Raw genomic sequence first — 72089 nt, forward strand, 5'->3', positions numbered from 1 at the left:
CTACTTCTAGCTAAGTTATGTAATTCTAACTAAGTTATTCTACACCTAATTAAGTTACTCTACCCATAATTAAGTTAAACTACTCCTAAATGATCTTTTACCAATGCAATTATCCGAAGGAACATGAAGGGATACAATGATAATGAAAACAGATTGTTTAAACAACGGAATTAAAACCTAATCTAGGTCACTTGTGTCTGAGGCGATTAACCCGACCTATCGTCCTAAAGTCCCTAGTTCGTGATTCCCTTGTAAGGCCGAAACTAGCTCTAAGGCTCAGCAATTTGGGCTTAATCTTCTATAGGGTCGTCAATCCTATAGGCACTGACTAGGTCAGATTCAGCTCGCAATATGTGCCAACCTAATTTTGGGATTATCGAATGAGTTAAACCAATCAGACAAAGCGTAAGACAAAGATTAAAGCAATAAAACAGTTGAAGAAACAAAACTATAATAAATATCAAAGATGGAAATTATTGTCACGAAGTTACAATGAGCCTAGGATTCATAACATGTATCAGAGGTTTGACAGAATATAAAAGAAGAAAAATCCCTTTCAGGGAACCTGTCTACCAATGCAGGCGTCTTCCTAGGACTTAAGGATGGAGCTTGAGCAATCCTCGGTGAACGGAGCTTCGGAGGTGTCTTCAATGGAGGTTTGAAGGATATGGAGGAGGTGGAGAGGATTTCTCAAGATGAAAAGCTAAGAAAACTACAAAGGATAAAAGATACTAATTTACATTGGAAAAACTCTATTTATAGGCATGGCTCGGTCCTCTTTTTGACCTATTTTTGTGTCCTTATGCAGGTAGGAAGTCGTGGGGTCCGTCGTGGCATCGTGGGTCGGAATTGGAATTTTTGACCAATTCCCGCAGGTCTGCTCGTCGAGCAGGGCGAGCTGCTCGGCGAGCAGGCGCTACCCGTGGCGAGAAGCGCCCTGCTCGGCGAGCAGGCATGGCCTATGGAGGCCCGCTCGTCGAGCATTCTTGCCCGGTATGCCCCCGCGTGCTTGCCGACTGCCGTCGATGCCTTTTTCGTCAGAACTTATACCTGCGCATGTACAGAAACTCCAAATAACATTAGTGCAAAGGCTAAATTGACCCCCCAATCGCTTATTTTGAGCAAACGCTTCATTTGGTGCGACGTTTGGCGGACCAATTAGCTTCTAAAAGATAACGGAATTATACTATGCATGCTATTTTGGCCGTAATTGCCTAAATTGGTCATAAAACGAGCCTAAACAACGAAAAATAAATAAAACGTTTCCAATTCCTAACTAACTCACACAAAAGCATTTTAATGCGAGAAATGCTCGCTTATTAACTAAATAATGCTAAAAATCGTTCTAAAATCGTACCGAAAGATATGGGTTTTTGACCCCTATCAAACCTCCTTGCACTTAAAACTTTACTTGTCCCCCAAGTAAACTAAAAAAACTAAACCCGCAATCACAAGCAAGCTAGAAACCCTCCCGGTTCGAATAGGTGCTTGACACAATTTCGAGCATCTGTAATTACATGCATTCGGAAATACAAAGTAGAGACACGATATCCAAAAGCCGCATTTCAATTATCATAGGTCATATGTTTTAAGAAAAATGACACATGTTCAATTAAACGAGCTTGAGGGGATCGCTAAGTAAAACACCTCACCATAGGTAGTTCACTCATTTCACACAATTTTGGTGGCTAAAGTGCTTACTCTCGGCTTATGTTCTTGCTTAGGATTACGTTGATTTTGCACGTTCATCCGAGTTCCTCTACTATGCTATATGACTCCGATGATATCAAAAACAGCCTCGAATTGGGGTTGTAATATGGTTAGAGGGTTAAAGGTACAACAAGGGTTAATAGTTCTAGCGCTAGAAAAACAAAGTTCAAATGGCTTTAGCAAATATGAAGTGACTGAGCTTTTTATTCATAAATTTTTTTTTTCTTTTTCTTTGAGACGTTTTGATTTTAAGAACTGGGGAACGAAGTTCTCCCCTTTTTGTTCGTCTCTTTTCTTTTCTTTTTCTGTTTTTCTTTTCCTTTTGGATAGTAATGCTCATTCACTTCTTAGCCTTTTGGCTTGCTACTTTGATGCCAAAAACAAAGATAAAGCGATAGAAACGACAAAGACTCGATGTGAGCTTTGCAAAAACTTTGGGTTAAGTAACAAACCAAGTGATGGCTTGCAAAAATTGGGTTAGAATGAAAAAAAAATCTATAAACTACAAAAATATAGGCTCAAAGGGGCTTCCTGGAGTGGATGAAAAAGAGAAAATAAGGTAAAGAAAAGGGTTAATTCTAATAAGGCTGATTCATCGTTTATCATCTCAAATCATTGCATGTAGGTTCAACACAGTATTAGGTGCAAAATCTGTAATCTTCCACAAGTCAAAGTATTCACACAAAAATGTCAAGAAAAAAAAGCTTTTTGATGTTCGCTCTTGGGCTCAAATTCAACTCACAATTCTTTGGGTTTCAATTTTGTGTTCACTAGTTCTCCCCCAAACTCAAGTTTAACATCACATGCCTTCAATTCTTAAGTTATCTACCTAAGTAATGATTTTAGCATTTCTTCAAAAGTAGGGTCTAAATGCAAACTTTAGCTCATGCTTTTACAGATACAAGGATTGTGTCCTACACCTAAACTAGTTGTCATGCAATCTTAGATTCGGTTCTCAGCCCTCAAGGACAAATAACGAAGTTTAGATTCGAAGGAGGTTCACGGTTTTAGGTCCTAAACATGCAAAACATAAATAAAACCCGAAAAATGCAAAACTAAACTAGACACGATGCAACAAAAATTTAAAAATTATACAAATTTTTGTAAGTTTGTCTACCCCTCCCCTCCTCCTCACACTAAAAATATGCAATAAGTTCCAACATTGCATCCCAAACCATAAAGAACAAGTGTAAAAAGTTAGGATGGAGAAGACAACTTACTGATTAAAGTTAAAAACAGAAATCTAAAATTAAATTAAAAAGAAAAACAAACCTAGAAAAAATTGTAATCCAAACTTGGGTTGCCTCCCAAGAAGCGCTACTTTTACAGTCGGTTAGCTCGACATAGAGTTTCTTCTAAGTATAAGCTTTTATCCGCGTTAGGAACTCGAACTCCTTAACAAATAACCCGTGCCTACAAAACGGATTAAGAGCCTCAAATAAGTTTAATGAAAGTAGGAGGCCGAATTTAAACATATTATGAAAAAGTTTGGTTTGCTCCCTTTTGGATTCTCTTGGTAGGTCGAAGAGAATGAAAACTTCTGAACAAGGAGTAAATCCAAATTTTTCTAACTTTTGAGGAAAAGGTAGTTGATATACACAAGCTTCGATTCGATCATTTATTTCTATCATATGATTTAGAATTTCAGATTTTGAACTGGGGTTGCTTACCGCTTCCGGTTCCTCACTTACCTTGAGTGATGCATGTGACAGTGGGCTTGGTTCTACCTTTTTGTCGTTCCTCAAGGAGATGGCTTGAGCTGATTCCCTTTGTGGGATTTCTATGTTTTCCTTAATGCCTGGGAGAGCATATCGGGATTGCTCTTGCATCTCATGGTTTATTTGAGCCAATTGGTTGCTCAAGTCCTTGCAAACCTCCTCGTTGATTGTAAGTCGGGCTGATATTCCTTTCAAAAAGGACATCACCTCATCTCGTGAGCTAGAGGGTTGTGGAGGAACTTGGCTTGCTTGTTCGTAAGAGAACATTCCCAATTCGTTTCCCCTGTGCTCATTAACAAACCTATTTGGAGGCCTCAACATGTTAGGGTTCCCGTAGGACAGATTTGAGTGTTGAGGTCTCCTCCAATCACTATCATAAAAGCTGTAAGAATTGGGATTAGAATTATACCTTTGGTGATTACCCACAAAACTTACACTTTCATTGGTGTTGAGGCTCAGTTTCGCCATCAAGATATCCATTTTCTTATTTAACTCGGCCATGGAGGGATTGGGAGCCTCGTTCTCCAGGGCATAAATGTATTGTCTTGATGGGATAGTAAACTTTTGAGCTTGCCACTCGACTCTTTCTTGCCAATTCATTGATCAGAGAACACTGAGAAAAAGTGAAGTTCTAGCACAAAAGTTGATAAGTAAAAGTATATAGTTATGAACAAAATACAAAAGATAAGAACAAGTATAGAAGTTATAAAGAATTATATATAAACAGGTATAAACGTTATAAACAAAGGATATTCACAAAAGAATGCCTAAACTAACAAATCAACCTTTGGTTCGATATTGCAGAAGAAATAAATCCTCGGTAACGGCGCCAAGAACTTGACGCGGCCTCGCGCCATTATGGAGTGAGGCCGATCTCAAGGATAAGTGTACCCCGTCGTTATCAAGTAATAAATTTCTGGTTAATTCCAGGTTATCGTCCCCAAGATTTATTTCTGCAAGTATCAAGCTACTTGGTTTCAGGTGTTATCTAGGCTTAGGGGGTTTTGAGGTTGTTTTTCTTAAATTAATCTACTCCTAGGTTGAATTATACTACTCCTAGCTAAATTATCTAATTCTAACTAAGTTATTTTACGCCTAATTAAGTTACTCTAGCCCTAATTAAGTTAAACTACTCCTAAATGATCTTTTACCAATGCAATTATCCGAAGGAACATGAAGGGATACGATGATAATAAAAACAAATTGTTTAAACAACGGAATTAAAACCTAATCTAGGTCACTTGTGTCTGAGGCGATTAACCCGACCTATCCTCCCAAAGTCCCTAGTTCGTGATTCCCTTGTAAGGCCGAAACTAGCTCTAAGGCTCAGCAATTTGGGCTTAACCTTCTATAGGGTTGTCAATCCTATAGGCACTGACTAGGTCAGATTCAGCTCGCAATATGTGCCAACTTAATTTTGGGATTATCGAATGAGTTAAACCAATCAGACAAAGCGTAAGACAAAGATTAAAGCAATAAAATAGTTGAAGAAACAAAACTATAATATATATCAAAGATGGAAATTATTGTCACGAAGTTACAATGAGCCTAGGATTCATAACATGTATCAGAGGTTAGATAGAATATAAAAGAAGAAAAATTCCTTTCAGGGAACCTGTCTACCAATGCAGGCGTCTTCCTAGGACTTAAGGATGGAGCTTGAGCAATCCTCGGTGAACGGAGCTTCGGAGGTGTCTTCAATGGAGGTTTGAAGGATATGGAGGAGGTGGAGAGGATTTCTCAAGATGAAAAGCTAAGAAAACTACAAAGGATAAAAGATATTAATTTACATTGGAAAAACTCTATTTATAGGCGTAGCTCGGCCCTCTTTTTTGACCTATTTTTGTGTCCTTATGCAGGTAGGAAGTCGTGGGGTCCGTCGTGGCATCGTGGGAGCGGAATTGATCTTTTTGACCAATTCCCGCAGGTCTGCTCGTCGAGCAAGGCGAGCTGCTTGGCGAGCAGGCGCTACTCGCGGCGAGCAGTGCCCTACTCGGCGAGCAGGCATGGCCTACTGAGGCCCGCTCGTCGAGCATTCTTGCCCAGTATGCCCCCGCGTTCTTGTCGACTGTCGTCGATGCCTTTTTCGTCCGAACTTATACCTGCACATATATAGAAACTCCAGATAACATTAGTCCAAAGGCTAAATGGACCCGCCAATCGCTTATTTTGAGCAAACGCTTTATTTGGTGCGATTTTTGGCGGACCAATTAGCTTTAAAAAGATAACGAAATTATACTATGCATGCTATTTTGGCCGTAATTGCCTAAATTGGTCATAAAACGAGCCTAAACAACGAAAAATAAATAAAACGTTTCCAATTCTTAACTAACTCACACAAAAGCATTTAAATGCGAGAAATGCTCGCTTATTAACTAAATAATGCTAAAAACCGTTCTAAAATCGTACCCAAAGATAGGGGTTTTTGACCCCTATCAGTGAGGACCGGCATTCTCATTATTCAGGCCAGCAGCAGGAGCTGACTAGCTTGCTAACTGCTCAGAAGAAGATGGAAGTGTTTGCTCAGCAGAAGTGTTGACCTGCTCAGGGCCAGTATGGAGTTGAGTGCAAATTTGAGGTTGAGGCAACTCAGAACTGTCTTTAGCAGGATTGTTTTTCATTGCTAGCTCGTTAACGTGAGCAGTAGGAACTTTGAGCACTTGCTGAGTGGAAGATGGAGCAGCGGTGTCGGCAGTACTTGACCCTTGGAATTTTCTGGGTCGGCTTGTTCCTAAGTCTGAGGAACAGAGGCTTGATTTTCCTTAACCTAACTATGAGTGGGTTCTTTGATATTGGTGAAGAAGTTGAATTGGAGCCCAGTCAGGTCGGTAATTGGGTCCCTCAGTGGAGATTCATCCAAGATTTCTATGACGTTAGGCTTCTGTGCCTTCGGCTTGAACTGCTTGTCTTTGCTTCCCTTAGGATTTTTGGTTTGAGGAGAAGGGACAGCAGGAATAGGTTCTGGGGACTCAGGAGAGAAGTTAAGTCCAAAATCAGCATAAAGGTCCTCAACAACCTTGTTCTTCACTGGAGACTCAACTCCTTGTTCACCAGCCTGCTCAGCAACATCTATGTTACTTCGCTCAGCAGCTTGCGTTTTGTCAGCTTTAGGCTGTTCCTTAGTACAACCTTATTCTTCCTCCTGACTGCAATGAGTATTTTCTAGGTCGATCTCTTGAGCTCGCAGGAAGTGGGAATCCTCGGAAACAACAAAGTCTAGTGGAGGTGCATCCAGCGGTGTCATTCTAGAGGTTTTCTTCCTCTTTAGGGGTTGCTCAGGTGTCTCCTCACTTTCTTCCTCAGGCTCAGCTCTTTTCTTCTTTCTTTCAGCTGATTATGGCTTCTTCTGAGCTGTCTCAGTAGGTGCAGCTTTCTTTTCACTCAGCACCGCCCTAATCTTCTTTACAACCTTATTAATGTCTTTGGCTTGTGGTGTTGAGGATGTGTCAGCTTTCCTCTTCCTTTTCTTCTTGGGTAGCTCAGCAGGTGCTTCTTCAACCATGGTTTTCTTTCCTTTCTGAGGTGACTCAGCAGATGCTTCTTCAACCATAGTTTCCTTACCTTTCTTAGATTTGAAAGGAAGGCTGTGAGCTAAGCCGAATAGAATTGCTGAGGTGATCTCAGTGCCTACTACATCTATTTCCCCTTTTAAGCTGACCTTGTGATCCTGAAGAATTTTGGTGATGAGAGAACCCATCCTGAGGATCCCGGTGATGCGTTGGAAAGCCCCAATGAGCAAGACATGCATGTTGAGTGGTTTGTAGTTGAGCATATGTCAAATGAAGCATTGCTCAAATTTTGAGGCTGAGGAGGAGGCGGTGACCTTCAAAAAGAGGTAGTTGGTCATGATGTAGTGTGCTTGTCTTTGAGGCTCGCCCAGATTAGTACTGGAGATTTCACAAACATGGTTCTTGGGTTTACAAAATTCGGACTTGTACTCAACCCGCTTGTAATCATTGGTGCATCGTAGTTCTGTACCTTCTTCTTTCAGATCTAGCAGTATAGCGAGATAAGAAGGGGTGATGGTCATCTCCTTGTTCTTGACCTGAGTTACCATATGGTCATCGTTATCGTCAACTACTTTCAGGTTTGCGTAGAATTCCTTCACTAGTTGTGGGTAGGTTGTTCCAAGGAGAGAGAAGAGGGAAGTCCATCCGTTCTTTGAGATCCACTCGCAGAATGGTTTCTCAACTTCGACGAAGCTTTTAGAGAACCAACGGGAATGGAACACGTTGAGGTTCTTGATACTGCTGAAAACTGGAAAGAACTTCCTTTCTATAGGTTTCTTGTTTTTATTCTCTTTCTTCTTCTTTTTCGAAGGAGTTGAGTGCTCCGTGTTAGGGTTTTCCCCGAGGATGCTGACTTCGCCCATTTGCTGGTCATGCTGACCATGGGTCTGTTCCTGAGACTCTGAGGAAGTCTCGTGATATTCCTACTCAGCTGGAGAATGAGGATTAGTGTTGGAGTGGTTGTCATCGTATTGCTCACCGGAGATGTTCTAGGAATCGTTTGATATGGTGTTCTTGAGGAGTTTTTGAGAAATGCAGAGATTTAGGAGTTTGAGAGAGATAGATCGAGTGCGAAATGTTTCAAGCGTAAGAGGGGATTAGTGAGAAATCGTCCACTATTTATAGCCGGTGTGTGTTGATCTGATAGGTCAGAATGGCGGTTCGTTCTTGAATCAATCAATGACATTAAACTCAGACATTAATGACACGTTCGGCGCATGGTCTTCCTAATGGTTACGCTTACGCCATCCTAGTTGGCTACTCGAATTCGCGTGCAAGCATTAATTGCGCAAGTTATTTAACTCGGTATCTACGGTATTTGATGTTTGAAGTTCTGAGTGTGTAGTTTAGTATAGAAGGGATACTTAGCATGCATAGTAACTCATCATTTATTAATCACTCAACATGTATAGCAACTCAACATATAGTGAATTCATAGCATTCATGTTTACTTAGCATATAATAATCACTCATCACGCATTAATCACTCAACATTCATTTTACATGGAAATTTATTGAAGAGGATTAACCATACCAATAGCTTCCCTTAGTATGCTAAACTGTTCACGAGCCAATGGCTTCATGAAGATATCTGCAAGTTGTTCATCTGTTGGAACATAGGCCAGCTTGATCTCACCTTTGAGTACATGATCTCTGATGAAGTGATGTCTAATGCTGAGATGCTTCATCCTGCTGTGCTGGATTGGATTCTTTGACAAGTCAATGGAACTTTTGCTGTCACATTTGACTTCAATGGTCTTAGTCTGAACTCCATAGTCATCCAGATGTTGCTTGATCCACAAGATTTGAGTAACACAGCTTACAGCAACAATGTACTCAGCTTCAGTAGTTGACAGGGCAACTAACGACTACTTCTTACTGAACCAAGACACTAGACAGCTTCCAAGAAAATGACATCCTCCTAAAGTGATTTTTTGCTCAAGCTTGTCTCGTCCATAGTCAGCGTCAGTGTATCCAATGAGTGTGAAATCATTTGTATTAGGATACCATAAACCTTCATTTACTGAGCTTTGCAAATATCTAAGGATTCTTTTTACAGCTATCTAATGAGATTCCTGAGGGTTAGCTTGATATCTTGCACAATAACATACTGAGTATTGGATATCTGGCCTACTTGCCGTTAGATAGAGTAGAGAGCCAATCATACCTCGGTACAATTTGTTGTCTACTGACTTACCTTTTTCGTCAGCACAGAGCACAGTGTCAGTGCTCATTGGGGTAGATATTGTCTTATAATTTTTCATTTCAAATTTCTTCAATATCTCCTTGGCATACTTAGTCTGACTGATGAAGATGCCATTCTTTCCTTGTTTGATTTGTAGTCCAAGGAAGAAATTGAGTTCTCCCATCATTGACATCTCAAACTCAGTTTGCATCTACTTACTAAATTCCTTGCACATAGACTCATTAGTAGCACCAAAAATAATATCATCAACATATATTTGTGCCAGCAGGGTATTTTTACCCTTTCTCTTAATGAATAAGGTTGTGTCAGCTTTTCCTCTGACATAGTTCCTGGTCAGCAGGAAACTAGTCGGCCTTTCATACCAAGCACGTGGTGCTTGTTTCAGGCCGTACAAAGCCTTTTTGAGTTTATAAACATGGTTTGGGAACTTTGGATCCTCAAACCCTGGAGGCTGACTAACATATACCTCTTCATTTATAACTCCATTAAGAAATGCACTCTTGACATCCATTTGGAACAATTTAAAATTCATAAAGCTAGCATATGCACAAAATATTCTTATAGCTTCTAATCTAGCTACAGGGGCAAAAGTCTCACCATAGTCAATACATTCCTGCTGACTGTAACCTTGAGTTACAAGTCTGACTTTGTTCCTGACTACATTTCCTTGCTCATCTAGCTTATTACGAAAATACCCATTTTGTTCCTATGGTCTTTTGGTTTCTTGGTTTAGGCACTAAATCCTATACTTCATTTCTTTTGAATTGGTCGAGCTCCTCTTGCATCGCATTTATCCAGAATTCATCGTTCTCAGCTTCTAAGAAGTTTCTTGGTTCAAGAACTGACACAAAAGCTACATTGCTGAGATATCTCTTGAGTTGATTTCTTGTCATCAGGATGTTCTCAGTGGCATCAAGAATGCTACTTTCAAAGTGTCCTCTTGGAACATTGATCTCTTTTGGCAATGTAGTGTCTTCAGGGGTAGGTGTTTCTGCAGCATTATATTGGTCAACAAAGATAATTTGAGGTTTGTTTTTACCTTTGGTCAGCCCTTGGGGTAGTGACTCAGTGGCTCCATTTTGGTCAGCGGAAGCTGAGCATAGGTCATCTTCGGCAGGCTGACTTATCTTCCCTGCAGGGTCAGTTTCATCGAACTCAACATGTACAGACTCTTCTAAGACCCAAGTTCGCTTATTAAACACCTTATATGTTTTACTGTTTGTTGAGCAGCCTAAAAAGATAGCTTCATCAGCTTTTGAATCAAACTTAGCAAGGTTGTCTTTAGTATTTAGAATAAAACATTTGCAACCAAAGGCACGAAAATATCCGATGTTGGATTTTCATCCTTTCCAAAGTTCATATGGGGTTTTCTTAAGTATAGGTCTGACTAAAGACCTATTGAGTATATAGGAAGTTGTGTTGACAGCTTCACCCCAGAAATACTTTGGAAGCCTATTCTCACTCAGCATTGTCCTAGCTATTTCAACTAAGGTTCTGTTATTCCTCTCAACTACCCCATTTTGTTGACGAGTTCTAGGAGCAGAAAAATTATGGTCAATGCCGCTGACTTCATAGAATTCATCAAATTATTGATTTTTGAATTCTCTACCATTATCACTTCGGATGTGAACTAATTTTAGGTCTTTATCATTTTCAAGTTTTCTAACCAATGTTGAGAACATCTCAAAAGTTTCATCCTTGCTACTCAGCAGGATGATCCAAGTGTATCGAGAAAAGTCATCTACAACGACCAAGGAAAATCTCTTACCACCCAAGCTCAGCGGCTGGACTGATCCGAAAAGATCCAAGTGTAGTAACTCTAATGGATGCTTGGTTGATACAATATTTTTACTTTGAAAAGATTTATTAGTTTGTTTTCCTTGCTGACAAGCATTGCATAATTGATCTTTTTCAAACCTGAGTTTGGGCAATCCCTTAACTAATTGCTTTCTTGCTAATTTAGCAAGGAGGTCCATGCTTACATGACCAAGTCTCCTATGCCATAGCAAGGAATTATCTTCCTTTAACACTAAGCATATGTTCTTTGAAAACTTCTTTTCTAAGTTTAGCATGAAAACGTTGTCAACACGAGGTGCAGTTAAAATCAACTCGTTTGTTTTACCCTCGAGTATTTTACACTCAGTGGCATCGAATACAACCTTTCTACCGCTGTCACACAGTTGAGCTACGTTTAATAGGTTATATTCAAGTCCTCTGACTAGGGAGACTGACTCAATAGTAGGATTACCACCAACAATACCTGACCCTACTATCTTACCCTTTTTGTTGTCTCCAAAACTTACATTTCTACCTCGTTTATGCACAAGTGTGATGAACTGAGTTTCATCACCAGTCATATGTCGTGAGCATGCGCTGTCAATATACCACAACTTTGACTTCTCGGCACACCTCAGGCTTACCTGCAATATAACTAGTTATCTTTAGGTACCCAAGTCTTTTTGGGTCCTCGTTTGTTAGGGTCATTAGGTGATACATCATACTTAATTTTATGACGACACACGTTGACAGTGTGGCCATTCTTCCCACAGAAGTCACAATGAACTTTCCGTTGGGGATACCTTACATTCTAGTCAGCACCTGGGTGCTGAGCATGCCAACATACCTTTGTGGTATGACCTTTCTTTCCACAGTAGTCACATTGGACATTCTGTTGAGTATTCCATCTTTGCTGACTAGTACTTGAGATAGAACCTTTTCTTTGCCAATGAACTCAGCTGGTTCTGTATGGATGTGATGTCCTTTCTCAGTTTCTTAGAATCTGATTGGACTTCAGAGATAAACCGATGCATGATTTTTAAATTTTCATCTTGCCTGGTATTGTCCTAGAGAAGATGTCGGAGGTCACTGAGTTTGACCTCTTCAATCTCATCACACCGCCTGTTGAGAGCTCGTATTTTCTTGTTACACTTTTTTATAACTGTATAGAGATCACCTAGGGCATTAATCATTTCATTTATAAGCAAAGGTAGAGACATTACCTCAGTTGTGTGTTCTTCATGATCAGATCCACCAGAGAGGTCAGCTTGCTCAGAATGGCAGGGGTCAGCAGACTCATCAGCTATGAAACAGATGTTTGCTAACTCAATGGCATCAGCTTCTGATGAGGTTGACTCGTCACTATCGCTCCAGGTTGCCACCATTGCCTTTCTACTACCCTTCTTATCTTTCTTCAGGGTAGGATAGCTTGACTTGATGTGAGCATCTTGATGGCATTCAAAGCAAGTAACCGGCTTTGAGCTGTCCTTTTGTGTCTGATGTCACTTGACTCAGCTTTATATTTATCATTACTTTTGAATGGCCTTTTGCTGTATTTGTCATTTTTCCGAAACAGCTTCATTTTTCTTGTGAACATGGCCATCTCATCATCATCTGATGAGTCATCTTTCATTACAAGAGATTTTTTCTTCTTGTCCTCAGTCTTTTCTTTGGCCTCAAAGTTCTTCATTGAGATCTCATGGGTCAGCAGAGATCCAATGAGCTCATCATACTTGTAGGTGGTCAGGTCCTGAGCTTCTTCAACAACTGTTTTCTTTGCTTGCCAGCTTTTGGGGAGACTCCTCGGGATTTTCTTCACCTGTTCTTCCTCAGTGAAGTTCTTGCCAAGTCTCTTGAGCTCGTTGATTATATTAGTGAATCTTGCATTCATTTCAGAGATGCCTTCATTGTCATTCATCTCAAACAACTCGTACAGCCGCATGTGTTGATTCACTTTTGACTCTTTGACCTTACTGGTTCCTTCGTAGGTAACCTCCAGCTTCTTCCAAATTTCTTGTGCTTACTCACAACCTATTGTATTCTGTAGCATCTAGCGCACAGTGAATCATATTTGTGGCCGAAGCATTATTTTGAAATTTCTTAAGGTCATCCTCTGACCACTTAGCCTCGCTTTTGACAGTTTTTACACCGTCAATGATTTCATAAGGAACAAAAGGGCCTTGGACTATAGCTAGCCATGCACTCATATTTGTTGCCTGAATGAAATTTTTCATCCTATTTTTCCAATACGTGTAGTTGGCCCCAAAGAACAAAGGAGGCCTAGTTATAGATAATCCTTCAGGAAGTATCTGAGTTGTTTGGTTTTCAGGAAGAAAACGAGTGCTGTTCTCAGCCATTACTAGGATCAGCTCAAGATAGTTGTAACGTGATGGTATTAGTTCCAAGGGGGGTTAGGAACTAATTAAACCTTTTTTTAAAGGCTGGCTTATTCTAATTTTAATACTTTTACTCAGTTTTTAGGTCACCACTGCCGAGTATGTTTTGAGACAGCTTTAGTTAATTTACTAACTAGAGCTGTTTCAGTTGTGAGTTAGGAAGCAACACTTAAGTCGATTTCTAACTCAGCACTCAGATTACTCAGCTTCAGCGTGTACAGATTATTTTACTGAGCAATGTTAAGCAAGCAACACATGCATATATATATATATATATATATATATATATATATATATATATATATATATATATCAAGAGAAACGGTTAGAAATTACTCAGCAGACTTATCCTGGTTCGGCCTCTCCGCTTACGTCCAGTCCCTGGAATCCTTCCAAAGCTCCAGGCCAATCCTGTCTTCTGTTTTAGACAGGAGCCAAGTTTGTCTTCTTATGCCAGATTTGTCTTCTTACGCTAGGTTTGTCTTCTAGCCAAAAGTCAGATGGTCCATGCTCTTTCTCGAAAAAGTCTTCAAGACAGATTTTCGAGGCTTCTGATTTGTTTCAGAAATTTGTCATACCTTGTCTTCCAAGTTGACAGATCATTGACGCTGACCTGACGAATACTCAGCTTGACTCAGCGGCTTCGCCTTCAAGCATTTCTGAAGAAGACATTTCTTTCGCAAAGCTGAGTTGCATTCAACTCAGCTTCTGCCGTGTGACTTGCTTTTGCTGACTTTGTCATGTCTTTCTCTTATAGACTTTTAGTTCATACTCTTGTTACTTAACTTACTCAATATTGAACAAACTCATTAGTACAATTAAATCAAAGCACTTAAATTTAATTATTGGGATATTTTAATCATGGATTTAACTTAAATAATTTTGTCAAATCAAAACCATGTGGAAATGTGTTTCAACAGGAATCATTGAGACAAACTTTGGAATCTAGAGGCTTTAAGTTGAGCAGAAGTAAGACAGAATATTTGGAGTATAAATTTAGCAGCGGAAGAAGTAGCGAGGCAGGGACGATCACCCTGGATGGGAGGGTTATCAAACGCTCGAATTGCGTCCATTATTTAGGATCTATTATTCAAATGGACAGAGAATTTGATGAAGGTTTTGCTCATAGGATTACATTTAGTTGGTTGAAGTGGAAGAGTGCTATGAGTTTCATTTGCGATTTCGACATGCCTAATAGATTAAAAAGAAAATTCTACCGCACAGCAAGTAGACCTGCATTATTCGATGGTACAAAATGTTGGGCAGTAAAACACTGTCACATTCATAAGATGTTGGTAGTGGAGATGCGTCTGTTGCGATGGATGTGTAGCCATACGAGAAAGGATCAAGTGAGGAATGAAATAATTAGGACAAAAGTATGAGTTACATCTATTGAGAATAAAATGAGGAAAATCGGCTAAGGTGGTTTGGTCATGTAAGATGAAGAGGCGCTTGATGTGCCGATTAGAAGGATTGAAGAGTGACAAAAGGATGCAATGATGAGGGATAGGGGAGGGCTAAGCAAATTTGGAAGAAGGCAATTGAGAGTGACATGAGTTTATTAGGGATTGAGAAAAATATGACAGTAGATAGAACGAAGTGGAGAGAGAGAGAGAGAACTTATGTCACCGACACGATTTGATTTCATGGTTTTATATGACAGTTCATGTTAACCGATCCCGAATCATTTGGGGACTAAGGCTTTATTGTTGTTGTAACTCTTTCATCATTTTGTTGAAGTCAATGACAAATTAACTAAATAATGAAAACATTACCTTCTATTCTATTTTATAATTGCAAACATTTATTTTATTTTATTTTTGTTTTCTTTTCTTTTCTATATAACTAGATGCAGATCCATGTATTGTATGGATTATATTTTCATCAATTTTATAAGTAAGCATACCCCACCCTTTTTTTTAACCACGGGGTTGTGGTTGAGTGGTAAAGGCTCCTCCCCCTTTAACCAAAGGTTCAAGGTAATGGAAAGAATTTTCGTGACCAGTAGTCCCACTTATAGAGGTTCCCATCCATAAAGGTGCAAACCATCTGCGAAAGTGAATAGTCACTGCTGTCGGCGGTGGATACACTTACAAACCAAAAAAATACCTCACCCCTTTTATTTTATGTTGGGGAGATTTTTAACCGTAGTAGCCAATAAATCATTTAATTTTGTCTATTTTTTATGTTGTTAGAAGTTTTAAATTTGTAGTTGCAATTGTATTTTTCGACTTATTGAATACTGTTTTTGGACTTCTTTTTTTTATGAAAATGCATATACTTTCATTAGATACAAAAAGGATAAGTACAACAAGAAACGGAAAAGGTAAAGAACCTTACAAAATCCAAAATGAGACGAAAATTACTACAAAGAGCATAAAAAACCATAAAAGATACAAAACACACAGAAAAACAATAAAATATATACTTCATTGGAATCCAAATATGAAGAAAAGCAACTGCAATCGAATCTTCATCATTTAGGCCATTCCGAACATTCGGATCTGAGTCATTTTTTGTTGCAACCACATAGATATATTGATCTACGTATAAAATAAATCGTTTCTGCTCTTGCTAAATCCGAAAAAGGTATAAATAGTAGAATAATGGAGAACAGATACAGTTCAAACAGATAAAGAGATCCAATAAAATATATAAACACTAATTGAAAAGAAAAACAATAAAAAAAATTACAATAAACCTAACCGGTTGAGAGGAGGAAGAATTCTTCCTCCTTAAAGTAGATCCGCAAAATAGAGGAAATCTTGAAGAGCTTGATACAGTAAGAAAAGAGAGAAGAAAGCAAGGAGAGTGCAGTAATTGCTTAGTGCATTAGTTTCATGGTGTGAATATTTTCTGATTATTAAGCATAAGTTTTCGGACTTATTAAGCATAAGTTTCATGGTGTGAATATTTTCTGATTATTACATCTCCTATTTTATATTTTAAAATCAAGATTTTTTTTTTAATGATATATATAAATTAATATTAAGGGTGTTTGTTTTATTTTTTGGATGAGTGTATTCACTCCAACCCGCAGAAAATATAGCGTTTAGTTAGGTTTATATAACCACAACGTTTTAGTATTTACTCTCGAAACTGTAACATTTTGAAGCTTTTCATGAACATCTGTTTATAGTAATTTGTTCTTGATAAAATTATCTTTCTTATTTCTACATAATCTTTTTTTATTACAATGGAGGGGAGGACCCCGAGGCAGCAAAAAGAAACCACGAGATCCTTATGACCGAGTCATCCTAGGAAGATCAGTACCACAAAGGTAGGAAACAATAAATTCATGGATGCCTGCAAGTATAATTAATTTTGAAGAATGAATTGAGATTTGAGAGAGTTTGAAAGAGTAATGGTTTTTCAAAAATATGAGAAGAGGCATTATTGTCTTTTCATGATGGCTAAGTGTAGGAATGCATGACTAAGTATAGTAAGTGGATTACTATACCCAACCACAATTTTCTACACTTATATAGCGTTTGATTAGGTTGATATAACCGCAGCGTTTAACGTTTTCTCTAGAAACTGCAGCGTTTTGGAGCATTTCACGAAAAGCTTCTATTTGGAGCTTTTCATAAATAGCTGTTTGTAGTTATTTATTATTGATAAAATTATCCTTCTTTTTTCCACAAAATATGTTTATTCTTTAACATTATTTATATTTCTACAATATAATTACCGGAAGAATAAAGTTTTGTTGCGTTAAATAATTTTTTTATTTTTTATATAGATTAGTTTTATTAATTTGTGTAACGCATTTTTTATTTTATAATAGGATAAGGTGCAAAAATACTCATAACATTTATAGCTAGGAGTAATTTTACCCTGAACGTTTAAAATGGTGCATTTATACCCCTAATATTGGCAGGCAAAAGCAATTGTATCTCTAACATTGACAAGTTTGGTCAATTTGAGATACAATTTATTAAACTGTTTTTTTTTTGTCATTAATATTGTCATCTACACTTCACACGTGCACCATTTTATCATCGTTAGTAACAGATCACAAACATATGATTAGACGTAATTTATTTTATGAAAATAAAAAATATATATATTGTCTTTTGTACGAGTTGCCAGTTGGACAAAAAAAATTCAAATATTTTGCCAAATTTATAATATTAATTTTTAATTTTATTATTAAATCACAAAAATCGACCCAACTTGCTAATGTTATGGGTAAAGTTGCACGTGTTATTCCTAGTTGTATACATTATGGACATTTTTTCACATTTTCCCTTTTATAATTTAATCGTTGATTAATTTAAAACATGTCCATTTTAGACATTTTAAATTCGAACAGCAACAGTTCAATATAATTTTACCAAACACTAGTAATTAAACAGCTAATAATAAACAGCTAACAGCTTACTGCAACTGCAAACAGCTAATAGCAACCGCAACAGCTGAACCAAACAGGCTTTTAGCATCGGAAAAAGACTATAAAATACTCTTTTATCAAATTTCAAAATTCTCATATCCTCTCAAACAACTTAAACGCTCTTTAATCTAATCCGGACTAATTTATTAACGAAAAACATGGATCGGGGGAGGAGCGGCCGCGGGACAGGACTCATGGTACGTAATTTGCATCGAAATTTGATTGATTTACGGTTCTATTTACTGAAATCGGATTTTTTTAAAATATGATTTCTGTATCGGGGCATATGAACATCATGTCCCGATACAAGTAGGAGTGTATGAACAATACGCCGCTACACATGTAAGGGCGTAATGTCCATACACCCCATCTGTGGTGAAGGCGTGACACTCATACGCCACCACTACAGATAGGGCGTATGAGCAACACGCCTCCACCTGTGTGGAGGCGTGATGTTCATACATCCGAGGTATTTTAAAAAAAAAAAATTATAGTTAGAATAATATTTTAATTTTTTTATTTTTATTTTCTAGTTTAAAATATTTTTATTAGTTAGAATAATATTTTTTATTTTCATACGCCCGTGATACGCATACGCCACCACCATTCTCGCTCCAACAACGAATATGTAAATTTTTTATTATTTATTTATTTATTTATTATTATTTTACCTATGTTTTTTTAACATTTAATTTTGTGTAGTGGGTTAGCCGTTTGGCAGATGTCGATCAACAGGCGATCGCACTCGTGTCCGCTGAGCAGGTTCCACCAGTTAGAACTGATCTGGAGCAGATTATGGAGGAATGGAACGAGGCGAATTGACTTGTTTTAATTTTTTAATATTTATAATTCTTTAAAACTTATTTTTTTAACACATTTTAATATATATTTAATACTTCATGTATATTATTTAATTATAATCTTAATAATTTTAGTTAAAATTATAATGTTAATAATTAAAATATTTAGAATTTTTTAGAATAATTATAATATTTATAATTGTTTAAAATAATAATAATTAAAATGTAAAATTGGTAAAAAAAATTACACGTGGCCATGTGAATAGTCTTTCTTAAATCTATCAAACACCGATCCATGAAGGAATGGAACCGGACGAATTGGTTTGTTGTAATTTTTTAATATTTAGAATTCTTTAAAATTTATTGTTTTTAACATATTTTAATACATATTTGATACTTCATGTATATTATTTAATTATAATGTTAATAATTATAACTCAAATTATAATATTAATAATTAAAATATTTAGAATTTTTTAGAATAATTATAATATTTATAATTGTTTAAAATAATAATAATTAAAATGTAAATTGGAAAAAAAAATTCACACATGGACATGTGAACAGTCTTTCTTAAATCTACCACACACCGATCCATGGAGAAATAGAACCAGCCGAATTGACTTGCTGTAATTTTTTAATATTTAGAATTCTTTAAAACTTTTTGTTTTTAACAAATTTTAATACGAATTTGAGATTTTATGTATATTATTTAATTATAATATTAATAATTATAATTCAAATTATAACGTGTTTTTTTGAATCAATATAATGTTAATAATTAAAATATGTTGATTCAAAAAAATAAAATTAAAATATGTAGAATTTTTTAGAATATTTATGATTGTTTAGAATAATAATAATTAAAATATAAAATTGGGAAAAAAAATTCATACGTGGGCATGTGAACATCACGCCTCACCACGTGGTGAGGCGTGATAGCCACACGTCCGTCTTCCGTAAAGAGAAAAAAAACTTTTTGCAAAGACTAAAATAATAAGGACAGTTTCATCATTTTTCTAGACTAAGTGTGTGAAAATGGGGCTGGAAATAACAACACCTATAATCCACTTTCAGAATATATAACCACTTTTTTTTCATTTACTAAAAAAGAATTAATTTGGTGTCTACTTAGCTCTCAACTAGTTGTTAAATGGATGGATATGTTCAGTTGGCAACAATATGGACTAACGTTTTCAGTTAATATAACCTATATAAAGGTAGACCTGTACAGGGACCTGATTGCCCGCCCAACCCCCCTAGGCCCGTAGACAATGGGACGGGCTTGGTCAGTCTAAATTTACAGTTAACCCAACCCGGCCCAAGCCCAAAGATACCTATTGATTTATAGGTTGGGCCTGGGATCTATTATTAAAGCTCGTATCAGCCTGCAACTTATTTATATATACTAATATTATTTTATATAAACATTTAGTTTTATTAATAATATATAATAAAAATTAAACTAAAATCTAACTAAACCTGCTATCTACCTAATTGATGCCATGTCAATTTCTCTCAGTCGTCTCCCTTTTTTCATCGTCTCAAATTTCCAGTATATTAATTTTATTGTTTTGTTGTTGTAAAAATAATTCTTTTAATTTTATATTTTAAAATTTAACTATTTCATAATTGATAATAGTATTTGTTAATTTGAATTTATCATTAATGGAAATAAAATGGGAAAATTACACAGAAATTCATATTTCAAAAACTATTTACAATTATGTCAAATCATAATTTTAGATTATGTCAAACTAGTAAAAAAATCAGTACTTTTAGTATATTTTAAGGATTAGAATTTATAAATTAGAAGTCTATAATATATTTTCTAGGTTTATGATTTAATGAATTGGAGTTTAGAATCTTTAAGTTATGGATTAAAATCATAATATATGGAGAATAATGACATATTAAGAATTAAGTTTGATGGTATGACTTAGTTGTAATTTTGTACTTAATTATGATATTTGTGTATTTGACCAAAATAAAATTTCAGACTTATAAAAAAAATAAAGTATGGGCGGACCTGGGATTAAGGTTTTCTAATTCATCCCAACCTGACCCGAGCCCAAGACATATTTACTACAGGTTAGGCTGGGCTTGGACATGAGTTTTTATTGAAAAGCCCGGTATGACCCGGCTCGCACCCGGCCCAGCCCGGCCCATCAACATGTATATTTATTAGAGGTGTCAAAATGGCTAAAAAGAATTTCAGAATTTTTGAAATTCTAGAATTTCAATTCTTCAGATTCTGAAATTCTAGAATTTTTCAAAATTCCAAAATTTCTGGAATTTCAGAATATCTGGAATTTCTGAAATTTCAGAATTTTTGATATTCTAGAATTTAGCGATGAAAGATAAGTGGGACTTTGAAGCAAGGTCGGCATGGGCTACGTGATCCCCTAATACCTTCCACAATTCTTATATCGATCTTGGTTCGGCGGGTCACTGTCGTCATCGAAGAGGCCAGTCTGTCGCATAGAGGCGAGTCAAGGGAAAAGCTGTCAGCTAGACTAAAGAAAGGGATAAAAGGGATAAAGAGAAGCTTTTCTTTGAACCTCCAATCCCTCTTTCTCCCTTTCATAACACTCCTTCCCCGTCTTACTAGGCGTTATGCTGCTGGTGGAGGTAGTGGTGGGGAAGCTGGTTCTAGATCTACTTCTGCTGAATCGCGAGAGAGCTCCTTGCCCTGGGCTCTCGACGCTTATAGCCTTATGGTATAGTTCAGTTCGTACTCGCATCAAGCTGTGGTCTCCGTCCCTTTCGATTATTACCGTTGCCTAGGTTACACCTTCGGAATACCCCATAAGGGCATTTTTTTCTACTTCCCTCAATCTTCACTTTACGCCACGCCGACTCCCTTTTCGTCCATGACGATCTATCTAAACGATACGAGACGGATCAGTCAAGGGCCACCAGAGTAACAAAGCTGGCGAATATCCGTCTTTCTTTGCTAAGTCAAAAGTGACGTGGCGTGTAGTGAGCTTTCTAGCGGAAGGCAGACTCCGACCGCTCCCTTCCTCTGGTTCTGTTCTCCCGGCTTTTCAGCTAAAGTTTTCTTTCTCCCGTGGATGTAGTTAATATAAAATCACTGCAGCTCTGGGATCTATTGAGCAAAGAACTTTTTCTGCCATCTAATCTGCGCACTCCAATCAATCTAAAGAAAGGTAGCTAATGGAAATATTAACTCTTCCGGAAACCAGTAACGCGTAAACCATGTCAAACCAAGACCGATCAATATCCGGACAAATGCCACAGAAAGAGAAGAAAACCAGATCAGTTGGAATCTCTTCCATCTTAGTCTAAGCTATCTGAATGCCGCTAAAATCAAATCGGATGGCCTTGCTCATAACCCCGTCTTAGCCTCAATCTTGCCATTGGCCTTGCTCTCGATTTGGCGATATTGATTCAGAGCTATAGGTTCTGTAGAGAAGTGAGTTACGAAAGACGAGATGGTTAGCATCCACAGGAATATACCCGGTACCAGAGCATATCGTGAAAGAAGTACACTGGGCGGGCGTGCTTCGACCGTGTCTCCGGGCCACAGTTGAATGTAGATATCATAAACGCGAGGTGCAGGATACCAGGCCGAGAAAACTGCAACTGTTGAGCTTTGTTTACAGGGATCGCTCATCTGGAGCTACACAGAGCTCTTTGGGCCGAAACGATCTGAAGCTGGCCAGGGATTGGAAACTGTTGAAAGAGAAGGAAAGGTTTTAATAAAAAGAGTTTGCCTCAGCTTTCACCGTCATACCTTGGCAGTCTCGGGAGGATACCCGGGCGAAACCAATTAGTGTAGTACTTCTAGCTTAGGAAAGTGAATGAGTCCTTAAACAGCCCGGTATCTCCCCATGGCCTTTCGCCTTTGAAAGCGTCCTTCCTTCTCAATGCCCGGGCATCCAGGGCCCCGGCGCCCAGCTCAAATGGGGAGGTCTAGCCTGATCTGAGAAGTGCTAATTCGGTTCGGATAGACTTCATTCAAGGGGCTATCATTGTATCCGCCCGTATTGAGCTAAGTTCTGCTCGGGTAGGGGGGGTTACCCTGGGTATTGGTGAAAGCAAAAGGCTAGGGTTGAAAAATTCTAGAATTTCAGAATATCTGGAATTTCTGAAATTTTAGAATTTTTGATATTCCAGATTCTGAAATTTCAGATTTTGGAATTTCAGAATTTTCGAAATTCTAGAATTTTTAAAATTTTAGAATTTTTGAACTTCCAGAATTTTCATATTCTGGAATTTCAGAATTTTTGAAATTCTAGAATTTCAATTCTTCAGATTCTGAAATTCTAGAATTTTTCAAAATTCCAAAATTTCTAGAATTTTTCAAAATTCCAAAATTTCTGGAATTTCAGAATATTTGGAATTTCTGAAATTCCAGAATTTCAAAAATTCAAAAATTCAGAAATTCCAGATATTCTGAAATTTCAGAATTTTTGAAATTCTAGAATTTCAGAATTTTCATATTCTAGAATTTCATAATTTTTGAAATTCTAGAATTTCTAGATTTTGGAATTCTTCAGATACTAGAATTGCAGAATTCTTCAGATTTTGGAATTCTAGAATTCTTTAGATTATGGAATTCCAGAATTCTTCAGATTCTGGAATTCAAGAATTTTTGAAATTCTATAATTTTTGAAATTCCAAAATTTTTGAAATATGAAATTTCAAAAATTCCAGAGCTATGAAATTCTAAAAAATTCTAGAATTTCGGAATTTTAAATTCTAGAAACTTATTGAATTTTAGAATTTCTGATCTATGAAACCATGTGTTTTTTTAAATTAACCCTTAATTTTATAAGTTTTCTTTTGAGAATATATATAATTTAATATTTCGTGGAATTAGAGAATATTATTTTTTGTTTTAGACGTTTTGTATGAGAAATAAAAAATATATATTTATTAATTATTAAATAAATGAATGTTTTGATGAAATTATTTATTGGGTTGTCGTCACAGCCTCACATCCTCACATTTTATAAATAAATAAATATATTATTTCAAAGGAAACTATATATAATCAATTGAAAAATCTACTAATATTAAAGAATAAGTATGAAAAGAATAATATGAAGAGAATAATTCTAATTTAGTGGAGGAATAATTCAAATTTCATTCAATAATTCAAATCTACTAATATTAAAGAATAAGTATTTGTGGTTGTTTTAAGATGAATAAGAAAGTAATTGGTGATTCAAGAAAAAAAAAAAAAAAACTAATGGGTTATTGGGTTGACTCTGCCAAAAACCTATTCAACCCTTTTATTATATGGGTTAAATGACTCAACCTCTTTATGACCCAGTCCATAAAATGGTCAATCCTAACCTATTTAAATGATGGGTTAAATGGGTCAATAAATGGGTTATAACTCATTTTGACAGCTCTAGTATTTATAGGTACACAGTTTTCCATTGAAGTTGGGGTGGTGTAGTTGGTTATCATCCTGGTCATTACACACTGTAAGGTTCCCAGTTCGAACCTGGGCTCGGATATATATATATTTTCTACATTTTGAGTTAATCATCGTGTTTTCTTCGCTTGTTACTTATCATTGTTATCTTCGAATAGCAAACAACCAAAGCAATTTCCATAACCTCAGAGAGGTAGACGCAGACTTCCAGAAAATCCTACTCATTTCCCTTTAATTTCCTGATTTCTTCTTCTTCGACCTCCTTCTGTTTGTTGCCAATCGTTTCTGAAGTTCCTCACAGCCTAGAGACTGCTATGGGTTGGGGTAACGTAACAGCAGAAGATCTGATCGATGCACTTCCCGAGGTAGACTGGTAATCGCGACCTCGACCTTTCTCCGAATTTTTCTCAAGATTCACCGTCCCTAAATCATCTGGTAAATGGGACAACCGCCTTAAATGCAATCTTTACTAGTGCGTTTCTTCATTCCTATTTGTATCGCAATCTGAATTTTATGCTATTTGTCTTATAATCTGCTAGGAGGCATTCTTGAATCTCTTTTTTCTTTGCTTACACTAGATTAAGTTCCCCTTTGTTTCTCAGAAATGGTAAGACAAAACATAGGACTTTGCTTCGGATACATTATTGTTATAATTGGAACCGTTGAGGTATTCATTGATAAAGAAGAGTTTATATACACAACACCATATACAATTAAACCTACAATCAAGTGAATAATAAGAAAATAATCTATTTCTTAAACAATAGTATTTTCCTAAATAATAGGATTATTCACATATCTAACACACCTCGCAGTCGAAGTGGAGGAGAAGCGGAGTCGAACGTTGAGACTAGATCTGATGTCGTCAAAAAGAATCTGTGGTAGACCTTTGATAAAAATATCGGCTATTTGATGTCGGGAAGGAACATGAAGAACTCGTACTTCGTCTCTGGCAACCTTTTCACGCACAAAATGAATATTCATCTCTATGTGTTTGGAGCTCTAAGGAGAAGATTTCAAATCCAGCAAGTTTCAGAGACAACATTAGTTACCCCTCGATACTCAGCTTCTAGAGCGAGAGAGAGTAGATTGGCGTTTTGCTAACCAAGAAATGAAATTACATCAAAAAAAGCATAATAGCCTGATGTGGATCGCCGAGTGTCAGGACAGCTGCCCCAATCAGCATCATCAATATAAGAGACTAAAGAATCAATAGAAGATGTAGTAAGTGTAAGCCCAAAATCAAGAGTCCCCTTAATATATCGAAGTATCCGTTTGATGGCGGCCATGTGCTGGGTCTGGAGTCATGTATAAATAAGCCTACAATTAAGCCTACAATCAAGGGAATAATAAGAAAATAATCTATTTTCTAAACAATAGAATTTTCTTAAATAATATGATTATTTACGTATCTAACCATTACGCGGGGTTTTGTTCATCGGAACATAGCATGTCAATTTGATAACTAATAAGTCTATTATAGGCTTTTAATGCATATTACAGTGTACAGCTGGATGAATGTGCGATTCGATTAGTTGGTTGGTGATGTAATTTTTATGCAACTATTTCTTCTTGCTGGTTCATGGTGACGCGTGATTGAAATGTTGATTGTGGATCATAAAAGCCATATTTCCTCATTGATTGAATCACAGTATATCTATTTTCCCTAGCTAAGTTTTAACCTTGACCTATACTACTTGCTTTACAGCTATCGGACAAACTACTTCATTATGATCATTTTCCTTCTTGGTAAGCATACGTTGCTCTTTAAGTGCTAGTTTCTATTATTTGTGAAAAGATTAACGGCATATTGTGATACAGGACGGGGTTTCCTTAGACGATCACTTGCTATAGTGGCTGCTCTCTTATCAAGACTTAGCATTGCTTTTATGAATGATAGGCAAGTTTCTTTAGATCATTCTTTTAATTTCCTCCCCTTTGATTTGTTTGTGTGTATCCTTAATTTGCATTATTGATTTAAAATGAACAAGATGTAGAAATTGATGTGTGGAAATTTTGATTAGTAAGACGTAATTATGAAATGAAGTATTTTACTGCTATTTTGTTTGTATGTTGAAAATTCTTATTGTAGTTGAAGAAACCAAATATTTAGGACTCCAAAGAAGCTTAATGTAATGTAGGTAAATTTCTGGGATCTAATGATCTATCTATGAACGGAGTATTTTAGGTTTTATAGAACTTCAAGATATTGTTAACCTGTGATATCAACAAGGATGGGAAATAGAAAAAGACCTGGGAGCTCTTTGAAAGAAGGAACTTGGTTCACATAATATCCTATGTTGAACGGACACTTACATTAAGATGGACACGGGAAACGTTATTTCTAAAACATAACGTTCATAAATTAACCTTGAAATGAAAACGGATAGGATATGGACACGGACATGACACTCAGAAAAGCTACTAAAGAGGAATGTACATGCAACATAGACAATACAACTGGCATATTTTCAGTGTGTGTGTGAGTGTGTGTATATGGATTATATATAAATGAAAATTAAGAGCTGAAAAACGAAAAACTAAATTTCAATTGCTAAATATTATAACTGTTGAAAAATGTCAAATGATAAATTTTTAAGTGTTGAAAATAAAGTAATAAACATAAGGATATAAAACATAGCTTTTCGAATTTTTATGAAAAGTGATAAACATAATATATTTTACGAGTATACAAGTCACTTTGAAATATCTTCATTGATAATGTTGAGCTTAAAATTTAAAGATAGATTACTGACTTATCTAATTAAGTGATTTTTTTAATATAACTGAAATTTTGAAGTGGTGTTTATTTATTTATTTTTTTAATTTCAAGTGTTACACAATTAGAGATAAAAAAAAAAGCTCTATCTCAAAATATCCTATTACTCATCCAGATCCAAATGGATTGGTAATGAGGCATTCAAGCGAAAGAGATTGGAAATTGTGGTATAAGCTGAGAATGACAGTGAAGTCAGCATGTGTACTTACATGTGTGCAGTGCATGTAAGAGGCTGTGAGAATATTGACTTAGTTTTTGCACTTGATGACATATACAACTAATATGTTGATAGCTTCAATGCTAGGCTTTGAAGTTGTAAATTTTATATATTATATTTGAACACAAAATAGTGGCTAAAAATTTAGAATGGTTAAGGAAATTAACAATTGAACATTTGAAATGAAGGAGAGTCAGAATAAGGTATTGTAGCTAATTTGGCTTCCCTTTTACTCTTGTAATGGAGGTCAGCAGAGTAGTGGGGCAACTGAAATCAAGGTCTTACTGGTATTGTTGTCATCTTATCATCCAGTTGAATTTTTTCCTCGAATTCAGTCTCAAACTCTCACTTTCAAATGTGTCATTGATCACCCCTTTGCACTACGCGTCCCCGCTGAGCGAAGGTCCGGGGAGGTGTTCCACCACAAGGGTGCACCGGGCCAAGCCTTCCCCTGCCAATTTATTTGGCAAGAGACCGCTCCTAAGATTCGAACCGGTGACCTCTTGATCACACGACAACAACGTTTACCGTTGCACCTAGGGCTGTGTATCGGTACAAAACCGAACCGAACCGAACCAAACCGAATTAACCGAATACCGAATTACTAAAAAAAATCAAACCGATCTAAAACCGAAAAAAATATAAACCGAAAATACACCGAACCGAATTTATAAATTCATCTATCATTCTAGCTTATCATCCATATATATAATGTATATAGAAATGTAATGTTATGCTATTATAAGATTACAATTTAAATACATTTAAAACAATCGATGCAAGATGAAACAGAACACAATCCATTAAAATGAAACGAAGAAACAACATCAAGAGATTCATTTCTAGAAAGTGAAAGAAAACTAAGCAGTGAAAAGTAAATTTGAAACTCAGATGACGGTGGGCAGCAGCAGTGAACTGAATTAGTGAGAGATCGAAAGAACATAATTATAATCAAGTTATTATGAAGCTATTTTAATAACATAAAAATAATAAGGGATAATTACTAATCTGACCCAATCAAGGACCCCAATTTACATATCTAACCCACATTGCCTCAAAGTTACCAAATTAGACATTTTCGCCCATTTTGGACAAAACTAACCTTAGTTCTATTTGATGAATCGATCTTCTTCTTCTTCTTCTTCCTCCTCCTCCTCCTCCGCTTCTTCTTCTTCTTCTTCTTCTCTGTTTCAACTTCTTCTTCAGTTCATCTTCTTCGATTTCTGATACCAATCGTTAGCGATTTTTGAGATTTTTGACATATTATGTTCAATTTCCCGTACAAATGGTATATTTTTTGCTTATACGCTTGCTTTTCTTGTTGGTTTTCCCTCTTTCATCATCTGTAATGGTATCGTTTCAATTTCCTCTATTTTTCCATAATTTTTTCCATTTTCCTCCATTGCTGTCGCATTTGTTACGAAATTATCGCATTTCGTCACAAATGCGACAAGAACTGTCGCATTTCGTCGCAAATGCGACAAGAGTTGTCGCATTAAAAAATGCGACAGTTCTTGTCGCATTTGCGACGAAATACGACAGTTCTTGTCGCATTTGTGACGAAATGCGACAACAATGGACGAAAATGAAAAAAAATTATGAAAATAGAGGAAATAGAAACGATACTATTAAAGATTAAGAAATAGGCAAAACCAACGAGAAAAGCAAACGTATAAGCAAAAAATATACCATTTGTACGGGAAATTGAACATAATATGTCAAAAATCGCTAACGATTGGTATAAGAAATTGAAGAAGATGAAGAAGTTGAAACGAAGAAGGAGAAGAAGAACAAGAAGAACAAGAACAAGAAGCAGATGAAGCGGAGGAGGAAGAAGAAGAACAAGAAGCGGATGAAGCGGAGGAGGAAGAAGAAGAAGAATATCGAGGTTAGTTTTGTCCAAAATGGATGAAAGTGTCTAATTTGGTAACTTTTAGGTAAGGTGGGTTAAATATGTAAATTGGGATCCTTGATTGGGTCAGATTAGTAAGTATCCCAAATAATAATTCGAATGCCTGGAAACTAGGGTTGTGCATTTATGTGAGATATGTATTACAGAAAGAGGAAGGGACTGCGAAGTGGAAAATTTTGAAAAGAGAGAGGAAGATGACAAGTCTTTTCTTTTTTTTTTTTAAATAAGAGTTCTAATTGGTTTTTGATATTAATGGTTGGGTTGGGAATAGAAAGAGTTGAGGAACTCTAGGTTCTTAGAAAATATACATATATATTCAATGTTTAATAGTTCTTATTTTTTTTTTGAAATATGTTTTGAAATTATATCATGTATAAATCGTAGGTAAACGCTATGCTTACTTTGTTTTTTACAAAGTAAGTGTTACTTTGTGTATTTTCACCATTAGATTAATTTTATGCTCCATCATCCAATGGTGAAAATACACCGAGTAATAGTACTTTGTCAAAAACAAAATAACCATAGAAGGCACCGTAAATCGTAAAGATATATTTAATATTTGTAAAAACTAATACATATAAAGTATATATAATCGGTTCGGTTCGGTTTTTAACTACTTTTTGTAAAACCGAACCGAATCGAACTGAATACCGATATTCTTTAAAAAGGTAAACCGATTCCGAACCGAACATGATAAAACCGAACCGAAAACTGAATTTCAATGTGGTTCAGTTCGGTTTTGCGGTTTTAACCGCATTATGCACAGCCCTTTGCACCAAGGTTATTGCGGAAATTCAATTTTGCCTTCGTCGTAAAACTACTCAATTTTGCCCATGGTAGAAATCTTAGCTTAAAAGGAAATCCATCACTAGTTTTTGTCAGTATTTACTTAGAAATGGCTAAAATTGAACTAGGTTTTATATTATGAGGTTAAAATTGAGTTAAAGTTTCTACAATAGGGACAAAATTGGACCGTTACCGAACAACTCAATTTCCCCCCATGGTTGAAATCTTAGCTCAGTTTTATCCTTTTCTAAGGAATTTCGTTGCTAGTTTTCATCAGGTGTTACTTAGAAAAGGGTAAAATTGAATTATTCTTTATATCAGGAGGTTAAAATTAAGCTAAAGTTTCTGCAACATGACAAAATTGGACTGTTTGTACGATGAGGTAAAATATAATTTTCTCAATAACCATATGAGCAAATTTTTTCCTTGTCTCTATTTCTCATGATTACCTTACTTCTTTCCTTATTGCTGTAGCTGTGCTGATATTTCCTCCACTTAAGGTTGCTGAGTGTTTTTCGTGCAGCTTTGCAGGTACTTTTAGTGAGAAGGTAACAAGAACTATGAGGCAAATTTCTCCACGTTTAGCTCCTAAGCTGAGACCTCCTCTTTCGTAAGTCCTTATCTGCTTTGTTTGTTGAGTATCTACCATTCCTTTTCATTTTTATTTTTGTTGTCAGACCTATTATTCATGGACGTCCCATCTGCTAAAAGGGCAATTCATATATGTGGTCGGCCCTGTTGGGTATTTGTCCTGATATTCTCTTCTAGTAAGTGCTTACCTTAAAACTGATTTCTTATAAAGCAGTGTGAACTGACCATTTTGTTTGCTAGCCTATATGGAATTTGTTTTAAAATTTAACTGATTGCATCACCATTAACTTTTTTTTCCTACTCATTTTGTAGCAAGTTTCATCCTTTGGCATGTCTCATGTGGTCTCTTGACTGTGCTATGGGCACTTGCCTTTGGGCTTCTTGGTTGGTTTCTTTCGTAGACTTCTCACTTATTTTTCGTGCAAGCTTTAGAACTCCTAATCTGAAAGCACGTCTAAACACATTTCGTGAAGAATTTCGTGCTGTTTGGCGCAATTACAGTGACCTGTAGATTTGACGTACTGCATGTAAGTAAACGTGGGCTGAATTTTTACTGATGCTGGGTATATATATGAAGCCAGGCCTATCACTCCTGTTCCTTATAGATCTTGTCCACTTATGTCCATATTTTGATTTATTAATTTTTTGTAGTAAAAGAAATCACTAGGATATATAGTGTATGTGTGTGTTTTTCTGAGTCATGTCTGGGTCTGGCTTATAGCTGGATTGTGCCAAAAGCGAAATAAGTTCGTTCATATGATCAGAATCAGTTCATTGTTTTTATGGTGCTATGATGTTGATAATGGCATAGCCTGAGCATTCCACACATATAGAATGTTAGATTCATCCATTGAAACCTAATGAATAGGCATGTCTAAACGTTTATCCGCAACTTACATGGTGGTATCCTTGTCGGTGTATTGAGATTGTGTGAATCAGTAAACACGTTCTTACTCTTATCGGCCATTATTTTTCCCCAAACATCTCTATTTTGGATCGTGAAGTAGGTGGGTAAGCAAAAGAATTGGCTAGCAAATTCATTAGTTTTTTTTCTCTCAAACCATAATCATATACCAATCCGTTGCATTGCATGCTGATACTGTTCGTTAATGATCATGGCATAAGCCACTTGGTTGCTTCGATAATATTAATTTCGAATGATCAACCTGCACTTTTGCAGGGGCAGAAGGGGAAAAACATCCAATACTTTGGATTTGAATTGCGAAGTTACGGGGCTGCTGATGTTCACAGATCTCCAACATCATGTAAATAAGTTGAGAGGAAACATTTATAGGATAGGAATAGGATACATGAGGGCGAGCTATTAAATAGCCCTTTGTTGGTGCGAAGGATGCTTAATTTTTTTTTTTTTGAATGAACGAAGGATGCTTAATTGTTTTCTAGAAGCAGCACCAAGTAGTTTCTCTCGAAGCTATCAACCCTATTGAATTAAGGTCCCGTTTTGGTACGCCGTAATGAACATAGCGATGGAATGCCCATTACAATAGAGGCTTGTTACTATGTTTGGATTAGTTATGTAGAATAGACATGAATCTTTATTACCACTAGCTTTTCCATTTTTAATTAATACTTATTATGCACAAATTCTTATTAAACAATAAAACACAAAACTAGAAAAGAAATGAAAAATGAAAAAAAAAAACTTGAAAATTAAAAAACACGAAGAATAGAAAAATCGGAAAATGGGAAAAACATGAAAACACAAATAACAAAAAGCACAAAAAATACGGAAATTGCAATAGACTGAGATGCAATCCAATCCAAAGAAAACATAAACAAAAACTAAATTAATAACTAACATTCTTTACATCCACAAACATTATGTATGCATATACACTCTTTGAATTGTTACCGCTAATGGAAATTAATGGCCACATTATTTATATTTAACTAAATAAACATAAATATTGTAATAGTCCATTGAATTCTAAACACACTTCTAAAATTTATGTGAACTGACGAAACTTTACATCTAAAATTCAAAAAAATTCATAGGAGAATAATGAAATTGATATTAAAACAAATATTTACATCTACCATAAACAGAACTATCATCATCAACAAGCTAAAAAAAATATTTCATACGGTTGGAAAGAAATTCGTAATTCCTATTCTCATCTTTTAATCTAACATTTTTCATGGTTTTTGTGTTTTTTTTGTTTATCGCATTTTTTTCCATGTTTTTCGTGTTTTCCGTTTTCATTTTTTTCGTTAATTTTAATTATGCAAATAAAATTTTATGATTATATTCAACTAAACAAATCTAAGTATTATCTATCAAAAAAAAAAAAAAAATCTAAGTATTGTAATGGTAATTACATTTATCATTTTGTTTTAATTTGTCAACAAAACATGTTAATGGAATCACTGTTTTATGCCATTGCATTAGAAGTTTGATTGCATTGCAATTGTTATTACATTATTTTGCATTACGTCATAGCAAACAGACTCTAAAAGATTTTTGGTGACTTTTGATTGATTGAATATGATTGTTGTATCTTTTTTAGTGAAACATTCTATATGTTCACTCTTTTCTTTATTGATGCCTTTTTTTTAATGAAAGATTAAGGCGCGATTAAGAGGTTAGACATCCCAACTAAGTTGGCACCCCTATCGCACTTAACCAACCCTGAATATTATTAATAAAAAATAGAAAATTACAAAAGAGGGAGAAAATTAAAGGAAATGAATATGAGCAACGTTACAAAGGTCATCGAAAACATGAGATTGGCAAAAATAAGGCGCAGAATGCCACCAGTGGAGCGCTGACGCAGATTTGCCAAAACAGGCAAGATGATCCGCAGCTTGATTACCTTCCCTGTAGATATGAGTGATTCTGCAGTTCATAGACGAGCAACGTGATAAGAAACTTAACCATTCTTGCTTAATCCTCCATGGAACCGCAGTAAATTTTTCACTTAGCAACTTAACCGCATATGCCGAGTCAGATTCAATCCACAAATTGTGCCAACCTCTTTCCCAAGCAGCTTCAATAGCAAAGACGATCGCCATCAGCTCAGCCGTATGAGCATAAGATTCGACAATGTGAAAGGCGAAATAGCCCTGAAAATCCCGCCAGCACCAGCGATGCTAGGAGCACCCTCCGCAGACCCATCGGTGTTTACCTTAATCCAGCCTATTGGGGGCAAACTCCAGCGCACCATAATGAAGTCCGGTTCCGGAGGTGGCTTGACCAGAGGCGTTGAAGAGGAGGTCCATTTAGGCTCGTGGAAGAGGAAGAAGAGGCGGTTTATAAGAACTTGGATTGAAGGGAGTTCATTTTCAAACACAGCCAGGTTCCTGATATGCCAAATATACCAAACCGTAGTAACTGTCACCAGGTTCCACATGCTGAGTTTCTTTGATCGGAAATGAACCGCTCTAATTACATTAAATAAAGCCTCAAATGTAGTCATAAAGCAGAGAGTTACAGCAAAGTTATGAAAGACCATCGCCCAAAGATGTCTCGCAATCCAACACGTAAAAAAAAGGTGATCCAAAGTCTCGATATCGCAATTACACAAGGCACATCTCGAAGCAAGAGAGAAGCCTCATACCTGAAGATTAACCTGAACTGATATTTTCACATGAATTACCAGCCAGTAGGCAAACGAACGACGAGGAGGGACAAATGCATTTAAGATGAAGCTATTCCAGGGCACCACCGGTGAAACAGAGCAGAGCGAGTTGTACAGGGATTTTGTCGTCAGTTCTCCCGACATGGAATGTTTCCAAATGCAGGTGTCGGTTCCATCCCGATTACCCTGAACCCGAAGAATACGAGTCTGGTCGTGTTCGGGAAGCTGGTCCAAGTTATTCCACGAGTTATCCAGCCTGTAATTTTTCATCGGCTCAAATAGAGTGTGCTGATTCTTAGGCGGAATGTCGAGCTGATTAGCGACATACGGGGATATTCACGAGTCGGTCAAGAAATTTAGCCGGGAGTTATCTCCGAACCACCACACTATGTCCTCTCTAATTTGTTCATATACCCTCCTCATGGAAGACCAGACCGACGAGTTTGAGATGTATAGATTTGGTAAGCCCGAATGCGTGTGAAAACGAGTAATAGAAGCTTAGGGATGAAGTCGTCGCCTTTTAAAAGTTCCCAACTGAACTTCCCAAGAAGTGTTGAATTAAACATACCCATGTTATTAATTCCCAACCCACCACACTCTAAGGGTTGACAACAGATACTCCAGTCAACAGTGCAAAGTTTCTGCTGATCCCTATTTTCCTTCCAAAGAAAATTCCGGAGGGCTTTATCAATTTTTGTGATAAGCGAGGCAGACCATCTGTAAATCATGAATGAGTGGATCAAAGCTCCCGTTAAAGCAGATTTAATTAGAGTGAGTCAGCCCAATAGAGAAAGCACTTGTCCTTTCTAGAGATTGAATTTAGCAATAAAGCGATCCATTAAAGGTTGCAAAAACCTTGCCTTCGGGGCCCCCTGAAAGAGCGGAACTCCAAGGTAATTGAAAGGTAAGCTCGCATGCCGAATGCCCAATATGCCGACAAGTCTGTTTTGGCGCTGAATGCTGATCCGATTCCCAAAAAACACCTCAGATTTTTCCCAATTAACCCTTTATTGATGCTCTTATTACTATTGTATTGAAATTAAAAAAAAATCACATAAATGGGCTCTTAAGTGAGCTCCACTGCTATTCTTTCTACTTTTGTACCAAAAGCTACAAGATTAAAGATCAATATAGGGGTTAATATAATTTTAGATCTAAAGTCATTTTTATATTTTTACATTTGATACTCTGAAATTATACATAGATCCATCATAAATCTAAATTTGTTAATTTTAGACCTTCGACATGGCAGATATTAAAGTTGATATGGTATTGGCTAGTCAAATTTCACCTAAATACATTTTATTTTATGTCATTTCAGTAAATAAGGACAAGTTTAGGTATTCAATGGGTTCAAATATATGTTTAGTGTACCAAACCAACAAAAGTTTAGATGTGTTAATTACATAACTATGAGTATTAGAGGTATAAAATTAATATGTTTAGGTGTTTATTAGGTTATGTGTTCAAGAATAGAAATGCCATGTACTTATGTATTACTATGCAGTAGCATGAAAAAATAAATTGACCAGAAATGAAAAAGACATAAAAAAGAAAGAAAGACTAATTAATTAAAATCATTATAAGGTATTCTCACATAATTTTAAACATTTATGGATGATACCAAAGTTAAGGAAATTGTCATTTAGCTACCAAAGCCATAATTATCAATTTATTTTATATTTATTCCATACGTAGATATTTAACTAAGTAATAAAATGCTTCTTAAACATGATTAAAATTTATTCAGCAACAGTTCTACTGCTGCACATAAAAATCAACTTTAATGCCGGCTAGACTCTTCTCATTCACCATCCTCGTTTTCCTCATCTCCTTCACCATCTCTGTTAATATTCTGTCCCTCATCTTCCACCTATTTATTAAAAATAACCAAACATAAGATATAAGATATGTACAATGCATACGGACTCAAATCACCCAAAAAAATGATAAAACAAATAAAAAAGAAATTCACTCTCCACTCTTTTTGACTCCCATAATAATTAAAAAAATAGAATAATTAAGTAATGTAATTACCGTTTGCATGATTAAGCAGAAGTTTGTTCCTTCATCTTGAAGCATTGCCCATCATTCAATATCATTATTTTGTCGGAATCCAGCTCCATGGAGAAGCGTATCCTACATCCTCCCTGTGATCGAGAATCTCTCAGTGGAAGGCGTCTTCATAACTCTTACAATAGAAGTAAAATGGGGTGTGTAGGCCATAACGTCAAATCCATTTGTAGAAATTGCGTTCAACACTGCGTTATCAAGTGGTGTCATGAAGTTATTTCTATTTATGGGCATGTTAAATGTCTGAACCACATCGGTTCTTGACAAAGTTTTCAGAAATAGAAGCGTAAATTCCCCTTAGGGAACGTTTCGGACTCGGTAGAAGTTAGGAATGCGGTCTGGCATCTGATTTGATTTTTTTCTCTTTACTCAATGGATAATTAGAGTATAGTTAATTTAATAAAATTATATATGTATAAGGCATTATCACATAACATACGTGACTACTCATACTCATACTTATTCTCATTCAACTACACAATATTATCATATGATATATCTTGACTACCAAGAAAGAAAGAAGGAAAAAGAAAAGCCCACTTAAGGCCAAATGCCAATAAATGGTATAATTACCAACCTTACAATAAGTTGTAGAGACAATATTTATCGAATTCAATTCAGGAACCTCTCATCCCAACCAGAACACTGCTTACACTAATAGTAGTTCCGAGAATACATCATAAGCACTATGAAGTTGCATGTTTTAAGAGACAAATTACATTTTAAATAGTATGTGATCAAACAGACAAGGATCTATTTTGGGATTAAAATCTCAAAAAAATAATTAATTAGATATTATTAGATAACTTGAAACTTAACTTACAACTTGAAACAATCTCAAATGGAAAAGATATGTTTTTGCAATAGCTTAGAAAAATAGATTTCGAAATCGAGTTTTCATTTTAGTATACACAATAAACTTTAATTGGGAGGTGTGTTATCCAACAAGTGTCTAGGCAATCTCAAATCTATTAATCCATTATGATAACCAAATAAAATAATTGCACATGCAAATATACTTTATATTTTCATGTGCAAATTGACATATTGGAAATGCGTAATGCATCCGCAGATACCTGACACTACCCGGTCGTGGCGGAGCTAGGACTCTAAATTCGAAAGGCTGATTTTAGCCTTCCGGCCAATGGATGAGCTGCCTCTATGGTATTGAGAGACAATTTTATAAATTCGGTAGGAAAATGCAAACTTTTTTGACCGCCAGCTTGTTAAAATTTCGTCATTTTAATACATTTGAAGAGCTGTTTATTGTAAAAGGAGTATTAGAGCATCGCTAACTTTTTTTCAATTATTCATCTTTTATCCTTTTGTTTTTACTTATAAGATATGTATAATGCATACGGACTCAAATAGGGGCGGGGCAGCCCGGTGCATTACGCGTCCCCTGTCAAACCTGACCTAAAATAAGATCAGATAAGACGGTGAGACATTACCACTAACTTATTATATAAACCAGTAGTAGTATCTCTCAAATAAGGAGAAAAATCAAATCAAAAACCAAATTCTGGTTTAAAGCTAAAATGACCAACATATATCGTTTCCAGCCTAACTTTTTCATACGGAGTCCGATTAAGGCGATTCAAAAAACCCCAAGAAACGTAAGACAAAAATAAAGAACTTTCATTCAGGACGTCATGACAGATTCGGCCTATATCTGGTCGAAAAATGCATCACAAGATTCAGGTACGAATCTAATTTTCCGGCAGTACCTATATAGATAATTCTCTATATCTCTTGCTCAAAGTTATGACTTACTCATAACCAGGGCCGGTCCTGAGAATTTGGGGGCCCTAGGCAAAATAAGTAATCGGGACCCTTTTAATAATAAAAAATTTATACATAATAAAATCCTTCAAAAATCGATTTTTAAATATTAATTTTTTTTTGCATTCGGATCACTATTCTACTACTGTCATCGTTTATCATACAAAATTCTTCTAAAAATCATCGCTTGTTCTTCTAAAAATCATCGCCTCCTACGGTCTTACCTGCAAAACAAGATATAATTTCTCATAAGAAGCAGGTTCTTCTAGCATTTTGAGATGCAAAATCATTAATGATAGCATCAACATCAATAGCTCCTAACATATCCTTCTCAATAGCTAAAGTTGCTGAGATTGAATCGTTGCGGCGTGGTTTGAAGGAATAACGAATGTTGGGAAGGGAAGCGACAGAGACTACGTGTGCACAATGGAAAGATCAGGTGGAAAGGAAATAGAATTTATATGAGAGTCTAAAAGGTAAGCTATAAAATTTAAATAGGCCCTTTTAATTTGTATTTGTCAATGGGCTTCTATAAATAATAGGCCCTCTTTGTAAATAGGCCCTCTATTTATATCTAAAATAATTTATTTTTTTTATAGGTCTATAAGGGTAAAAAAAAAAATTTGGGCCCCCTTCAGCTCTGGGCCCTAGGCCGGTGCACCCCGGGCCTAAGCTCAGGGCCAGCCCTGCTCATAACCCATATCACACTATTTCACAAGTTCTCAACTTCATTTAATTATATATATATACATGTAGATAATACATACCAAACCAAAGAACACTACCAAAAACCAATTATACAAGTGTCCTTAAACATATACTATACATATATGTACATGAACAAAATGGATGCAATACCCTAGAGACGACTTGAACCTCATAGCTGTAACCGAACCTCGCCATAGGATCGAGTACCCCTCTCGGTACCTTGCACTTCTTCGCCTAAAACAAAACATTAAAAACATTTGGAAAACATGAGACAAAAATCTCAATATAAGAAACTATCAGCTATAAAAACCAACTTTACTTAACATAGCTACATATATACATTTATAAAGGATTTAATCAAAACCTTATAAAGTATACTCAAAACTTAAGTTCATAATATAATCAAGGTATTAAACCAAAAACATAAGAACATTGTATCCATTATTGAGTTCATCCCCTTATAATTTAATCTCAAATCACAACACATATACGAGACATCTCTTAACATTAACTATCACATATGGTCTTACCCAACACTTCGCTGCCATACCCAATAGGTCTTCAGACTGTGTACACAGGCCATATTTCTCACTAAATATGGTCTTTAGAATCAAAAACCACCCAACCGGACTACTCTTAATGGATACCAAACATTTTATTCAATATATATATAAATTGAAACCAAAAACATATATGTATATATGTATATACTTCACTTGATCATAATCAAGCTCACAATTTTTCAATTCTCCAAAATATCAATCTTTAATCAAATAAAATTCCAAAGTTATTCAACCAAATTAAGCCTTAAATCAACATAATCAAGTAAAATCTGAAATTCACATAGAAGCATAGTCAATAGCTTCATTTGAACCATAATTTCACAATAAAAAGCAAAATCATGAAAAATCCAAATTTTACAATTACCTATATAAACCCTTAGGTGTCAATTTCTGAAAATTCTTTAATTATATATATATATATATAAAAAACTCAAAATATAGTTGATAGTTACTTACATTGGGTACTAATAATTGAAGAAAACAACTCGTTCAATTCTCCTCTAAATCATGTCTAAGACGTTTTCCCCCAAACGCTTCCGAAACTCAAAAACTCTTTGGTTAGGACTTAGATCTATACATAAGGATGCTATGTTTTAAATTTCATGTGATTCGGACGGTCGAATCTTCTTAAATCAAAGAAACAGTGGAGAAACGGTTCAAGAACGACGAAGATATAGAGAAACAGAAAAAGAAAAGAAAAGCAAAGAAAGAAGATGCTCGACACATTCTGGAACTTTGGGATTTAGATCCCAAATTTGTAAAATATCTATTTTTGGTCCTCCATCGAATTAACCCCAAACACCCAATGTGACATCCCCGATAAGCGAGGGTCCGAAGAGGGGTCCCACCACAAGGGTGTACTGGAGGCAAGCCTTTCCTTGCCAATTTTTTTGGCAAAAGGCCGCTCCTAAGGCTCGAACCTGTGACCTTCGGTCACATGACTACACCGTTTTACCATTGCGCCAAGGCTCGCCCTCTGCATACGGACTCAAATCACTAAAAAAAATGATAAAACAAATAAAAAAAGAAATTCACTCTCCACTCTCCATGACTCCCACAATAATTAAAAAAACTGAATAATTAAGTAATGTAATTACCGTTTACATGATTAAGCAGAAGTTGGTTCCTTCATCTTGAAGAATTGCCCAACATTCAATATCATTGTCTTATCTGAATCCAGCTCCATGGAGAAGCGTATCCCACGTCATCCTTGTGATCGAGAATCGCTCAGTGGAAGGCGTCTTCCTAACTCTAATAATAGAAGTGAAATAGGGTGTGTAGGCCATAACATCAAATCCATTTGTAGAAATGGCGTTCAACATTGCATTATCAAGTCGTCCCATGAAGTTATTTGTATTCGTGGGCATGTTAAATGCCTGAATCATACCAGTTCTTGAGAAAGTTTTCAGAAATAGTGCGGTCTGCCATCTCATTTGATTTTTTTTTCTTTACTCAATGGATAATTAGAGTATAGTTAACAACAACAACAACAACAAAGCCTTAGTCCCGAAATGATTCGGGGTCGGCTAACATGAACCATCATATAAAACCGTGAAAATCAAGTCGTGTTAGCGACACAGATTCGCTCCCTCCACTCCGTCCTATCCACTACCATATTTTCCTCAATTCCCAATAAACTCATATCACTCTCGATCACCCTCCTCCAAGTTTGCTTAGGTCTTCCCCTACCCCTCACCACTACATCCCTTTGCCACTCTTCGGTTCTCCTAACCGGCGCATCAAGCGCTCTACGTCTCACATGGCCAAACCACCTTAGTCGGTTTTCTCTCATTTTATTCTCAATAGATGTGACCCCTACTTTTGTCCTAATTATTTCATTACGCACCCGGTCCTTTCTCGTGTGACCACACATCCATCTCAACATACGCATCTCCGCCACCAACATCTTATGGATGTGGCAGTGTTTCACTGCCCAACACTCCGTACCATATAACAATGCTGGTCTAATTGCCGTTCGGTAGGATTTTCCCTTCAATCTATTAGGCATGCCGGGATCACAAAGGAAACCCGTAGCACTCTTCCACTTCGACCAACCAGCTTTAATCCTATGAGCAACATCTCCATCTACTTCTCCATCCGTTTGGATAATAGATCCTAAATACCGGAAGCAATCCGAGGCCTGAACAACTCTCCCATCTAGGATGATTGTCCCTGCCTCCCTACTCCTACGGCCGCTAAACTTACACTCCAAATATTCTGTCTTACTTCGACTCAACTTAAAGCCTCTAGATTCTAGAGTTTGCCTCCATAGTTCCAACTTCATCTCCACTCATTCTTTCGTCTCCTCAACCAACACAATATCATATGCAAACAGCATGCACCATGGTATACCATCTTGAAGTGAACTTGTTAGTTCATCCATAAAGATGGCAAAAAGAAATGGGCTTAGTGCGGAACCTTGATGCACTCCAATCGTAATAGGAAACTCTTCAGTCTTCCCAATCGTAATTAGAGTATAGTTAATTTAATAAAATTATATATGTATATGGCATTATCACATAACATATGTGACTACTCATACTCATTCTCATTCTCATTCAACTACACAATTATCATGTGATACATCCACTGTTCTATTGATTTTAGGAACTTCTCCAAGCACTGCCGCTAAGAGGGTTGATTTTCCAGAATCAACTTCTCTGCACACAACCACCTTTTCACCTTCTTGAACCACAAAGTTATGTTCCTTAATGTAGGCTTTGCTGAGGGATTAGCATCCTAAAAAATTTCATTTGACTGGCTAAAAACGAACTCATTGAGATCCTTGCTACTGTAATTCTACAGAGCATTGTTTTTCTGGCGCTTCAAGAAACATCTGAATCCGATCTAGTGAAACCTTTGCTTCAATAAAGATCCTCAAAACTTCTGGGATCAACCTAACTGGTTTTTGGGCAATGATCGGAGTCGCAAGGAATGTAAATATGCTACTAGCAGAGAGTGAAATTCTGAGGAAATAACATGTCCAAAATGTAACTATTAGTATCAGAACAGGGAATGACCAAAACAAAACCATATAGTATGCTTTTTGTAGTAATAATTTTGATATGTAATGAAGTTCTTCTCTTAATCCACTAATAACATTCTCGACATGTGTTTGCCAAGTATCCAACTTCATATTAGTTAGTGCCTCTGTAATGACCTTAAGCCTCTCATCTTATTTTTATATCAAATTTAAGTTGTGTTTTAACCATGGGATAAATTGTAAGCACGGTCAGAACAATGGCGATAAAAGCTGCAATAGTTTCCAACCCAACCATATAATAGATAATAGCTAAAGCAAGACAGTTGAATGCTTGTCGACCATATCTGATGAAATCAGTATGGGATTCCAACAATTCTATAAGTATAATACCTGGAGAATGAGATGCCTTAGCCGCATTTGATAGATGTAGTTGCTTTTGGTAGATTGCAGTAGATAACATTGATCTCACTTGGACTCCAATCAGTCGTGTCTAAAAATACCACTGCTGAAATGAACCTCTCAACCAAACACAAGCTGCTTCTCGATCCCTCTTCCGCAGGCACTACCAGACCCAAGTCGATGCCAACATCTTCTTCTCCTTCGACGCTGTCGTGCCCTCCCCTGTTCTCCATTTCCCCACTTCTGTGAATCTTCCCCCAAATCAATTCGGTACAGAAATCTCAGCCTTCCAGCTAACCCAAGGCTCACAGCTCCCGTCTTCCGATTTGAATCGCCTCCTGACCCCTGGACGAAGTCGACGAAAATGATCCTGAGGAAGAATAGATTCCGCCGCTCGCTCAACCCTTATCCCCTAATCCCGAATCCGGCCACCCCAAAACTCACCCCCAACTCCGATATTAGACCTCTGGAGAGGTTAGACGGCTCCAGCGGCGGAAGATAACTACACAAACCCTAAAAGACTCCTAGAGGTCGATGGAGGCAGAGACTCCTAAAAAAAATAAGAGGAATTCTAAGTAAAATAAATTGTTTTGCTTATTCATAATATAATTAAAGAATTTACTTTATTATCACAAAATTAGATAATAATTTTTTAATAAAAAATTTAAGTTGTCAAACAATTAAATTTTATGACAATAATAAATACATTGTCACAAGTTTTAAGTATTGTGTTACAACTATTAATTGAAACAAAAATATTTTAGTTACCCATAAAATTTTTCTATCTCAAATTAATAAATAATTTATGACAATAATATTAGATAGTTATAAAATTATATTTTATGATAATTATAAATATATTGTCGCATATTTATAATATTTTTGTTACAACTATTAATCGTAACAAAAATATTTTAGTTACAATTAAAATTTATTGATACAAAATTAATAAAGAATTGTGATAATTTCTTTTAACTAGTTACAAAATAAATATTTGTGATAATAATAAATATGTTGTAACACTTTTTATATTTATTGTTATGATTGTAATTGTCACATATAAATTTTAGTTACAAATAAAGACTAATTGTTATAAATTCATTTATTTATTTGTGATAATTTTATAAAACTTGTCACCCATTTAATTTTTGTGACAATTAAAAAATTAATGTAATAAATAATATGCATTTTATTACAACAATTTACGTGACAGTTAAATTATTGTCACATAAACAAGGATTTCTTGTAGTGGACAAACTTTTTTTACCTCCAACTTGTTAAAATTGCGTCATCTTAAAAGATTTGCAGAGTTGTTCATTATAAAAGGAGTATTACTGCATCGCTAACTTTTTTTTATTAATCTTTTACCCTTTTGTTTTTACTTGTACTTTTTTTTCATAAATTATGATTAATTTATACGTATCAGATTTAGTTTGTAATGTTTTAACAAAAATTTTGTAATTTTGTTGGTAATAAAATAAATATTTTAGACATAATTGATTTATGGAAGGTTTGAAATGACAGTTACATTAGGGGTGTAACCGAGCCGAACCCTAAGTAGGCTCGGTATTGGCTCATTAATATCTCGAGCTGAACCCTCTCGAATCGAGCTTTAGCGAGTTTTGACCGAGCCGAGCTTTGACTGAATCTGACCGATCCGAGCTTTTATCGAGGTTCTAACAAGCTTTAACAATATTCATTATTTTAAACATTTAAGAAAGACTAATTAATTAAAATCATGCTAGACTCCTCTCATTCACCATGCTCGTTTTCCTCCTCTCATTCACCAACTCTGTTAATATTTTGTCTCTCATCTTCAACCTATTTATTCAAAATAACCAAACATAAGATATAAGATATGTATAATGTATACGAAGTCAAATCAGAAAAAAAAATGATAAAAGAAATAAAAAAAGAAATTCACTCTCCACTCTCATTAACTCCTATAATAATTTAAAAAAATAGAATAATTAAGAAATGTAATTACCGTTTGCATGTTTAAGCCGAAGTTTGTTCCTTCATCTTGAAGCATTGCTGAATCCAACTCTATGGAGAAGCGTATCCCACGTCCTCCTTGTGATCGAGAATCTCTCAGTGGAAGGCGTCTTCCTAACTCTTACAATAGAAGTGAAATGGGGTGTGTAGGCCATAACGTCAAATCCATTTATAGAAATGGTGTTCAACAGTGCGTTATCAAGTCGTGCCATGAAGTATTTGTATTCATGGGCATGTTAAATGCCTGAACCACTTGATAAAGTTTTCATAAATAGAAGCGTATATTCCTTTTGGGGAATGTTTCAGATTCGGTAAAAGTTAGGAATTCGGTCTGCCATCTGATTTGAATTTTTTCTCTCTTTACTCAATGGATAATTAGACTATAGTTAATTTAATAAAATTATATATGTATAGGGCATTATCATATAACATATGTGACTACTCATACTCATACTCATTCTCATTCAACTACACAATATTATCATGTGATACATCTTGACTACCAAGAAAGAAAGAAAAAGAAAAGCCCACTTAAGGCCAAACAACTATTAATTAAAACCCATACAAAACTATTTAATCGGAGGCCCGCTTAAGGCCAATAAAGGGTAGAATTACCAACCTTACAATAAGTTGTAGAGATAATAATTATCTAATTCAATTCAGGAACCTCTGATCCCAACCAGAACACTTCTTACACTATTAGTAGTTCCGAGAATACATCCAATATTTATAAGTACTATGAAGTTGCATGTTTTATGAGACAAATTACATTTTAAATAGTATGTGATCACACAGACAGTACATGCAGCCGTAGAAAGTAGAAACATATAGATGCTTACATTTTTCTTCATCTTTTAACACTCAAATCATGTGAGTAAGATTGATACATTTGTCATAACATTCAAATCCCTAGTATCTAGATGAAATCAGGGTCTGTTTTGGGATTAAAATCCCAAAAAATTAATTAATTAGATATTATTAGATAACTTGAAACTCAACTTGCAACTTGAAAGAACCTCAAATGGAAAATATATGTTTTTTGCAATAGCTTAGAAAATAGATTTCGAGTTCGAGTTTTTATTTTAGTATACACAATAAATTTTAATTGGGAGGTGAGTTATCCAACAAATGTCTAGACAATCTCAAATCTATTAATCCATTATGATAACCAAACAAAATAATTACACATGCAAATATACTGATAACTTGGGGAAAAATCCTTGATCGGAGCCCTTCCCTATGAGGCGCCGTTGGGATCGGCCGGGGACACTCCGATGCCAAAGTCAGCAAGGAAGATCAAGAGAGCAAACTGAATTGACAAAGGTTGTGAGAATGTGTACCTTGATAGCCTAGGGATGTAGGCTATATATAGCTAGGAAGTCGTAACCTTCAGCAACTAAAAGGTCTCCATTAATGCTCCATTAATGGTGGTTACTGATTACCTTTAAGCTGGCGGTTACTGGTTACCTTTAACCTGGTGGTTAGCTAATTGATAGCTCATTAATGGTCTTTATGGCCGAGTCGGCAGTTAGCCGTTACTGTGATGAATCAGGTGAAAGAGGAGATTCGCCTCATAGGTTCACCAGCGGATCTCACTGAGCTGAACCATGGAGATCCGCCATCCGATTCTCCTTGCGGCATTCTCAAGGTGAATATCCCTTTTGGTCCTTGGGATAATATTCTGTCAGTAAGATAAATATCCGTTTTCGTATTCTTTGATCTGTCAAGGCGTATGTACGCTCTCCTTGAGAGCTATGGCGGGTCTCCGCTACTCGCTCTCATCGGGCGTATCTCGTTATGGCGTATCTCACCATGGTCCACGTGGCGTGGCATAATGCTAGAGACTCCTTCCTTTTCCTCATTATTTGCATATTCTCCCCTGCATTAATTATCATTAATTCCACATTAATCATGTATAAATATCTCTTTTAGAAGGAATAATGGTTTGCCATTATTTCTATTAATTTTCCCTTATTCCTTATTCAAGAATAATTTGGGTTGTTATCAGAAGCCCCCCTAAAGGAATAAAAAGCTCTTTAGGGCTGTCTAAATGGTGTTTTATTTTTCTATCTTGGAGGAAAGTGGACCCGCCCTAGATGGGGGATCATATATGGAAATGATGCGCCTTTTGGGGCTTCCTTATGCGGGATCTTATGAACAAGATCCGCCCTATGTGGGATCATATATGGATATGATACGCTTTTAGGGGATTTTGCTTCTTCGTGGATAGGTGGCCAACCGTATCCATTGTTAGCCTCTAGGGGCTTCTTGAGAGTTATATTTCCTTTAGAAAGGAATAACCTGCCCTTTATGGGACCATTTATTCCTACCGCATAGGATTATGATTTGCCTTAGGGACTTCTTTTGTTCAGTTCTGCCATATTGAGGAGAATGACCCGCCCTTAGGGATCAGTAAGGATGATCAGCCATTTAGGGACTTTTGTGCATTTTGTGGAGGCGAGACTTTGTTATTTCTATGATGAAGATGCAGATTCATTACTTTGATGAAAATGAGACTTCATTAATTGGATGAAGACGAGGCTTCATTGATTGGATGAAGACGAGGCTTCATGAATTGGATGAAGACGAGGCTTCATTAATTGGATGAAGACGAGGCTTCATGAATTGGATGAAGACGAGGCTTCATTAATTGGATGAAGACGAGGCTTCATTAATTGGATGAAGACGAGGCTTCATTACTTGGAGATGAAGACGAGGCTTCATTATTTGGAGATGAAGATGAGGCTTCATTATTTGGAGATGAAGACGAGGCTTCATTATTTGGATGAAGACGGGGCTTCATTATTTGGAGATGAAGACGAGGCTTTATTACTTGGATGAACCCTTTGCTTTCCAGAACTATTTTTACTAATGCATTATATCTTTTAGCAAGTAATTTTCTAGAATCTGGTTTAGGATTTCTCTGATTGTTTAGGGTAGGTGGCCAGCCGTACCCCAATGTGTAAGCCTTTGTGAAGGTTTAGAAGCTGTTCTATTCCTTCTAGAGGAAGTAAAGCTGCCCAGGGGATTAACTTGCTACCTATCTTTGAGGTGAAGCGATCCACTCGTAGGACTTGTGAACCCTTCTTTGGGAAGGGAGTGAGAGAGTGTAAAGTCCTTGCGTCCAAGGAATGTTTTAACTCTTTCTCGAATGGTGATCATCTAAAGATGGATCCGCCCATGAGAATGTTCTCCTATCTTTGAGGAGAAAGTTGAGGGTGTAATGATCTCATGTTTGAGATGATTTTAACCTGCTTTTGATGGTGATCAATCCTTTTCCTGTCTTTGAGGAGAGAGTTGAGCTCATTTGAAAGCTCCTGAGGGTCTGTGCTTCTTATCTTTATGGAAAGGGGATCCGCCCGTGATGGGATCAATTGTCCTATCTTTGAGATAATTGATCCACCTGTGGAACTTATGATTCGCCAGCCACTGGGCATATATCAGCACTAAAAGCTAGGCAAATGAATATAAAAAGTATGGCGAGAAAGAATAAATTATAAAATATAGGATACTATAACAGTTTAATGCACATATAAGAATATGTAAAAATACTGATTTTTAGGCCCATGGTTCCGTCTTTTCTGAGCAACTAGAACCGCATCCTCAATGATGTTTAACTTATGAGTAATCACATCTAGGCTTACTCCTGTGGGGATCTCATTCTCCTATGTAAATACGCTTTCAGACTCAATGAGAACTTTTTTAACATCCTCTTTAATCTCAAGTTTTAATCCTTTGGCGATCCGCACCCGCTTTCCATCATCAATAAGGAGCGTTTCTGTGTCGCCCAAAGCTGTAGTGACAAGTTAATATTTCTCACCTTCGTCCTCTTTGGATTGTGGGTGGATTGATAGTGACGCTGAGTATAAGTCTCTTTAGCCACCTTTTGGTTCCCGCCAATCATTACTCCTCCTTTGCTGGTGGGAATGTACATTGTCAGACGACGGATGGAAACTAGGGCTGCAACCTCTGGCCCTTGGTCTGGATAGTGTGACCCGTCACTCCAATGATGTCAACAATGGTTGTTTCTATTTGGATCGGATCAACTTTTAGTTTGGCGAATGCACCTTTGGTGATGACATTGCGAGAACTGCCCGTGTCTTTACTCGCTTTATTTTATCTCCCATCCTTGAATCACCATTGTTACTACCAATGCATCTACATGTGGAAAGATTACTAGACCTGTTTCTGCAAACGGAGCAATGGAGGGATGTTTTATCCAAAGCGGATATTTTTGCTTTTTCCACGGGTGGCTGATACACTGGTCCATCTGCTATGACATTAATGACACTTTTGAATTTATTTTTGGGATATGTCTTCTGCTTGTCATCTTGTTATTTGTTATTTTGGACAAAGCTATCTAGTTTGCCAGCTCCCAGCAAGCTTCAGTGTGGTGGCCAACCTGTAGTACGCTTTGGCGTTTCTTCCAACGGTTACATGCTCCCCTCCTTTGGGTTCGGGATATGTAATGTCCCGCTTATATTGAATCTTTTCTTTTATATTGTGGCAAGTTGGAAGCTTTAAACATTCTGTCCGCTTTGTACCCCAGGATCCATGCTGTGAATGGCGAATTCATGTTAACTTGATGGCGTACCTTTCTGCATTGTTCTCTTGTCTATATAGAGCGGCATGCACTCGCCTTTCAATCTCATCATTCGTGTGTTCAATGTTGAATCATGATGGTGAAACCGGCTCTTGATCTTGATCGCGATCATGTTGAGGTTATGCTTGGAGCTATTGTTTAACGCGGATGGATGTTGTCACAACCGTGGGAGCCATTTTATCTAGCTTCGAATATCTTGTCTCCGCATCCTTCAACATTTTGCTAACATAGTAGATGGAGAACTGCTGACCTTCTTCTTCTTGAATAACCACGGTGCATATAGCTTTATCCATGACAGATTGATACAAATGCAGGTCTCCCCTTCAGATTGGTCTGCTCATCAAGGGTGGCTCTGCTAGGAATTGTTTTATACCTTGATATGCTTGTTGACAATATTTCTAGTATGATGATCCGCCCGTTCAACCTCTGGATCTTTCTCACCCATAGTGGGGCTTTCATTTAGGCGATCTTTTCACCCTTTTCCTCGCATGACTTTTATTTAGGCGCTCTTTTCACCTTTTTCCTCGCAAGGCTTTTATTTTATCTGGATTTGCTCTAACTCCTTTTTGGCCAATGACATAGTCAAGGAATTTTTCTGAAGTGGCTCTGCATATACACTTCTTTGGATTGAGCTTTATTTTTCACATCAGTGTTTCCACTGGTTGTAGTATTAGCAACTCCCTTGTACCTGTGGGTTAGCACTGAAAGAACTCCAGAAGTGGGGCATACTCTGTCCATTATTAAAAGATTGTGGTAAGTCATAAAAGCTATATTCACTTACCTTGGGGATCGATGGATTGATCCATGGAACATACTTCATAGCAAAAGAATGTTTGCATTTGCCTTGTTGGAAAATATCATGTATGATGCAATTCTCTTTATGGAATTTTTAGTTCATCTTGGAATCAACTTAATAATTCATTCACGTTGGTCCCTGACTCTAGAATGAACTTAGTCAAAGGATAAAACCGAGTAAATATTATATGTCAAACAAATTCATAATAGAATTTTAATCATGCTTGTTTTAATAATAATATCACGTATAACGGTCATAACCATAAAGATTGCTACTGGACATGAATATCATAATGAATTCTTAATAAATAACCATAATGAGAATGGTTTAAGAATAATGTCCTTTTGTATTTCAATGCGCATTAATATCCAAGATAGCATATTTATTTTAAACGTCATAAAAGTTATGACATTCTATATTGGGAAAGATATCTTACATAGTTGCTATTTACTTGCAATTAATATTGTGCATCCATACATTAATGGCATTCAGAGATCATTAAAGCCTCATTGAATGAGGTGTAATTAAAGAAATATAGTTATATATGAAATTACTCTTATATCATTTCATTTGTATAAATAAAATAAATATAAAGGGTAATTTTGGAAGAAAAATACATGTACCATGATTCTCCTCCAATTTGGAGTGTAAGAAAAATTACTCAAAATTCACTTTCACCTACCTTCACATACAATCCTCCAATTTTTAAGGAATTCTCATGTATATCCTAAGAATTTTGCATAGATTAATGTTTTGGTCCGAAACCGACACTTGCACTATTTTATAGTTAGCTCAGGACATGAAAATTTTGTTTATCCAATTTGGTAATTCATCAATCCATAATGGCCTTAATAGTTAGGGACAATTACATGATAATTACAAATAAACTCAATATTTTCAAGTATCTTGTGTTGGTAACAGAAATTCTAACAATGTCAAATAAACAGTTTTTATATGAATAGACACATCCTTGTAAAAAAGGGAATGAAATAACTGTTTGACAAAACAATATTCAAAAATATGAATTTTTGATATTAAAAGTACTATATAGGAGAAAAACCATATATAGATGGTGAATTGTACAAAAAAAACCAAATATGATTTTTTTGTAATTTCTTCTAATAGTTATATGCATGTTCATCCAAAAGACTGGTCAGACCTAAAACATCTGTAATTACACGAGCCTTTTATGATATCTTAATATTAAGTGATAAAATCACCTTGAATGGATGAATTTTTTATAAAATTCCAAGATTACGGATCTTATACATTCATCTTGTACTAATTTAATGATAATGGCATGTTACACTTGTCATGCATAGAAATATAAGGCATATTGAGCATGCAAGATTTAATGAAAGATTTGTGTCTATGACTTTATCTTTCACAATTTATTAGATTTATCATAATATAATGTAATGATATTCATAGCACTTTATAAGGGTGAGGGATCTCAATTTTCTTTAATTAAAAATGGAATAAGAAACGGGAGGAAACTTATATGATTTATCATAAAATTCCAGATTTAATGTAGAAAACTCTTTCCCACCAATATATGGAGAACTGTATCTTTGGATAGATTTGTTGTACTGATTGAGCCAAAGTTTGAGATTGTGATTTCTATTCTGTTGACTCCATTGTTTTGTTCTTTGTGAAACTCTATACAATCAAGATTTTGTGATCTCCTGTTTGTTAGAGATCCACCTTCACCGCACCAATTGATTACTTGGGGAAAAATCCTTGATCGGAGCCCTTCCCTGTGAGGCGCCGTTAGGATCGGCCGGGGACACTCCGATGCCAAAGTCAGCAAGGAAGATCAAGAGAGCAAACTGAATTGACAAAGGTTGTGAGAATGTGTACCTTGATAGCCTAGGGATGTAGGCTATATATAGCTAGGAAGTCGTAACCTTCAGCAACTAGAAGGTCTCCATTAATGCTCCATTAATGGCGGTTACTGATTACCTTTAAGCTGACGGTTACTAGTTACCTTTAAGCTGGCGGTTAGCAAATTGATAGCTCATTAATGGTCTTTATGGCCGAGTCGGCGGTTAGCCGTTACTGTGATGAATCAGGTGAAAGAGGAGATTCGCCTCATAGGTTCACCAGCGGATCTCACTGAGCTGAACCATGGAGATCCGCCATCCGGTTCTCCTTGCGGCATTCTCAAGGTGAATATTCCTTTTGGTCCTTGGGATAATATTCTGTCAGTAAGATAAATATCCCTTTTCGTATTCTTTGATCCGTCAAGGCGTATGTACGCTCTCCTTTAGAGCTATGGCGGGTCTCCGCTACTCGCTCTCATCGGGCGTATCTCGTTATGGCGTATCTCGCCATGGTCCACGTGGCGTGGCATAATGCTAGAGACTCCTTCCTTTTCCTCATTATTTGCATATTCTCCCCTGCATTAATTATCATTAATTCCACATTAATCATGTATAAATATCTCTTTTAGAAGGAATAATGGTTTGCCATTATTTCTATTAATTTTCCCTTATTCCTTATTCAAGAATAATTTGGGTTGCTATCAATACTTTATATTTTCATGTGGAAATTGACATAATGGCAACGAGTAATGCATCCGTAGATATTTGACACTACCCGGTAGTGGCGGAGCTAGGACTGCACATCCGAATGGCTGATTTTAGCCTTCTGGCCAATGGATTAGCTATCTTTATGGTATTGAGAGACAATTTTATAAATTTGGTAGGAAAACACAAACTTTTTTGACCTCTAGCTTGTTAAAATTGCGCCATCTTAAAAGATTTGGAGAGCTGTTCATTATAGGAGGAGTATTAGTGCATCGATAACTTTTTTTTATTAATCTTTTATCCTTTTGTTTTTACTTGTACTTTTTTTTTTTTGTAATTTTCATAAATTATGATTAGCTTATATGTATCAGATTTAGTTTGTAATGTTTTAACAGAAACTTTGTAATTTTGGTGGTAACATAGTAAATATTTTAGACATAATTGATTTATGAAGGTTTGAAATGAAAGTTAGATTAGGGGTGTAACCGAGCCGAACCCTGGGTAGGCTCGGTATTGGCTCATTAATATCTCGAGCCGAACTCTCTCGAATCAAACTTTGACGAGCTTTGACTGAGCCGAGCTTTGACCGAATCTGACCGAGCTTTGACCAAGCCGAGCTTTGACCAAGCCGAGCTTTTATCGAGCTTCTAACGAGCTTTAACCAAATTCATCATTTTAAAAATTTAAGAAAGACTAATTAATTAAAAATCATGCTAGACTCCTCTCATTCACCATCCTCGTTTTCCTCCTCTCCGTCACCATGCTCGTTTTGGTCCTCTCCTTCACCATCTCTGTTAATATTATGTCTTTCACCTTCAACCTATTTATTCAAAATAAGCAAACATAAGATATAAGATATGTATAATGCATACAGACTCAAATCAGAAAAAAAAAGATGATAAAACAAATAAAAAAAAAGAAATTCACTCTCCACTCTCATTGACTCCCATAATAATTAAAAAAAATAGAATAATTAAGTAATGTAATTACCGTTTGCATGATTAAGCCGAAGTTTGTGTTAGTCCCTTATAACGTTACAAGTTTAGTTCCAAGGGGGGGTTAGGAACTATTTAAACTTTTTCTAACTTAGGGCAGACTTCTTTTCTTAAGAGAAAAGGTTTTAACAGCGGCGCTGAGTAAAGAGTAAGATACTGGCTTAGTCAACTGGTGACTAGGTCAGTTTCTTAACTTGAGTCAGGATATAGCACTTAGAGTCTATTCCTGATGTAGACACCGAGTCGGAGGACCTGTGACGAAAACCTGATAACAAGACGGTTGAAGCGATTGATTCCGGAAGTTTTGAAAAAACAAAAAAAATATATAAAGAATAATAAGCGTATAATAAGGAAAGAAAATTAACGGCATGGCACGGGTGCTTAGCGGCATCCTGCACGCGGACGACAATGGTCGAACGCCCGCTCGGCGACACGGGACGTGTGCTCGGCGTCCGTCGGACGCATTGCGAGTGGCACGCTCTCGACGTCCGAGCAATGCCCGGGTCTGGTGGCACGATGCGCGCTCTCGTGGGCCATTGAGTGTGCGCGCCCGGTAGCGCGAGGCGCGCGTTTAGCGGCCGCGACGTGTGAGCTCGCGGTTCGTGGAATCAATCGGCTTCGACTGTCAGATACCGAATTTAAAGGTATTATCCGAGAACTAGACTCTTTATTTTATTTAATTTATTCTCTTCTTCTAGTTATTTTTTTATGCTATAGTTTTTTATTCATCTAGTTATTTATTTATTTTTGTCACGTTTTATTTAATTAGCGTATTTATTTAATTTTCGTTTCGTGTTAAATAAAGTTTGGTTTTGTTTTAAAATAAAAACCTCGTTTTGATATCCCAATACGAACCATGATCCGATAAAAAGGTAGTTCGGGTATCGAAAACGTTGTAATTATAAGTTTTAAATTCAAAAGAACTTTTCCAATAATGTTTTAAAATAAAAACATCGTTTTAGGAATTTCCGTTTTCGACTATGATCCATTTTTGGTAGTTCGGAAATCCAAAACGATTGAATTAGATTTAATTTAAAGCTTTTGAATAAATCTGGAAACATTTAGGAGTGTTGCTATAATTGACCAATTCTGTCACTAAATGCTGTTTACCGACGGATTTTCCGTCGGTAAATCAGCCAAAATGTGAAAAATACCATTTTGGTCCCTTTTTCTTAACTTTTGAGCTTTTAATCCTTAATATATATATATATATATATAATTATGTAATATATGTTTTTCAAATTATTTTGGACCTTTAGCATATATAATTATTTTAGAATATTGGTATATTATTATTTATTCCATTTTACAATATAAGTATAAGTATATATATGTATTCCTTTTTATTAATTTGGATTATGTTTTAAATGTTAGTTATTTGGTATTTTGAGAAAATAATTGATAGATACTAGTATATGTTATTTTTTTGGTATTTAAAATTATAATTAGTTATGTATATATATATGTATAGTTTTGGGGACATTTGGGTTATTTTGTTGATTATTGAAGGAAATTATTTTTGGGTAAATATTATTTTCTTATTCATAAGATTCACTTATTGTTTTAGCATTTTTAAAGTATAAGTATATAGTATCTATTATTTTCATATACATAAAGTTCCTCTTATATTAATTTTTGGGTTTTCATATCTTCCTTTTTGATTTACATGTATATATATATTTGTCTAAACTATTTTCTTTATTCTTTTGGCCCATTCATGGGTCCATGTCTCAAATAGGCCTTGTTTGATTATAAATCTTGCTTTAAATAAGTTTCTTATTGTAATTATAATAGTTAGAGGGTCCATTAAATAAATGGGGAAAATAAATCACAAAAAGAGAATTTTTCAATTAAATTATTTAAGCTAATGAGTTTTCTTAGATTTCTAATGTAGATAAATAGAGTCATTTTTGTTCATATTTCAAATCGTCTTCAAAACACCACGTTTTAAAACCTTAACCCGTTCCAAATGTGGATTAAAGGATCATTGTAATTAAAATCGTTTTCGTTGTGAATAATAGAATTTTTGAATCACTTTCTTAAAGGATTTGTACAAAATAAAATTGACTTGTATGTTTAACCACGTTTTCTCGTTAAAAGGTTTTTATCTCAAACGTCTTCAAATACTCAAGTCGTTCCAACGGCGATTCGGGTAAACTTCATCCAACGGGGCTTTAAAACGCACCTAAATCGTTCCAATGGCGATTAAGGTGCGAACCATGTAAATAAACTCGTTTTGGGGAAATAAGTTAGTGTAGAATAAACACACAACATGACATTTAAATACGGTTGTAAATAAATCACTTCTTTCTTCCCCTTCTCTGTGTATGTATAAACATAAATGGGTGATCCTTTACTGATGTGGCTTTTCAATATCATATGCTCAAAACGGTTTCTAAAAAGAGAAAGAAAAGGGTTTCAAATGAATTTTAAACTTAAAGAAGTATACGATTAGTCCGTTATCGCCTAACATGCTGAGTAGGAGGCCGGTGGTTCATAACCGGGCGATGTCGGGGTGCCTAGTAGCCTTTCTCCGGAAAGGAGCTAGCCTTCTCGGCTCGTACCTAAGTTTCCCGAACCCACACCAGTCTCCCGCAAGGGATCGGTGTTCATTTTCCTATTCGTGGGTGGCGACTCTTCCATATCTCCGAGCTCCGGTCCTGCCGAGCAGCTTGATTCCACGATTGGTTGCTTTCGGCGCCAATCACCGCTTACGTCGCCATGAGGTTGTCCACCCCCGGTCCGCCCGGGAGATTAGGCCGCGGCACCTCGTCTAACAAGTGGCGACTCTGCTGGGGAAGCGAGAAATTTGATTCCGAAAGGCGTGTATTAAGCCCTTAACGGGGACGGATCATTTTACTTCTTTTCGTATGCATACATGTGCATTATTGCAAACCCTTTGGGTAATTTCTGCGAAACCTCTAGCGAGAGTCCATTCGTCGCTCGAAAGAGGCTAGCGTAAGTTCCCCCTTACAGTAAGGCGCCAAAGGGTCCCCATCCATTCGTTAGGGGCGAATCTGTGCGGTCATGTGAGGTCCCGCGATCAACCGTGTCAGCATATAGTAGCCTTAGAAGTTTCCATAGGATTACCCGTTACTATTTTTGATGTGATAAATGAATCAGTTCGTGTTTTCAAACCGCCATGATACGTGTCTAATCCTAAATTGTGTAAAGAAAATGAGACGATGCATTAATATATACTCATGAATCGACATACTAATTACCCTAAAACATTGAAACGATTTGAATTAAAGACGACTTAGTCATCTCGCATGAATGAACAAGTGCGACCCGCCTTCTCCCTTTCGGTGTCTCGACGAAGGCACGTGTTCAGGAAATGCGTTATGACGTAAGCACGTATTAGTATGAATCGGTTCGGTGTTAAGGATAATTACATTTCGATACAAAAGACTATATTAACGGTAGCCGTTATTCGCATTCTTTAAATAAATTAGGATAAAACGAGATCATGACGAAACGAAAACAAAGAACATTTCTGTCTTGAATGACCCTGTCGTAACGTGAAAAGTTTCGCACAAGTAGCCCGTCCCTCCCGAATAAAAGACGAGCTTTTGTGTTACGCCTCGAGTTGTTCTTAAGAGAAATGGATGTGTCCACAAAGGTGACTAAGAAAAGAAAAGAAAAATGAACTAAACGACCAAAATCATTCCGAACCTACGATATATATCAATCCCAAGGGTAGTTAAAGAAAATAAATCATTACCGTTGAATACGTGTCTCGAACGAATATATACCCCGTTTAAAATCTCAAAGCCGAATTAAGCCAAACCATATAATTGCACCATATGGACGAGACTGCGGGTTTTGACTAACGACTCGATCATTTCGACCGTTACCAAAACTGCAAGAAATATGGCCCGATGAACGTGTTTGCTTAAATTCGCGCCTAAAGGAAAGAAAACGGTGATATCCGCGCTTCGAATAAACACGTGATTCAACGAAACCTTGATTTTCTATAACCACACTAAGGTGATATATCCCGTAGATTGGAAAGAATAAAAGTATTGTTGTTAGCCGAAAGATTACCGTGCGCTCAAGTAAGACTCACCGTCTTTTCACGTAGCAAAATGAGCAAACGAATCCTCGACGCTAAAAAACAAACACGTTACGCGATGGGTCCGTTCCCTAAATTCAAAAGTGATTCTGTCACTAAATAAACGCATGGTTACGTCTCTCGATAGATCCAAAAAGATCCCGTTGTAATCCAAAAATCGAGACACGAATCTCCGTAAAAAGGAACGAATCATAGACAATAACGAATGATTGGACTAAGAAGAGTAACTCGAACCACGTCTAAGAACTAAGATGCGCTCAAAGGGAGTCAAAACCCGAATTAATGCATCTCGCGAAAGGACAAAAGACGAGTTATTCTGAAACGACAATCCAACTTGGTCGATTTCTTAGTCGTTGATACGTCAAAACGAACTGTATTGTCTGATGGGTGATTTACTTTCCCGCAATAATCGACGGCATCACGCGTCCCCTGGACCGCAATGTGAGCCAAAAAACCAAAATCCTAGGAAAGAGACCTGGACCAACGAGTGTGTGGAGGAATAAGGGTGGAAGAGAGATGTTGTGATACGTGTAAATAGAACTAACGTTTGTTCTTCTTATCTTATAATCGTAAATAAATAAACGCACACACCATGAATCATGCATATAAAATCATGCATACATACTAATGGATACCGTTCGCGCAGACGTTATCATTAAGCGGTTGTGGTTTCGCGAGAGTAATCGGCTTGTCAGACAGTTTGATCAGTTGCGAGTAGACAGTTCCGAATCAGTAGTTGTGGCTTCTGAATCATCTTCATCCGAGTATAGTCAGTCTTCCGTCAGTATGTCTGCAACCGACGAGAAGGTGGCTGAATTGGAGAATTCTGTGAACCATATCAATGATCAGTTGGCCGCAATCTTGGCCCAGCTAGCTGAGTTAGCACTGAAGGACAACAAGAGTGGTAGTAAGCGTGCTGAGAATGAGGTGAACGATGGCCCTCGCTTTGGGAATGAGGAGGATTATCAGGATTATGTCCGAAAACAGTTAGAGAAGGAGAAAGCTAAGGAAGAGGAGTGGAAGCAACACATCACACAGGAAGTGCAGGACCTGCGCGGAGGAAGCTCCGGGAGTCAGGATTTCTATAACCTGAAGAACTGTTTGTCGGCAACAGCTTTGCCTTTGAAATTTCGGCTCCCTAACATGAAAAAGTTCGATGGAACTAGAGATCCCACCGCTCACATGAATCAGTATGTTGCTGTGATGAAGCACACGATCTTGACTGAGGATCAAGTCCTGGGACTATTTAACACCTATCTGGAGGGGGCTGCCCTCACATGGTTTCATGCATTGCCGATGGTGACAAAGAAGGATTGGAAAGAATTAGCGAAGTCATTCATCGCTCAGTATAGCTTTAACACCATGCTGGAGGTCACGTTGAAAGAGCTAGAGAGCACTAAGCAACAGGCTGGGGAATCCTTTTCTGAATTTGTGAAAAGATGGAGGGCTAAGGCCGCAGTGATGAAACAGAAGCCGCTTGAGCAGGATCAGATCCGAATGGTGGTTGGCAATACGTTGCCATATATTAGGAATGAGTTGCGGTATATGCCGTTTACGGATTTCAATCAGATGTATAGTTGTGCCTTGACTGTCGAAGGCGATGGGGAACCGAAGAAAGCTTATACCAAGTGGACGAAGTCTGGATATAGTGTCGGAGGGCCTAGCGTGAGTACGGAATCTGCAGCAGTGAAAGTGGTTGATCTTAATGCTATTGAAAAGAGGCGGTTCGCCAAGTTCGATCAGACCTACGCTAAAGTTTTCGAGCGTCTGCAGAAAAAGGGATTGTTGAAAGCCCTTACCCCATATAACAAAGCTCAACCTACTCCGCAGATACAGGCTAGAGGGTATTGTGAGTTCAATAGCAGTTATGGACATACGATTGAGAATTACGAGAGGCTGAAACACGAAATCCAAGATTTGATTGTGGAGAAGAAGATAGCTGATCCTTCGTCAGCAAACCCTTCTGTTAGGCGCAATCCATTGCCTAATCATAGGGTGAGCATGATCGGAGCTGGTTTGACGGAAACTGTAGTGATGGAATCTTTTGAGGAAGATGTAGAGGAGTTGTTGGACTCCGTCGAAAGAAGCAATGTGGGAAATGGTTTGTATGTGTCCTTCCTGGGCGAGGAGCGAGAGGATGAACCGATGAGAGAAGAATCAGATGGTGGAGCACCATATGACGAGGATGATGCTGAAGAGACCGGAGAAGGGTCGTCTCGGACTATCGTGCCAAATTTGGGTTTGTTTAGTGGAGGAAGGGATCCCGAAGTGCACTTGCGTGAATATATGCACGACATGTTTATTGAATCCTTCGGAGTAGATGAAATTGCTCAGTGGTTCCACCATTCGCTAGTGGGCGAGCCTTTGGAATGGTTCCATTCATTACCCGACTCTTGTAAGCATGATTGGGATCGGTTGTCAGATTTGTTTCTAGAAAAGTATCAAAGAGCTGAGGATAGAACTGCGGATCGCTTTGTAATGCAGATTGGACCCATCAAACGTCCATTGCCAAGGGTGAGCAAGTATAACGGCAATAAGGACCCTATGGAGCACCTTCACTTCTACTTATCGGCTATGGCAGCCTTAGGCTTTAAAGAGGAAGAGATCACTAACTTGTTTTGTAATTCATTGATGGGTGAACCGCTGATGTGGTATATATCGCTGCCGATGTATGTTAAGGCCGATTGGGCAGCTATGACGAAGAGATTTATCAAGGAGTATACAGTATGGATGCTAGCAGAGCAAACCCCTGATTCCCCATCTTACCAAACACCTGATGCGGTGTTAGCGATGCCTAGGTATGGTGGATGCCAGGATCCTGTGGAGCATGCGAGGATATTCCGCGATCATATGTATAACGCCGGATTTCCGCAGTGTGAGTTACATGAACATTTTTCGGAGACCTTGATGGGTGAAGCCTTATTGTGGCATCAGGGTCTGTCAGAGGAAGAGATGTGTCATTGGGTACCACTCAGAAGCGCCTTTGTGGCGAGATATGAAATGTACATTCCGTGGACGGGATCCCTGGACGATCTGGACAGGATTAGGCAATTCCCCGAGGAACATTTTGTGGATTATGCTAGAAGGTGGAGGCACCGATATGAGCAGTGTAATGAGACAATGAGCGATAAGGTGCAGCTTATATGCATACAACGAGGTGCTATTCCGTTGGCCGCGAGAAGGATGAGCAGAGTGTCCCTCCGTGACTATGATGAGTTGATAGGTTGGGCTTTGTATGGATCGGCGGATCCCTTTTTCCTGAATCCGAGTATTCCTCACGTCATGGATTTAATGGTCATAGACATTTGGGAGAGTTCCTCGGACGAGGAAGATGCCAATCGGAGGGTTCCTATTAACATTTGGGACGAATCGGATGATGAGCCGGAAATTGCGGTGATGACGAGATCAGGCGTGTGGCCGAGGGGAAGGCACCAATGGTAGAAACTGAGGTTGGAGAAGGGTCGGCTCCTAAGCCCGATGACCAAGTTCTTGAACAGTTGAAGAAGACGCAAGCTAAGTCTACGGTCTGGGAAGTTTTGTGCCATTCTAAGTACCATCGTGAAAATCTGATGAAAGAATTGCAAAATCTGGTTATTTCCACCGACACTGAGCCGGTAGCGCTAGTGGGGGCAATAATGGCCTGAAAGAAGACTGAGATCACATTTACCGACGAGAATCTCCCAGAAGAAGGGAAGGCTCACAATAAGCCATTGTATATCCGAGCAGAAATTAACGGGAAGAAGACTAGCTGTGTAATGGTCGATGATGAATCGGCTATTAATGTTTGCCCGTTGAAACTCTTGTCAAAGTTAGGAGTAGAAAGGGGAGACTTGACGGCCTCTGAAACAGTGATTAGAGCATATGATGACAGCCGTAGGCACATCGAAGGAGTTTTCAAGGCCAGGTTGAAAGTGAGGCTGCATGAAGAAGAAACTGAGTTCACAGTGTTGGATATCCCGGTAACTTTTGCTGTGCTATTGGGACGCCCTTGGTTCCACAAGTTGGGAGGTGTGCCCTCCACGCTCCACCAAATGATTAAGTTCCCCTTCGGGGAGGAGATAGTGACAATTAGAGCTGAGAAATTGAGCTCGGTGGCAGCACTGGGAATTGAGCCTCAACTTTTCTCTGGATTCCAAGTCTCCGAGATTTACGAGTCGAGCATGACCACCGATGTGGTGAAAATGATGAAAGGAGGTTTCATCCCGGGAATGGGCTTAGGAGCACACCATCAAGGGTTGCCAGAATTTCCAGATTTTAAAAGTCAGAAAACCCGGAGGGGTTTGGGATATGAGCAGGGAAGTCCGTCCAATGCGGGTGTTGAAGGAAAAGTGGGCTTAAGGAAGTATTTTGTAAGCGAGGGGCATGGAAAGGCATATTCAGGAACCCCCGAGTCGTGGACTAGCACGGAAGGAAAGATTCTGCCAGGGTTCGAAATCTTCAATGATGTTGCCGACTGGGGCAAAGGAAAGGCGAGCTGCTTTGTCGAGGAGATCATGATGCTGGATTTAAATGCCGAGGAGCAAGTCATCACCATTGAGGCAACGGCAGGAGCTGAAATTGAGCCTAGTACCTCCGGAGTATATGAGAATTCCGAAGGCCCGGATGATGAAAATTGTATTACTGCTTTGTTTGAGTCAGATGATGTAATCACCCACGCTATCAATGAAATGAATTCTGATTTTGCTTACTTGCTTGATGTTGATCATGATCATTCCATGCATTCTCATTCATATAACATGCCTACATTTGAAATCAATGCAATAGAAATGTCAACTTTCAATCTTGGTACGGATGAAAATCCTAAACTTATACAAATTGCTCAAGAATTAACTATTGAAGAGAGAAAAGAATTCGAGAGAATAATAAAAAAATACGAAATTGTATTCGCCTGGACATACGAAGACATGCCTGGAATTGATCAATCAATCGTAACTCACCGCATTCCAACTTACCCTGAAGCAAAGCCCGTAAAGCAGAAGCTCCGACGTATGAGACCAGAATGGGCAGATAAGATCAGAGAAGAAGTGAAGAAGCAGTTAGAGGCAGGTTCATCGAAGTAATCGACTATCCCCCTTGGGTCGCAAATGTGGTGCCAATCGCGAAAAAGGACGGCAAAGTGAGGATGTGCGTGGATTACAGAGATCTTAACAAGGCATGCCCTAAGGATGAGTTCGCATTGCCCCATATCGACGTATTGATCGACAGTGCAGCGTCAAGCATCTTACACACGAATGTGGATGGTTTCATGGTCTACATGTAGGTTCAGATGGCCGAAAAGCACAAGGCAAAAACCTCGTTCACAACTGAGTGGGGGACATACTGTTACAGAGTAATGCCATTTGGTTTGAAAAATGCCGGGGCAACCTACCAGCGAATGGCCACAGCACTGTTCCATGACATGATACACAAGGAGGTAGAAGTCTACGTGGATGACATGATGGTCAAATCAGAGACAAGAGAAGGGCACTTTGCCGCACTCGAGAAGTTTTTGGCCCGAATTGCAGAATTCAAGCTAAGGTTAAACCCGAAGAAGTGCTTTTTCGGCGTTTCGTCAGAGAAAATCTTAGGCTATGTAATCGGAAATAAGGGAATTGAGGTGGATCCCGATAAAGTGAAGGCTATAAAGGAAATGCCGGCGCCGAGAAATGAGAAGGAAGTGAGAGGGTTTCTGGGGCATGTCCAGTATATCAGTCGGTTCATAGCGAGACTCACCACAATCTGCGAGCCAATCTTTAAGTTGTTAAGGAAAGACCAACCCGCCGTTTGGAATGATAAGTGTCAACAAGCGTTGGAGAGTGTCTGGAGCTACTTGTCTAATCCGCCAGTGTTGAGGCCACCTAAACTGGGAAAACCGCTTCTCCTCTATATAGCGATTGAAGAGCGATCTATTGGAGGAATGTTGGCTCAAGAAGGAGACACCGGTGTGGAGCACGCGGTGTATTATTTGAGTAAGAAATTCCTAGAGTATGAGCTCAAGTACAACATGATCGAAAAAACATGCGTGGCAGTAGTATGGTTGACGAAGAAACTGCGGCACTATTTCCAATCGTATAAAGTGATCATTATTTCTCGGATGGACCCCGTGAAGTATCTGTACCGAACTCCATCCTTGACGGGGAAGTTAGCCAGATGGTTGTTGCTTTTGTCCGAGTTTGACATCGAATATGTGATGAAGAAGGTTATCAAAGGAAGGGCCGTGGCAGAGTTTCTGGCTAACCAACCCCTGAACGCAGAGGAAGAAGAGATAAGCTATGATTTCCCCGATGAACACTTGAACGCAATCGAAGTTATACCGTGGAAAATGTTCTTCGACGGAGCAGTTAATTCGAGTGGAGCCGGAGTAGGAGTACTACTTATCTCATCGGAAGGAGAAAGAATCCCGATGGCAAAGAAGTTATCCTTCCCTCTCACCAATAATATGGCCGAATATGAAGCGTGCATTTATGGTTTAGAGTCATTAGCAGCACTGGGAACGTCATATGTCGAGATTTAGGGTGACTCAAAATTAATCATCGAACAGGCACAAGGAAACTGGGAGGTCAGGGAAGAAAGGCTACGTCCATATCTAGATCAGCTAGAAGGGTTGGCACAGAGATTCAAAGAATGTCGCTTCTATCATATTCCTCGAGCTCAGAATCAGGCCGCGGATGCCTTGTCCACTTTGGTGTCACTTTGGTATTAAGAAGATCTCACAAACCATGCTACGAAGACGTAATGCTGCTAGGGGCAGATGAAAAGCCGTGGTACTTCGATATCGTGAACTTCATGAGAAATGGGACATATCCGGCAGAGTCAGAACCTAGGGATCAAGCTGTGATTAGAAGGCTAGCTCGTCAGTTCGTCATCCACAACGACTTGCTTTACAAAAGGCACGTTGATGGATTACAACTAAGATGCTTGGATGCGGGAGAAGCCCGCGAGGCGATGGAATCGGTACATTCAGGAATTTGCGGAGCCTATATGGGAGGAGCAGTACTAGCTAAGAAAATTATTAGGCAAGGCTTCTATTGGCTCACCATGGAAAGAGATTGTAATGAGTATGCGAAGAAATGTCACGATTGTCAAATCCACGGCGATTGCAGTCATCTTCCGGCCATGGAATTACATGTGCTAGCACCTATTTGGACATTCGCTGCTTGGGGTATTGACATCATTGGGGAAATAAGGCCTAACGCTTCGAACGGACATAAGTTTATTACTGTCGCCATCGATTATTTCACCAAGTGGGTAGAAGCAGAGTCGTTTAGCAAACTGGGATCCAAGCAGATGAGAAAGTTCATTGAAAAACACTTAATCACCAGATTCGGTGTGCCTCATCACATGATTACGGACAATGGGGTCCAGTTTCAGGGGGAAGTAAGGAATCTCTTCCGAGAATATGGCATTGAACATCACAGGTCTTCTCCGTACCGTCCACAGGCTAATGGAGCAGTAGAAGCAGCTAATAAGAACCTTAAGAGGATCCTCGTAAAGACGGTGGAATCACATCGAAATTGGCATGAGCACCTCCCACTCGCGTTGTGGGCTTATCGCACGACAATTAGAACTTCAACTGGGGCAATGCCATTCTCTTTGGTGTATGGCACAGAAGTAGTTTTGCCGGTTGAGATCGAAAAGCGATCGTTGAGAATCGCAGTAGAGGCAGAAATTCCCGAGGCAGAATGGGTGAAGAGGCGATGCGAGCAATTGGATCTAGTTGATGAGAAAAGGATGGAAGCCCTTTACCACGTACAGTTATATCAAAGAAGGATGGCTCGGGCTTTCAATAAAAAAGTCAAGACCAGTCCTATCAAAGAAGGAGATTTGGTGCTAAAACAGATCCGTGTGACGCACACCGACCCGAGGGGGAAGTTCTGGCCTAACTGGGAAGGACCATTCGTTGTGAAGAAGATACTAAGCAAAGGAGCGGTGAAGTTAACCACAATGGACGGCATGGAATTCTCCGAACCTACAAATCTGGATAGGCTTAAGAAATACTTTTCGTAAAAGAAAAAAAAGAAAAATAAAGAAAAATTCCCGATAGGTTGAAAACCCGCAAAGGGCGACCTATGCAACAACGAGGGAAATCCCAATGGGTGAAAACCCGACAGGGCACTCATTTAAAAATTCCGGGATAGTAAAAGGAGAGGAGAAAAATCACCGGGATCCGAAAACCGAAAGGCGGGTCCTGGTAACAATAGTTATAACTTGAGCAATTACTAAAACAATGTATAAGAGACTAAGTATTTCTGTTGTTTGTAAATAAATAAAGGCATGAATATATTTGACGAGAATGATTGGAATCATTATAATCTACCGAACGCATGGTAATATGAATCATGAGTTATACATTTCTTATCCTACTTTTCACAAAAAGCCTACCTGCTACTCACCCCACTCCCTATACCTCAGCTATACATCGAAAAAAAAAGCTACAAAGCAATAATGAAGGCTACAAAGCAATACATAACAGCCTAATACGGAGGAATGTCCCAATAATCCTCAAAATCTCTCAAGTGTGAGGCCCGCTCCGCAGATAATGCCTCCTCGGCAGCACGCGCCCTCTCGTCAAAAACTCGCGCTCTCTCATCAGAGGCGCGTGCCCTCTCATCAGCAGCTCGTGCTCTCTCCTCTGCAGCAAGGCATCTGATCGACTCGTCGCGCATCCTCTCCTCGATGGCAAGGCGACCCTCAGTCTCCCGTCGCATCACCCTCGACCAGTGGTCGTTCCTCTCTCGATAGACATGACCAACTCGAGCATCAGCCTCCCGCACTAGCTCACTCCGCCTCCGCTCGTGAGCATGTAGATCGCTCTACAGAAAAAAGAGACAGATAAAAAGCAGCGTAGGCAAAAACATAAATCATACATACATGCATACATCCCACTACACTAAAGTAAAGTAATGATACATACCAGGTGATCGGTGCAGCGCAAGCTGAGGCGATCTCGTAAATAGCCGGACAGCTCCACGTAGTCTGTACAGGTCTCCCTAGTGGTCAGGGAAGCGTCAGAAGGCTCAAATGGGACTCTCGAGGAGAAGGTGGGAGGGGCCGCCTCAAATCCCGCATAAGGTGCCCCAGACTCATCATAGCGGATCGTAGCATAATCCCTCTCGTAGCCTGGTATAGGCATGCCTAGGGACGACCTCTCCGGTCGGGCTGCGCTGGAGGACTCGCCAACAAAGTAGGGCTCCTCGCATGCTGGTGTCTGGGTCCGAGTGCCATCGAAAAAATCAGATAAGTGGGCACTCCTCCAGCATCCCTCCTGCAAAAAAAAACACACAATAAAACCTCTGAGCATCTCATGAATCAAAGGAAAGGGAAGCGGGATCACTTACCGGAACCTCCTCCTGACCGAAGACGGCCGCGACAGCCTCCCTCGAAAACACATCCGCCACCGGATCTACATCCATCGCTGCCGCCGGGGCATCCCTCGCGCTCAGTAAAGTAGACAAGTAAGGCTCACGGCCCCCGGCGTGAATCCACACCGCTCTACCAACATACCTACGGGTCAGGTCCCGACGAATGACCGACAAAGGCAGGGTCCACAACGCGAACATAGAGACGGGGATCTCACCCGGCATCCAGTGAGCGTCTCGAACTCCGGTGATGCCTCGATCCCCTAGATACCACGCCCGCACGCAGGGGCCAGTGAGCACACACTGCTGCTCCTGGATCATCGATACGTATGCATAGTCAGGGCCGAAGTCGAGGTCATCCCACCTGAACTGAATCTAAAGGAGAATACACAAAGAGAAAGTCAGAGGGGCTCAAACCAAAATCTAGCACGATTAGGCAAAATTTACCTGACTCAGGGTCAGCGAGTCGATCCGATCCAGAAGCCACGACACTGTCCGACTCCTCTCGGCGCTCAAGTCGAAATCCCTCCATTGAGTCATAAATGGCGGCCTCGGCACTCTCGGTCGAGATCGAGACCGGCTGGGAAGGATGTGTCTCTCGTATGCCCACACCTGCGGTGAAAACGAGGACTAGGAGTGTGAAAAATGCGAAGAAAATAAGACGGATAAGTCAAGAAGGCGCCACGTACCAACAGGGCAAAGTATAACCACCGAAGTCCTTGCGCTTCCGGCAAGTCAGATCCAAAAATTTGTAAAAGAAGGCTAAGCCTGCCCCTGCCCAATCATACGAAGCCGCTGCATCCAAGTCGTTGAGTGCCTGAATGAGACCCGCATGTACCTTCCCGCCCTTCGTGCGGAAAATCGTCTCACTCAGAGCATATACTAAGAAGCTACTAACCGTCAGATCGGTAGCGTCCGTCTCGCAGAAATCTCGTCTACTCAAGAGGCTAGCAGTGGAAATAAACTTCGCCGGAGTAGACTTGGCGCATAGACGAACTCCCGGTCCAATCAAAGCAGCAAGCCTAGCAGGGTCGACCCGCGGTCGCATCATACCAAAATGGAAAGGGACGGGAGTGTTTCTCCCTCGCAATCCGGTCAATAACGAAAAATCTCGGGGCGAGATGGTCATCTCCCCAAAGGAAAGGTGGAAGGTGTGGGTCGAGTCAACCCACCGCTCACACAAGGCCCGTAGGCCAAAAGGATCGCACACCCCGTTGGTACGGGGCAGCACTGCAATAAAGGGCTCAAAGCCCAACTCCTGCACACGGGCTCTCGCCGCGGCACCTAGCCTATCATACCATGAGAGAACCTCGGCGGTGGTCCCCGAAATCTCAATGAGCTAAAAAGGAACAAGATAAGAAAATTTAAATACAGCTCCTAAAGCATGCAATTGATAAGAACGCGTTAAAACTAGGTATTCGTTCATTTTCTAACCTAGGGACATCCGGTCAGTTAGGGCCAATTTCCTGTAAAAATCTCTCATGTAGGATCATTCACGTAAGGTTTAGTCAATTCTTTAATCCACCATCGTCTACCGTGACGAAGAGCATAGGTTAGGTTTTACTATTCACGTGCACTATTCACATTTTTACTATTCACGTGCATTAGCTAAGTTTTCACTATTCACGTTTTTACTATTCACGTGCATTAGCTAAGTTTTTACTATTCACGTTTTTTACTATTCACGTGCACTACTCACGTTTTTTACTATTCACGTGCATTAGCTAAGTTTTTACTATTCACGTGCACTATTCACGTTTTACTATTCACGTGCATTAGCTAAGTTTTTATTATTCACGTTTTTACTATTCGCGTGCACTATTCGCGTTTTCACTATTCACGTCGTCACTATTCCGTCGTTTTTACTGTTAGCATGCATAAATTCGTAGTGTTACTATTCACATGCATATAGCGCGCATTCTTGCAAAAATAAACAGGTGTTACTTGTAAATAAGGGAGTTCATGTTTTCTAGCTAAAGTCCTCTAAGACAGTCTAAGGGTTAGCATGCAAATCATGTTCGTATAGGAATGCTAAAGCCTAGAGTTCGAATCAAATAAAAGTGAGAAACCACTTACCTCGTTGCAGCGTGTCCTGCTCAAATGTGTCGTAGGGTCGTGAAAGTATCCACTCTACTCAGGTTTACGTAAACCTCGTCCATGCCTCTAGTGCCATCCCATTCGTCTAAATCCATCCCGAGAATAATCCAAATTGAAGTCTAGTGAGAGAAAGAGGAGAGAGAAGGTGTGGGGTTGAAATGAAACCCCACCACCTTATATAGGAAAAGGGAATGGCATTCCCGTAAATAGTAAAAAAAGTGCGATTTGACATAAAGGTAAAAAGTAAATAATTAATTACTAGGTGTACAGACCTCCGATTTGCAGTCCGTTTCAGCCTGCGCTTCTCCCAGACAGTGTCCAACATTGTCAAGATATGAACTCCAGACAACAGTCATTTTTTTTACAGAATAGTGACACCAGTCAAAATACAGACGACAGTCAACAAAAAAACAATCATTAGTTTATATCATTTCAGACTAAAACACGTTCCCATCGAACCTTCGAGATGATAGCTCCAGTGAGAAAATACAGACAACAGTGTCATAAGAAAATCAAGAAATAGCCCCCGCTTTTGAGCCATTTGACTCATGGTCGCAGACCGGAGTTGCTTTTTAGCCATTTGACTCACGGTCGCAGACCGGAGTTGTTTTTGAGCCATTTGACTCATGGTCGCAGACCGGAGTTGCTTTTTAGCCATTTGACTCACGGTCGCAGACTGGAGTTGCTTTTTAGCCATTTGACTCCCGGTCGCAGACCGGAGTTGCTTTTGAGCCATTTTACTCACGGTCGCAGACCGGAGTTGCTTTTTAGCCATTTGACTCACGGTCGTAGACCGGAGTTGCTTTTGAGCCATCTGACTCACGGTCGCAGACCGGAGTTGCTTTTTAGCCATTTGACTCACGGTCGCAGACCGGAGTTGCTTTTTAGCCATGTGACTCACGATCGCAGACCGGAGTTGCTTTTTAGCCATCTGACTCATGGTCGCTGACCAGAGTTGCTTTTGAGCCATATTTACCTAAGATCGTAGACTAGGGTAGCTATTGAGCCATCATCCTCGCAGTCGCAGACTATGGTAGCTTTTGAGCCATCATCCTTGCAGCCGTAGACTAGGGTAGCTATTGAGCCATCATCCCCACAGCCGTAGACCAAAACACTTTAGAGCCATTCTCATCGCAGCCAGCCAACGTAGGCCGGAATCGAAAAGTGGGATATTCGCCATCAGCCGATTCAGAGGCAGCACGGTGCAACCCAAAGCAGAGTCTGAAGAAATCAGAGAACAACGCCGGAGCGCGCAGCGCAAAGGTCAGGTATGCCCCCTCCTACTCTTTACGTGTCTTTTACTTTTATATGTTTTACATTGCATGTGTTGCGTTAGCAAAAAACGTTTTCGAAACACACACATCACTGTCAAAATAGAAAAGTAGGGGCAACTGTAGACACCGAGTCGGAGGACCTGTGACGAAAACCTGATAACAAGACGGTTGAAGCGATTGATTCCGGAAGTTTTGAAAAAACAAAAAAAATATATAAAGAATAATAAGCGTATAATAAGGAAAGAAAATTAACGGCATGGCACGGGTACTTAGCGGCATCCTGCACGCGGACGACAATGGTCGAACGCCCGCTCGGCGGCACGGGACGTGCGCTCGGCGTCCGTCGGACGCCTTGCGAGTGGCACGCTCTCGACGTCCGAGCAATGCCCGGGTCTGGTGGCACGATGCGCGCTCTCGTGGGCCACTGAGTGTGCGCGCCCGGTAGCGCGAGGCGCGCGTTCGGCGGCCGCGACGTGTGAGCGTCCGGCGGCGCGAAACGCGCGCTCGGCGGCCGCGGGGTGCGCGCGCCCGACGGCGCGAGGCACGCCCCGAGGGTCGTCAGGCGAGCGCCCAACCACGTCGGGCGAACGCCTAACGAACGTTGGGCGAATGCCCAACGATGGTTGGGCGCTCGCCCAACATGCCTTAGGCGGCCGCCCAACGACTTTGGGCGACGCCCAATTTTACTTGGGCATCGCCCAAAGTTCCGGGACCCGTTTCCCTATATAAGAGCACGGATCCCAAGGCAAGAGGGAAAGAGGATTTTGGAGAGCTTCTCACACTAGATATTTTTCTAGAGAGAGAAAGTTGATTTTTTTGGGAAAAAACATTTTTTTCCTAAAAATTGAAAATCTCTAAATTTCCTAAGTTCAATTTTTTACTAAATTTTCATTAAAAACGGAAGCTCGCGGTTCGTGGAATCAATCAGCTTCGACTGTCAGATACCGAATTTAAAGGTATTATCCGAGGACTAGACTCTTTATTTTATTTAATTTATTCTCTTCTTCTAGTTATTTTTTTATGCTATAGTTTTTTATTCATCTAGTTATTTATTTATTTTTGTCACGTTTTATTTAATTAGCGTATTTATTTAATTTTCGTTTCGTGTTAAATAAAGTTTGGTTTTGTTTTAAAATAAAAACCTCGTTTTGATATCCCAATACGAACCATGATCCGATAAAAAGGTAGTTCGGGTATCGAAAACGTTGTAATTATAAGTTTTAAATTCAAAAGAACTTTTCCAATAATGTTTTAAAATAAAAACATCGTTTTAGGAATTTCCGTTTTCGACTATGATCCATTTTTGGTAGTTCGGAAATCCAAAACGATTGAATTAGATTTAATTTAAAGCTTTTGAATAAATCTGAAAAGATTTAGGAGTGCTGCTGTAATTGACCAATTCTGTCACTAAATGTTGTTTACCGACGGATTTTCCGTTGTAAATCTGCCAAAATGTGAAAAATACCATTTTGGTCCCTTTTTCTTAACTTTTGAGCTTTTAATCCTTTATATATATATATATATATATATATATATATATGTAATATATGTTTTTCAAATTATTTTGGACCTTTAGCATATATAATTATTTTACAATATTGGTATATTATTATTTATTCCATTTTACAATATAAGTATAAGTATATATATGTATTCCTTTTTATTAATTTGGATTATGTTTTAAATGTTAGTTATTTGGTATTTTGAGAAAATAATTGATAGATACTAGTATATGTTATTTTTTTGGTATTTAAAATTATAATTAATTATGTATATATATGTATAGTTTTGGGGACATTTGGGTTATTTTGTTGATTATTGAAGGAAATTATTTTTGGGTAAATATTATTTTCTTATTCATAAGATTCACTTATTGTTTTAGCATTTTTAAAGTATAAGTATATAGTATCTATTATTTTCATATACATAAAGTTCCTCTTATATTAATTTTTGGGTTTTCATATCTTCCTTTTTGATTTACATGTATATATATATATATGTCTAAACTATTTTCTTTATTCTTTTGGCGCATTCATGGGTCCATGTCTCAAATAGGCCTTGTTTGATTATAAATCTTG

The 72089-nt window shown here is 38.1% G+C and overlaps 1 long non-coding RNA gene and 1 pseudogene across 1 annotated transcript; one reads left to right on the plus strand and one right to left on the minus strand.

The window, feature by feature from the left end:
- Positions 1-24232: 24232 nt before the first annotated feature.
- On the plus strand, positions 24233-30714 carry LOC136207100 (PRA1 family protein A1-like; annotated as a pseudogene).
- A 7660-nt stretch (positions 30715-38374) lies between these two features.
- On the minus strand, positions 38375-42866 carry LOC136206961 (uncharacterized). Its single transcript, XR_010676493.1, has 2 exons — positions 42302-42866; positions 38375-38599 (listed from the first exon to the last, which is right to left on the minus strand). It is a non-coding gene; the product is annotated as an uncharacterized lncRNA (long non-coding RNA).
- Between the last annotated feature and the right edge of the window lie 29223 nt (positions 42867-72089).

This window comes from Euphorbia lathyris, chromosome 9 (genome assembly GCF_963576675.1).
Source record: "Euphorbia lathyris chromosome 9, ddEupLath1.1, whole genome shotgun sequence".
Classification (NCBI taxonomy): domain Eukaryota; kingdom Viridiplantae; phylum Streptophyta; class Magnoliopsida; order Malpighiales; family Euphorbiaceae; genus Euphorbia; species Euphorbia lathyris.